Source organism: Gouania willdenowi, chromosome 12 (genome assembly GCF_900634775.1).
Source record: "Gouania willdenowi chromosome 12, fGouWil2.1, whole genome shotgun sequence".
Classification (NCBI taxonomy): domain Eukaryota; kingdom Metazoa; phylum Chordata; class Actinopteri; order Blenniiformes; family Gobiesocidae; genus Gouania; species Gouania willdenowi.
This window is the reverse complement of record NC_041055.1, coordinates 24,314,632-24,386,720: the sequence shown is the minus strand read 5'-3', so window position 1 is coordinate 24,386,720 and position 72,089 is coordinate 24,314,632. Positions and strand designations below refer to the sequence as shown.

The window sequence follows — 72,089 nt, the reverse complement described above, 5'->3', positions numbered from 1 at the left end:
CGCGGAAAATACAGCGTTAAGAAAGTAAATGAAAACATATAGACAAGTTAGAAGAATACTTGACGTAACAAAAACGTCCTTGAATGTTTCATGTTTGTTTGATCAAAGTGTCACACTACGTAGATTCGTGTCAGCATTTAGAATAATCTGAGCAGTGACAAAGAGTTTTTTAATAATCATTTTGTGAGTTTTTCTGTCATTCTGTGTATGTTTTTGTTGTTATGAGGTATTTTGTGCATTTCTGTTGCCCTTTTGTGCATTTTTCCGGTAAAATTTATGTTTTTTGAAGTCATTTTTTGTTAGTACTGTGGGTTTGCATAGTCATATTTTGTGTTTTTATTGTCTTTTTGTGTACTTCTGTTGTCATTTTCGGTAATTTTGTATATCTGTTTAAAGGGGACATATGCTAAATCCACTTTTTTAGCCGTTAAATGCATTTTGTTGTATATTTAGAGTGCTTAGAAGTACAGAAAAAATCAAATTAGTCTCTTCAGGTGCTCCGTAGATATCTTTATATTCTGTTTTGCTCATATTTTTCAATCTGTTTCGATTTTTCTATTCTCTATTACGTTTTTTGAACTATTACATCACAGTATTTGCAGCGGAACTGCCAAATTAGTACATCAACTCCAGGTCCAACACTTCAAGCAATCCGCCATTTTTATTTCTCGCTTTTATTTTGTAGTCCAAGCTCAAGGATGCCGGTGTTACGAGAGGATAAGTCAAAATGTTGGGTTGTTGGATGTAGTAACCCACACGCTTCATTACACCGTCTCCCAGCATCAGAACCTTTTCCAAGTGCCTGGTTGAGTTTTATTCTTCACAGAAATGTACCCACATCTGTGGGTAAGGTCATTTTTGTGTGCGCGAAGCACTTAAATGATGACTGCTTCTGCAACCTCCACCAGTATAAAGAAGGATTTGCAGAAAGACTTTGTCTGATTGAGGGTTCAATTCCTTCTATCTTTGGAGACGACAAACAGAGCACTTCGGTAAGCTGTAAATAACGCTAAAAAGTGTGATGATAAGACGTCCCTGTCATTGTTTTGTTAGCATTAGCAGTTTCACCGTCTTCATATGTTAGCGCTGTGTGCTCGTTTTAGATCCTTGATGATATGGCCTACGTGGTTTAATTTGTCTAAAGTTTTCATTAGTCATTTCATTTTGCCGTTTTTGTCTTTGAAAAGACTGTATTAAAATGCATTTTGTGACGTTAGCGTGGCGCTGGCGTTAGCTCGGTGCTTGTGTTAGCTCACTTGTTAGGGTTCTGCAGGTTCATCATCTACATTTTCATCTCGCTCCACCGGGTCAGACTCTGGCTGGAACATGTAAGGCTGGATGGACAAGTCTTCTGTTGTTGACATTTTGTAAATAACCTCTGAATAAAAAGTTTATGCGCCGCTACATAACTGTATCTCTTCTATCAAACTACAAAAATGGCCGAGCAGGGTGGAGTTGAACCGAGTGTCACCTGAAGAGAGGGCGGGGTATGGAGTGTCTCATTTGCATTTAAAGAGACCACACCAAAACGAGTTGCTCTCAGAAGCACATCAGAAAAGGGGTAGAAAAGGGGCCTGTGGAGCTATAATAATGAGGAATTCAGACCCAAGCATTGCAGTTCCGCTTTATATAGACCACAACTGTATGATTTATATGTAAAAAGGAAGGATTTAAAACCATGATATGTCCCCTTTAAGTCATTGTGAGTATATTTGTGTGTTTTTGGAGTATTTTCTGTTTTTTACTGTATTTTCCTGCAATATTGTAATTCTTTGTATTTTTTTTATGTATTCTTTTTTTTATTTTGGGGGGTCGCAAAAAATTAGGCAGAGGGCCACCAGTTGCCCATGTCTGTGATAGAGCATCAAATACCCATCAGCTTAGGGCATTGCATTCTGGGGCTAAGATACTTTGATCATCCGAAAAGAAGGATTTCAAAAGGTTATTAAAAAACACTGAATTTTATATGTGCAAGAACAAAACTATATTGCAATGGTTTGTCATTTATTATGACAGGCGAGCCCTAACTGTTTGCACAGATAACAAGAGCTGAGCTTTGGCTGTGTCCAGCGTCTTAACGGCTCCACTTTAAACCAAAGTGTATCAAAATAAAAGATTGCAAAAAATGCAAGAAATAGTGTTGAGCTTTATGTAGACATATTTAAAAACTAAAAACTCTGAAATTCTCCATAAATTAATTTAAAAGCGTATCCCTGATTTAAAAAAAAAGGGAAATCAAATCAATTTAGAAATGTATAAAACAAAATGAATGAAAGCACCTTTAGTGCTCGGGCCCTAATAACTATTAATTTGATTTTATTTGATGGCTTTTCTTTTAAAAACATGACTATATGACTCATCCCTACTAATCACATTAAAATGACAGTACCTGCAAAACAATCAGATGCATCTATAGGCCTTTTTAAAATGATTTTTTTACACTTTTACTTGATTATCCAATGAGTAATAAGCAATTTCTTAAAACGTATTGTCGTCAAATTTACATAAATGTATAAATAGTGGTGGAAATAATGAGCAACTGTTAGAATAATTGAATAATAGAATAATTGCCCCCACTATTGTCAAAAGTTTCCATTTCAGTTTTCCCAAATTGATTAAAAAAAATCCAAATATAATGTCCATAATATACCAATAAATGACACAGTGGCTGTAGAAAGCATACATTCATTTATTTGTTGTTCTTTTAAAAATACAAGTTTGTTTTTGGCGCTCTTCTTCTATTGCGCAATTCTTCTTCACAATGTAAATGGTGAAGCGACACTGCACCCAGCAGTTCACATATGGTACTGGAGCAAAAATTAAGCAGAAAAATTGATTATGTTACTAATAATCTTTGTATTATTATTGTATATTATCATTATTGTATCTTTTGCCCCCCCTGGTAAGAATCTTAAGCTCCACCTATGACTCACCTACATTACAGAAAAAATAATCATGATTAAATGGGCGAAATCTAACATTTGTTCACTGATCAAATTATTATGCACATGATTGCAGCAACTTTACTCACTCCTTTCATAATAATATCCAAACTTTTGGCATTTTGAAGATTAACATCCTTGTGCTAATAAATTATAGGTCAAAGTATCACAAATCAGATTAAAAAATGACAGCTTTTATATTAGATATAGGGTATAAAAAAAATCACTGTGGTCCAAAGACCAATTTAGCTTCTATTGACTCAATCAATAAAGTCCACATTGATGGCTTTGCTCTGTCACCGTAGGACATCGGCTACATGTGCAGCAGAACAATGTAGGAATAATGGCTATTTATTTTAAAGAAGAATTCTGCTCGTGTCTCCCTGATAATCTGAGTAATTTTAGATGGTGTAAGTAAACATTGGGGAAGGTGGAATTTCTCCAGCAGTGGGCCAGATGTTTATCCTAATCAAACTGAGATTTGCTGATGTCATTACCAGGATTGAGCTGAAAATGTGAGGATAAAAGAACCAGGAGAACACCTTCAGACTGACAAAATGTGCTGACATGCTGACACACACACAGACAGACAGACAGACAGACAGCTTTGATAGATAGATAGATAGATAGATAGATAGATAGATAGATAGATAGATAGATAGATAGATAGATAGATAGATAGATAGATAAAAAATGAAGGAAAAAATATCTTGAGTATCGATCATAATTATGACTTAGTATCTCATAATTATATTATCATCATTTTACTTTTCCTCGTTTTTTTGTTGTTTTTTTTGTCTTAAGTTTTTGTTTTAGTCATAATTTTGCCCACCAGTAAAAAAAAAAAGGGGGGAGAAAAACTAGTAAAAGTAAAATAATAAAGCTAATACTAATAATAAGTCATATTTATGAAATACTAAGTCATAATTATGAGAAATTAATAATAATTATTTTTATTTTCATTATTTTACTTTCCCTAGTTTTTTTTTTTTTACTGACGGGAATGGCCTTCCATAAAAAATAATGGTAACACTTTACATTGAGGTACTGTAATAATGGATAACTAATGTGTAATAAGTACAAATTAACAGCTAATACATTAACCATTATTACAGTACCTTAATATAACATAATAAATAAGTGTTAATAATAATAAGTGATAAAAATAAATAAATAAATAAAAAAAAAATTATGATTAAAACCAAAAATTAAGACTAAAAAAAAAATACAAATAAAAAAGATTATTAAGATTTTTCTTCCACCACTGGCTATTTTTGTTTTTGTTTTTCATTGGACTTAATCCTTTTCTGTACTAATGATTGTATCAATATACATGAGTATTTAAATGTAATGATAATGCTGAAGTGGCTATTTGAATATCAAAAGCAGATGATTTGTGGCAGGTGTATTGGCCAAACATCAGCTCCAGAGGTTTCTCAGTTTGATGGAAGGCTCTTGGCTTAGAGCACAGTGCGTTGCCAATAAGTTAGAGGATTACTGGAGCTGGGACCAGGCGGTCGCTGCTCAGCCATGTGTGGGCAAGCATATGGGTGCTTGTGAGAAAGAAGGTGAGAGATGAGGAGAGAGAGTCTGAGCCTGTACACAGTCTCTAGGAGTGTAAACAACCTTGTGTGCAGCACAGTGCCTGAGGGTGTGAATGTCTGAGGGGAGGCCTTCCTACAGCGCGTGGCCTCACTTATGCTCAGATGCTGCTGCAGCAGCTTCTTCTTCCTGAATTCAACATTCAACATGGCCCCTGAGGCTTTTTGAGTCAGAATCACTCTCAGATTAACCAAGAAACCCATTGAAATACAAATATATCTGCGGTCCACATTCTTTGATATCTACACGTGTGGCCCTTTGGGGAAATAAAAGAAAGGCAGTTACAGTATTGCCTAAACCAGCTTTATTTCCTGTAACTGCTCTGCTTCAGTATTTTATTACAGAAACACACAAAGTTGAGTTTTTCTAGTGTCCCATAGTGTTCTCCGTGCAGGTCATTAGCTTCTTCTGTTCAGTGGAGGAATAACTGGTTCATTCACAAAAAAAAAAAAAAAAAAATATATATATATATATATATATATATATATATATATATATATATATATATATTGCCCCATCTAGTGGAGGCCATCTTAAAGGTAATTGAATAGATGAAACATTTCCATAGAACTGCTCATTATGCAGTGTTACTAGCAAATTTAGCATGCTAATGAAAGCTATAGTGGAATAATTTGTCTTCTTAATTTCATTATTGCAACGTGTCACTGAAGCAGAATTAGCAAAGCAAGTGTAATGGGAAACGTGATTTAACACAACATTTGTTTCATTAGAAATAGCCAAACTCAGACAACGCGTGGCTTCTTATTCCTATAATCTCTCATTTGATTTGATATTTCATCTTGTGATGTGTTGATATTTTAAGTATCATACATAGACGTAGAGTTTAGTAAATAAAATAAAACAGTTTTAGGTGACATTCAGTCACTCCAAATCATACTGTCTAATTTAAAGCCAGTGGAGAAGTCATAAACATAATTTAATTTTCTTAAAAACACAACTTAAACCTTTAGTTGACTAAATCTGTTACAGTCGACTAAAATATACAGCATATTATTTATTTTAATTTTATTTATTTATTTATTTATTCAGTTTATTTCCGACATGGTTGCATTCACAGAAGTTTTGTTATTCCTTTTTTTTTTTTGTACAACATATTGAGTTTATGCAATTTATTTTTAACAATTAAATTACCATTTATTAATCTAATATGGAGTATTATTATGGGATTATTAGTAAATAGACAGATTTGAGGTGATCAATGCGTAAAATCATACGAGTTCTGATTGGATTTAATCTCGTGTGACGAAATTATAGTCTGGTTTTTATTAGTTGACGGAAATATCAATATATTTTGATTTAGTTTTAATGTATTTTTTTTATTATTCATAGTCTTGCTGTCACTTAAAAAATGTAGTCAACAAAAACTATGATGGAAATTATGATGAAAATCTTAGTCAACACAACTACACTGTTAAAAATAAATGTATAAAAACAGAATTTCACAATTCATAATATTATGTTCTAAAATACATAGATATTTAGTTGCTGTTTATTTCATTTTTGTCATATACAGTGTCCTCTCTATTCGCCAGCACATCCCATGTTGGTATTAAACTTTTCCCGAGACTCGTTGGGTCATTTATCAAGCTGCGTGACACGTGTGACTGGTCGGTTTCCATAAACTGTGGCAACGAAACAAATGCAGCAACGTTGCTCTAAGTACCATCAGTTCAATTATTTCTTATCCAGGTCAGGTCACAGAGCGCTGTCGCATTTTAGAGAGACTACCAGTCGATTTAATGGTTATAAACCAAAAAGAAAACTGTAAGCTAACCAACCTCACACACATTTAAACCAGAGTAAAGCTTTGCCTTGAGCGACATGTTAAAAATCCTATTTCATTGTGGCATTTCTTGTAACCATAGATAACTAAATGCTTATTAGTGCCTATTATTGCCAAGGCACCAGAAATAAACTTAAATAGTATTTCTTTATGAGTTATAACAAACAATCTCTTTGCTGTCCTTGAAAAAATCTAGTCGTCCATAATAGTGTATACTTTATATAGCTGGAAGGATGCGAGTCCTTTCTGTCAATTCCTTTCTTCCTGTTCCTCCTTCAGGTGATGTGTGTTTACAGCTGACAGCTCCATACAGTGTGTGTGTGTGTGTGTGTGTGTGTGTAGACAGCCCAATGCTGTCTAAAGAGAAATGAAAACTCTATCTTACCTTGTCAGAACTTCATTTTATAGGGAGAAGAAGAAAGTTTCCCCCCGAGGCCTTTGCATACTATGCAAAGATAACACATTTTTAGTACAACTTTACAGAGAAAAAGAAGAAGAAAAAACCCACCAACAACTAGAAAAGGCAAACAGCACACAGCCACTACCTCCTATCTATAGTATTATAGCTACCTCAGTGCAAGGCTAAATGATTCAATAGTTGCATTTGCTGATGAAGGCTGCCTATAAACATGTATTGTCTGCCTTGGCGCCGGTCTTGAAAACATTGATTGCATTTGTGTATAAAGGAAAACAAGGAGCCAAAGGAGAGATAAAACACCATTAGTTTCCTGATTTTAGCCAACAATAAAGGTTAATGGTGACATTATCTTTGGAAATGATGTGTGAATTCCATCAACTCATTGTGTTATATTTGGAGATCAGCCCTGCTGATAGAAAAAAAGATAAGGTGACAAACATCTCCTTCATCCTAAGAAAAATGAACGCTGCCATATATGAACTATTAGTGTTGTGCTCATGTCCACAGTATCCAAGACCAGAATGCACCAAGACCAAGACAAGGCTAAGAATTTTGGGAGTCGAGAAAGACAAGACCAAAACCAAGACCAGGCCAACACCAAAACAAGACCAAGACCGAGACAAGACCAAAACAAGAACAAAACCGAAACAAGACAGAGACAGGAACAAGACCGAGACAAGAATGAAACAAGAACAAGACCGAGACAAGAACAAGAATGAAACAAGAACAAAACGAAGATAAGACCAAGACCGAGACAAGACCAAGATCAGGACCAAAACAAGAACAAGAACAAGAACAAAAACAAAACAAGTACAAGACGAAGACAAGACCAAGACCGAGAACAAGACAAGACCGAGACAAGACAGAGACCGTGACAAGACGGAGAACAAGACTGAGACAAGACCAAGACCGAAACAAGAACAAGACAAGACCAAGGCAGAGAGAAGACCAATACCCAAACAAGACCATGCAATACCAAAACAAAACTGGCCGAGACAAGAACAAGGCCGAGACAAGACCAAAACAAGATCAAGACAAGAACAAGACAGAGGCCGAAACTAGATCGAGACAACACCAAGACTGAGACCGAGACCGAAAAAAGACGTAGGCCATAGAAATCAATTTAAAAAACCATGACTCGGTTGAACAGTTAAAAAACATTCTCTTTTTAGTTTTACTTTATTTTAAATACATTTGACAGACAAATAAAGGTGTCTGCAACTATATCAAAGCACAATATGTAAAAAAAACTCAACTCTCTAAACAAATTGGTTTCACTAAATTCTTGGGAAAAAAATAAAATGTATATTAAAAAGCCATTGATTAATTCAAATATCTGAAAACCAGATTTTTCTTTCTCAGGTGAATGTACAGTAAATGTTTAGAGGTATTTCTGACAAGAAACATAAAGGATGGTCCCAGTTTTTGTAGGTGTTTGACACATAAGGCAAGATTTACAAGGAGGAAGACTAATTAGTGAGCCAATGGGAAATATTTTGAATGGACTTTCAACCTTAATCAATCCAAAACAGTTGAACTGTAAATAACATCAAATGCCCAACCTGAACAAGTTCAGTAACAAAATACAAAAACAACACCCTTCCAATGTGTCACTCAGTCACAGCATCTGGAACATTATTAAAGTTGAAGAATAGCAGAAATCAGAGCTGTTCTTGACCTGTTTTGACAGAAAATTCCGAGGCCCGGCAGTTCGAGACCAATTAAGACAAGACCGAGTAAAAATGCTTTTGAGTCTGAGACAAGACCAAGACCTTTGAAAAGTAGTCTCGAAACCAAGACCGGTCTCGAGTACTACAACACTTGTTTGAACTGTACATCGGAGATCTATACTGTATATTGAATGAAGGTGAATAGCACAGTGCAATCAGGTGAAAGCAGATCTAAAGCAAGGGCAGTTTTTTTTTTTTATAGATATACTGTATATTATCACCTCAGCCAAGGAGGTGGTATTTTCACCCACGTTTATTTATTTGTATGTTTGTCTGTTAGCAGGATTACGTAAATGGTAAATGGACTTGATTTATATAGCGCTTTATCACCACACTGAAGCAGTCCCAAAGCGCTTTACACATCAGCTCATTCACCCAATCACTCTCACATTCACACACCAGTGGGACAGGACTGCCATGCAAGGCGCTAGTCAACCACTGGGAGCAACTTAGGGTTCAGTGTCTTGCCCAAGGACACTTCGACACATAGTCAGGTACTGGGATCGAACCCCCAACCTCTCAATCAGAAGACGACCCTCTACCACCTGAGCCACGGTCGCCCTAACGTGAAAAGTACTGAACAGATTTTGACTAAGATGAGACTAACCTTATGCCATGGAAGATTCCATGATTTTTTTCAGGGGATCCAGATCAATAAACTGTTTCTGAATCGGTTTCAAGCATTGAAAAATCTCTATCTTATTGGTCAGTTACAATCCAGAGATATGAATTTTTGAAAAAGTTATGGATTTTTCAATTTTTGGAACTGGTCCAGAATCAGTATGTGATCCGGATCTGCTCTAAAATGTAATTGAATCTTCATGATGTAAGGTCTTATTTTTTGTCCAAATTTGTAAAGTACTTTTCACGTATTCCAAACAAACAAACAATACCCCTGTTAAAATATTAACGGCAAGAATAAGTAGCGCATTTGGGAACAGGGAGGTAAAAAATAAAATAAAATGGCATCGCTAAAGGCAGAGGAGGAGGGTTCAAGAAGACAAATGGGACATATAATGACCGACACTGTGGCTGCTTTCACACAGGTCTGCACAAACGGAGAAAATGCCTTAAATTATTACCAAACCACTGCCAATAATATTCCATCAAAGGGGAATACTACAGTCACCTGAAGTACTTTCGTGTTTAATTTAAAAACATACACACACAATCAGTCCCTTTTGGAGTCATTAACAAGCTCCAAGTGTCACGATTACATTTCAGTTATAGGAATTCTTGTGATCCAGGATTTAATCTTGTTTGGCGTAGTGTAAGCTACACAGTGGGCTGCATGCTTGTGACATCCAATTGGGATTTAATGTGTCCAGGCTTTGGTAAGCTGTGACAGTTCTTGTTATTAGGATCAAGCAGAAATGGTACATGCCCACTCAAGTTAAAAGGCAGTTGAAATGTGTAACGTTTGCCACTTTACGGTATTTATATATAGTATTTGTAGCTACACAGTTGTCATTCAGAAAACATTTTGGGATGGGAATTCGGCATCAAATTAAGCAGATTTTAAAAGGAGAGGATGTCACTTCAAATGAGTGACTGAGAGGTTTCGAAATGTGCATTTCTCATGTACAACTCAAATATGAAATCTTTAAATACTTTGGTAGTTGTGGAAAAAATATTGTTGTGTTAGAAAATTCAGTCTTTCGGAACATTCTATGACAATGGTTGAAAATATGACCCATTTTACTCTCTAATGTATTTTTTTTTATCTGTATTTATTGTACACAGAAACAGACATACATTGCATCAGATCAGTGCCTCCACAGTACATAATAATCATAAACAGCAAAAGTGGACACAATTGTTATGGACATACATTTTTATGATCTATGTCCTATAGGAGAAAAGTGTGGTACTAGTATCCAACATTAACCAGTGAATTTACTTTAGCCCTTCCTGTTTTTTTTTACCATCACTGCTCAGGACTTAAAAAAATACTGCAATTTTTTTTCCAAGATTAAGCTTTTTCATCACCACATTATGAGTGTTCAAACATTTCCATAAAACAGCCAGAATGTTGAATATTTTACTGTGACGCTACTCTGTGGTGACATACTGTCTCATGATTTAAATGGCACTTCCCTTTACACCAAATGAAGACAACAATGAATATACCATAAAATCAGGATGACAATGAGCAGAGAAATGTGTTTTTGAACAGCGGGGGGACTTTTGCGGTGAAACGAGAAAGTAAATATCCGACAAACTGAATGTTCCGAGAACACGTGAGCACTAAATTATGCGAGTTAACGACAACGATTATTATAAAAGCAATATTGGTGCATTTGATACGTGGTTGGATTACGGATTGTCCAAATTCTTTTTAAAATAATTTTCTGATATAGTAAAAACAAGGCTTAAAAACTTAGTAAAAGTGACGTATAGAATATACATACAGGTTTTTTTTTTTCATCATATTGCACAAACACTCAAGTGGCACATTGTACTGGCCTTTTGTATTCATCCTTTACATAAAATACATATAAGAAAATCAGAAATGCATACCAAACATGCACACACACATTCAGTACACACACACACACCTCCAGGTTATTTATTCAATTGTAAATGTGTATCCAAAGCAAAGGATAAATTAGTCTAATTAATAAATCTATTGGGTTTTTTCAGATTTTTACATCATAAAAATTGAGAATAAGAATTGTTTAAAAAAAAAAAAAAAAAAAAAGATATATCCTGAAATATATTTTCAACATTTACATTTGTACATTACAAAAAAGGCTCCACGGATCAACCGTCTCTCTACGTTTGAAGCCCTTCTAAATGTCCCTATTGGGCCCCTGTGCAGCTTATGTCTAGCATTAGTGCTGCGCTGGCTGATGCAGCCTATCAAATGTAGAAAGCAGAGGTCAATCAACCTCATCTCTCTCATATGACAGCTTGGATAACAGTAACACATCTGCAGTAAGTTATTAATTTTTTACGAGAAATAATATCAGAAGGCCATTACAGGTTTTACAGTGTTGTTGTTGAGGATTTCTCCAAGCATTAAGGAAAAGCTGTATTTAGAGCTGATGATGTGAGTTCTTCCATGTTGTTTATTCTGGCTGTTTGTTTATGGGGTTAATAGATCCCCCACAGTGTCTATCTATGCGTGCAGTTAGGTTTGTTTAGGTTTTTATGTCAGATAAAAGCAAAAAAACTAACAAAAATGTCCGATAAAAGCAAAAAAAAAAAAAAATAAATAAAAAATAAAAAATGTCCGACAAAAGCATAACAAAACAAAAAAGTCTGATAGAAGCAAAAAAAAAAAACCCACAAAAAGTCCAATAAAAGCATAAAAAAAACAAACAAAGACGTCCAATAAAAGCAAAAAAGCTAACAAAAATGTCAATTTCAACTCCGCTCCAGCACCTTCTATCCAATAGCTGACAGAACTAAACACTAATAGTAATTAACAACTGAACTGAACTTGAATTGTTATAAAAAAATAAAAAAAAATCAGTTTTTATTGGTTTTGTGATAAATATTTTCAGGGCCTCCTTAATCATTTTTTTGTAATTATTTTCTTGTTAAATATTCTTATGTTTAGATTAATCTAGTGGCTATTTTACACTTTAAAAATTCAATTGTTTGGGGATTTATTGATGTTTTTTCAGGGTCATGAAAATAATATTTCTTTTTTTTTTTTTTTTAGTTTATAATATACTTGTTTTTTAAGCTTTATGTAACCCATTGGTTAATAATTAACAGGTCAGTTTTTTTTTCCAAACCTACTGTTGCTGAATGTTTTTCTCTGTTTTAGTAACATCACTAGATCAAGCCTTTTCTAACATCCCACAAAACAAAATAAGCAATAAAGGTATGTATGATTCACATCTTTAATAAAAGGTCACTCATTTTCATTAAGATTTTGCAAGATTTTAGAGAAAAACATTGTATCAAGTATTAAACTAATCATTAAAGGACAGGAAAGCTACAGACATACTATGGAGTTTTCTGCCTAGGTTTTCTAAGCTTGTATGGATATTCATATTATGGGTATAGAAAATGTTCAGACATTATGGACTCATTTCTTCTCCTAGCAAGAACATATACTACGCAATAGAACCCTACTTGAGCTTGTCCTTCAGAAACACTGTCTTTCTTACAGCTTTATAAATGGCTTTTCTATCTATTTAATGCTAGTGTAACATGGGAAATAATCATTTCAACCAACTCTTCATACAAGCACATTCAGCTCTAAATACAGCCATCCATCTAAATGTGAAGTACGTGGAATATAGAAGTACTTATTATTTTACGAAACAAGGTCCTTGAAAATCTTTTGTTTTTTGTGTGTTTCAATAAAAGGGCTTAAGAGTGATTTCATTATATACGATTTCTAGTGAATCTCGTGGAAATGGAAGAATACGAAACAATGCAGAATATTTCAAAATCAATACAGTGGAGAACAATTATTTCACTAATGAATTCTGGTTTTATGTTTGTACTTGCCCCAGAATTCAATATATAAGAAGAGGTAGCTAGTAACCATTAGCATAAACCCAAATAATAATTATGAATACACTTTCAAAGTGAGTATTTTATGGATTCTGAGATCCTGATGTTTACAGACACACGCAGTGGATGCTCTTTTTTGGACAGACCTTACCAATGAACACACGTTTCTTTCTTGGATGTGAAGAGAAAACTGCTTTTCATCCATTTCAAACATTGCCTTTGGACTGCCCTTTTTTTCCCCTTCCTAACAATTATTGTGCTGCCATCACACAAGCACAATTCATCGAGAGGAATGTAGTGAATTTCCTGTTAGCTCTTGGGGGGATATGGTTTGTTTTTCCTGTTGCTGGGAGCCAATTTTTCGTCTTGCCCTCTTTAACTTCCTGCCCAGGAGCTTGACTTTACAAAGAGGCAAAGGCATTTCAAACATTAGAGGCCACTGGTTTGACTATGTTTGCACTTCACCCAGCCTGACCCAACCATAACACACTGGCACATTTTCAGTTCAAACATTGAATGTTCAGCACTTGGATTGTGCAATTTTTTTTCTTTCTTTAGGAAGTCAAATAGGAGAGATTGTGGGTGCTACAGTCACTTTTGAGCATTAAGATACAAAAAAAGTCACTAATTAAAAACCTGTATTAGTGACTTTGAAGTGAGTTGCACACTCTTATGCCATGCTGCTTGTTGGTGTGCTCTGGGTGCTCCCAATACTAGCATTAGCGCTGCTGTTCTCAGAGGCGGAGGGGTTGGTAGAGACTGGCTGCCGTTTTGCTCCTGAACAAGGACATCCTGGAACAAAGTAGGGAAGACAATAAAAAAAAAGAAAACGTCTCAAAATAATCAAAATGTGTCAAATATAACTTTTTTATTACCAGGAAGATTGGCTGCAGTCGAGCTCATGTCCAGCCCAGTTGGGTACCCTATAATAAACAAAGCTAGATGTGAATCTCATCCTGTTGTTACTGGAAGAATAATTATTATATATATTTACCTGTTTTAATTTTGATAAACCACAGTGCTCCAATAAGTAGCACTCCAATAAGGAAGCCTCCAAATGCAATGCCCAAGACACCAGGTAGGCCAAAGTCAAAGCATGGTGGGGCTGAAAAAGACGCAAAAAAAAACAACGTAAGACATGTTTTTTCAGTCAAAAAAGGTCAGGATGATGTTCTATAGTCTCATCACATTACATATCCAACCAATTGGTAGATATTGTTGGCACCTTACATACTTTATGTATGATTTGTAAAAGTGGTGGAAAGTACAAACTTTGGGACATTAATGTTCAAATTGCTTCTTTTCCTCCTAAAATCTGTGGCCAATTTAAAATCAAACTACTTCATATTTGGCCCCTGAATTAAACTGAGTTTGACACTCCTGCGTTAAAGGCGTGGAAGGAATTTCTCTTCCCATTAATAACTATACAGTAGGTCCAAATGTACCACCAATTTTGGGAAAAATGGATCTGATCCGGATGAAACTCGATCGGGTAATTGAGGAACCAACCCAACATAACTGAGTCTAATTTCATAAAAATTGCTCAATTACAACAGAGATGTGAATTTTTTTAGATTTAGCCATTGGGGTGACCGTGGCTCAGCGGTAGAGTGGGTCGTCCAGTCAGGAGTTCAAATCTCTCGACCCTCGTATGAATGGGTATAAATTGTCAGTATGCCCCAGGGCAGCTGTGGCTACAATGTAGCTTACCACCACCGGTATGACTAATGTGAGTGACTGGCGTGAATGAATAATAGCGCTGTATAAATCCAAACCATTATTTTTATATTACAATTTTCTTTTTTAACAGATTCAGAATTTCCCCCAAAAATTCAGAATCAGATTCAGATTCATTTGGTTAAAAATGTTGCACTTTTCACGTCATCCTGCTAAGAGACAAATAAGTGAACACTGGTGAAAATAATACAGTATCTCCTTTGCAAATGACTATCATTGGGATCAACTAGTTGAGGATGTCAAGGGTTTATGATATGGGGTCTTGTACCGTGTAACATAATAAAAAGTGCACCATCAAAATATTTCAACCAGATTGTAGTGTTTTTGTGCCTGTTGACATTTAAAAAAAGTATTTATCTTCTCACTGAAAGCACTGATGGAATATTATGTACAGCTCAAAATAAATCAAGCCAACTAAGTAATATTTGACTATTTTGGTATGCAGCAGCAGCCTGAGCCGCCATTGCCAATTAGTCATTTAAAGCAGTGCTTCTACATAGCTGTCAACCAAATCATCTTCAGTAAGATCTTGGAATTTCAAACCAGTATTTCGGTAATTATAATACAGCTACAGGTTCATGTCTTGCAAATTCTTACAATACAATCCACTGTACCTAAATACTTTATTCCAGCCAGGAACGTCCTCCTCCGTATCTAATTTGACCAAATTAGACGTTCTCTCTCTCAAATGCAATTTGACATCAACTTCTCGCCATCATTCACACAATGAGATTTCCTCCAGAATCTAATCTGTTATAAACTGTCACAAAAATCCAGTCAGCCATCTGCAACAATTCCCATTCTAACGCAAGTGTTTCAGCTCCGAGGGAAGCAATCATTTACAGAACTGTGCACGCAGAGGTCTTTTAATTTATATGATTCATGCAACAGAGGTAATGCTCTTAGAGACAATGCTTTTTTAACTGCTTTGTATTATTGAGAACTGTATATCTTTAACAGCAGAAAGATAATAATAATAATAATTAGTACACAGTATCATCTATAACAGTGGTTCTCAAACTTTTTTGGCTCAAGTACCCCTTTTCACTAACTTTTGAATCCATGCAACCCCATTTGTCCGACTAGAACTTTTTGCTAAGAATTCTGTGAAAAAATACATTTAGAAAGTAATGATGGAATGAATGAGTGATAACACACATTTTAAAGAAACTAATTTTATAAATAAGTGGAATGAAACTTACATATTTAGTGCTTCATGAATAGATTTATTTCTATCATATCATTTACATGGTGTAGAACCAAGACTGACTATTATATTTTCAGTTCTTATTCTAATCAAGATCATTTCTATCATCATTTTGTGTGTTTTTGGTGTCATTTTGAGTATTTTATTGTTGTTTGACTGTTTTATCACTCAGTTATTTTTCTTTTCTTATTTTATTTGTTTTTGGTATTATTTAAATTATTATCTCTCAGTGTTTGTGTTTTTGGTGTCATTTGGTTGTTTGTTATTTCATTTTGAATGTTTCTCTGTTTATTTTTGTGTATTTTGTAGTGATCTTGTGTCTTTTTCTCTCATTTATTGTGTGGCTGGTAATGGTAAGTATTTTTCTCTCTTTCGTAGCGTCTTAGGGTTAGGGTTAGGTTTAGGGTTTTAACACTATATCGCAACAATTTTTACGGTTTAGGGTTAGGTTTACGGTTAGGTTTAGTCTTAGTCACGTGACCTAAACTGGCCAATGAGGGGCGCTGTGTATGGATAGAATGTCGATATATTGATACAACAATTGTACAAATAGCCACTGCCTTGGTTATTATCACCCTATATTGTGTTCAAGTGCTCAATTTTCTGTGAAGTTTGTTTTAATTAAGTTCTTTGAAGTTGAAAAACGGGATTTCACGTCATATATGACGATGACTGGCAGCCACGGATCTTGCGTAGCTCTCTTTGTGAATAGCAGTTACGTCGTGAAGGAACTAGATATTTGAGTTAAAATATATTGTGGTTTTGCACTATCCTCTATGATCTGAACAAGCCGTTGGTAGAATTTTCAGTGGGAAAGATACTTATGTTCTTGGCAAAGCTGGGCTGCGTAAGTCATTAGGGCAGTACGCAAAATGGGCGCGTTAACAGGGCTCCTCCCACCGGACCCTACTGCGCCGACTCCATATTATGGCATACCATTCATAGGACCATTCAATGTAAGAGGATTAATATTTTAAAATGTCTTCATATAACATAAATGTGCAATTAGCTACAAGAAACTTAAAGTAGTGTAGCTACTTTTGGAGGTGGTTTAATATTGTAACACACATTTTACGTTTTTACGCCTGTAACTAGTAATATAAAATGTGTTACAATTTTAGAGTAACTTGCTATTGGTAGGTTTCTACTTTAATTGTGAATGCTAAATGATTTCTATGATCACAGAGTAGTCTCTTTGCTTTGCAGAAAACTCTGTCCTGTCCTGGTCAATACTCATTAACTTGAAAACAGACATCAGGCCTTCAATGAGAATGCCTGATGGCAATACCAAACTTTCCATCAACTCTTGAAGTTAAGGTCAATCTATACTGATCTCCTGAATGTCTTCTGAAAATCAATAAAACACACAGATTGGAGAGCCAAATTACATTTTTAAAAAAAACAAACAAACATGAGTGGACAATGAAAGAATGTTTATACGTGAGTTTTCTGTATGATCTGAAGAGGCAATTATTATCAAATCAGCGTAAGTTGTTAGGCATGAAGAGAGCGTTGTATTGATTGTTGTTAATGAGTAACTGTAATAGACACAAATGAGCGTAATAGACACAAAGATGAATTCAAGCAAAAGGTTTTAGTGGATAAATTGCAAATCTACTGTACGCCAACAGATAATAAACAGATGTAAATATAATAAATAATGCAGAAAGCGCTGAATAACTGGACAGTTTTCCGTGACACCGGATGATTACCAGTGTGCTAAAAACTATCGAAAAATCAGTGCTACAGGACTGTTATCATGCAGGATTAGGTTGTCTCCATGCACACACTTGGTTGGAAGAGGGGGTAGTTTTCAGGCTTTCTGTAGAGCTGCATGATCGCACCATTATACCATGTGTTCCCTCATTATCCTTAAGTAATAATCCTTAAAATAACAACAATTTACTGCATTTTGGAGCCAAAATGGCAGTAAATTGGTCGGACAATAGAAGAGGTGGGGAAAAGTCCACTATTTTTGGACTGTGAGAGAAGGCCTTAATACAGCTCAAGCTTAATGATAAATATGATCACACTAATTACTAATTTAATGTTTATCTTTCTAGAACCAGATTAGATTCAAAATGACTGGAGCCAACAATTAGAGAAAATACATTTCCAACAGCTCCACTGTGCTTCAGTCACCTTTTAAACAAATATATCCCATTGAATTTCCTGTATAAAATTCTAGCTATAGGTCTTTATTAATATTTATGAGATACATTCTATAAACCTGTCCAGCATATGACATTGGTTTAATTTTATGATCGATTTGACCTTTACCTTGTGATGTTCTGGGGGGACAAACCCCATGAAATCAACTAATAAACATACACTGTAAACCCAAATGTTCAAAGTAATTAAATAGATTAAGTAGTTTATGCTCAAAGTTATAGAAAAAGTTAATTATGTCAATTTGGTGTAATGTTTTTTCCAACTTCAACTAATAATTTTTGAGTAAATGGAACTATCTTTGTTTATAAGTAAGCATAACTTAAAAAAACAAAACAAAAAAATGGAACAAGGGCAATAACTATAAATAACTGCACGCTTCTCATTTTCGAACTCCATCAAGGTATTGATACCCTGAAGTCACACACCGAATTTGGTTATTTTATCTTAAACAGTTTCTGAGAAAAGCTGTCCCCTTTAACTCGAAAGGATGGATGAATAGAGCCCAAATCTATATCTCCCTTCCACTTGGTAGTGGGGGATAAAAATACATATAGCACTTCAATTTGACTTTTATCAAAAAGTTCAAGAAGCCAGTCATAATATTTTGGATTTTTAAAGTTGAAAAAAAAAAAAAAAACGAGGCAATCGAGTGCCTAAATTTTTTGAGTTCTGCTAACTTATTCAGGTTTACTGTGAAATAATGCAACTAAAACTTGGGGCCAACAGGTTTAAAAGAAGACTTTCCTTAAAAACAGCCATGAAGGACAAGGACAAAGCACAAACACTCCCACAAACAGCACTGCTGCACAATCCTGTGAAGGCCATCCTATTGTGCCTCACTCGTTATGGAGCAGTACATGCAGTTGTACATCAATGATGGCTTTCTCTTCCCCCCCGTAGCCAATTTAATGTGACATCTCACGGAACTGTGGATTCACATTTCTGGATACACAGATCTTATATTGTGAAAAACATTTTCAAATACTTTCAAGTTCCACATTATTCTTGAGCTATCATGTTTGCACAATGATGAAAGTTCTAGTGATTCCCAAACAAAAGCATCATCTTCCCGATCTCATCAGTCTCTGCCCCCTACAGAGCAACACTGAAAAATATCATTTGGACGAGACTAATCAAGAGGTGGAAATCTTTAAAGCAACTTACGATTCCATTTCATTGTTTCTCACTGTGATCAACGATGAATTGCTGTTTTTATAGCCTTTTTGCATTCAGACAAAGCATTATTGCTTGTAATATGTGCAATAAAATAAACAAACACCAAATAAAAAGGGATGCTCTAAGTTATATATTATTTACAGTTCATTAGATATTATAAATTAAATCAGTAGCTTAACCACACCACTTTTAATATACCTGTTAACATTCCTTCTACAGTATTTCTTGTAAATTACCTATTTAAAGCTGCTGGAGACAAAACATTTTAAAGACAGTGTAAAACAGCGATTCTCAACTGGTGGGTCGGGACCCAAAAGTGTGTCCCGGACAGGTGGTCAAAAATAAATATTTAATGTCTCTCATGGTGGACTTTTATTCTTTTATTTTGTAAGAAACATTTTGACAGGCATGCTGTGAAATTGATGTTGCACAAAGAAAATGTATAGACTTATGTTTTTTTTTTTTGAAAAACGAAATTTGGTCGGTTGAATTCTAAAAAAAGAGTGGGTCGCGATTTAATGAATGTGACAAAATGTGGGTCTCCATCGTCAACACTCTCTTATTGACATTTTTAGAAAAGTTTCGCACATTGCATTGTGGGATGTGGAGTCCTGTAAACATTACATTTTCTGTGTAAACCCCAAAATAAACATCCACTATTATTTTGTCGCAAATTTTAGTCAATGAAAACATCAGAAATGCGTTTTTGGGGGTAAACACAACAGATCACAATAAGAGTTATTGTGTTTATTGATCTTTGAGGCCTACACTATGTCTTTAGCTGATTAAAAGACGTTATAACCAATTATTGGACATTTTTGCATCAATTATAAACGATTATATTAAAATGACGACTCATCAGTTACTTCTCCCACCTGTTCAAGGAACCATCATAGAGATCTTTACGGATTCCAATAATTGTGCGTCATGCATCTTAACAGCCAATGAAAGTGTAAGGAAGTATTCATATGACAACAAAAAAAAACAGACACTGACACAGACACACACACACACACACACACACACACACACACACACACACACACACACACACACACACAGAACCTGAATCAGAGCACAGAAACAGTGACATCCTGTGAATAGTTTGGTTAACTGCATTCCAGACGGTCATCTGAGTTTATTGTTCTCTCAGCAAAGATCACTCCTTGAACCTGAGGAGGTCACAAACATCAGCTCTCTAGGGTCTTTTAATGTAATTAGTTGCCGTGATAGCTTGTGCAAAGAATGCCTTTGACGGCCAAGCTGAACAAACAGGAGGAGGAAGCAGAAGCTCCAGTCAGGTAGAGAGGAGGGGGCTCTACACCGTAACTCCCTTTAGCAGAACCAGCGGACAGGAAGGATTGCTGAATGGAGCACTAAATCCTGCTCACTAATGGCTGACAACAGAAGACAATACTTGAGTCTTGCTGATATAGTTGCTGGCTTGTATACTAAAAGCCAGCACATTTGCTTTTTTCTGCATTAAAAACAGATGCATTTTACTGATCTTGTAGCTCCCCAGAGGAAGAAAACAACACGTTTAATGACGTACGTGGAGGTCAAACAGGACACAGGAAAGCGTGTATGAGTAGTTAAGGCACTGACATACCAATGTTTATCTTTTCCTTCAGGAGGGAAAGGACGTAAAAAGGAAGCCTAATGTCAAGTGTCAACTCATCCAGTGTTTCTCAAATGGGGGTACGCAATGGCACTGCAGGGGGTACTTGGGCGAAAGAGTGAAAGCAATAAAAATACAAGGTTTTATGATGTTTATTTGAGTTAAAAATGATAATTATCATAACCAACAAATAACCTTGATTAGAACATATCAAGATGATGATCAGAAATAATAATAACTATAGAAATTATTGTATTAAATAGGCACTAAATATTATTTCATTTGACTTATTTGCAGAATGGGATTCTTTAAAATGTGTGTAATCAATCGTTCATTCCATCATTATGATCTATAGTTGTTTTTTCATAGTATTCTGAGCAAAATGTTGTAGTCAGACAAAGGGGGGACAAAGTTTGAGAAACACTGAACCAGGGTTGGGGTCAATTATAATTATAATTGTGTAGTAGATAATTAATTACAATTATGTTGTAATTTTAAAAATCTGTTGCTGTTGTAATCATAATTAAATTGTAATTCAGTTTAGATAATTGACTTTGTAAGTGTAATTGCCATGAAAATTCTCTTAAGAAAATGTCAATTAACGCAAAACTGGGGAACCATGTTGTAGTTCTATGTGCAGTTCTACACATATGTAGTAAACAATTATTAAAATATGTTTCATACCAAGATTTCCCACATTTTACCATTTAAAAAAAAAATGAAACCAATAAGTATACTGACACAAAAAAGGCTCTGACACCCACACCAAAAATATTAAAACCTATATTTTCATTGATTAGGAAGTCAAACAAGGTAACCAATAGATAGGAAAGAAATTAGATGATAGATAATTGTTTTTAGTGTATTTTACAGCTGATTTTAGACCCATCATCATTTGAGATGCTAACAGAAAGCTAACACAAGAGGACGGTTAACTTTTATTAGGTTATTTATTTCAGGCTCAGTAATTGTGATTAATTGTAAATGAACTTTAGTGATAGATAATGTAATTGTAATTGATTTTCTGAGGATACAAAATAATTGTAATTGAATTGTAATTGGAAAAATTGCTGGTCATTGTAATCGTAATTGAACATGGGTAATTGACCCCAACCCTGTACTGAACTAATCTAATATCTTATTTTTGAAGAAAAGCTATATGTTCTGTCATCTTATCTACTTCCTTGTGTGCTTGTCCTCCAAAATCATCCTGAACTTCCGTCTTATTCACCTTTTATCTATGCTTGGAAAGTCATCTTTCCCTTTTTTTCCTTTTTTAATCAATTGTGTTTGCTGAAAATTGCGCAAGACTTAGTGACTGAGTTTGGACAGCCACCACTTGAAAAACACAAAGGATCCCCGGCCCCTCCTCCCCTGAGGGTCATTACTTGTGATTGTGGCCACAAGGTCAGCCTGCAGGCCTTCCTAAAGGACGACGCCCCGCCCCTCAACCTCCCCCCACCACCCCCTACTGGCTTCACAGCACATCCGGAGTTCACTGCTATGACAACAGACGGTGCACCGGTCATTAGTCGACTGAAAGCAAAAAAATAGGAATAAGAATTACAGCACCAGGCAACAATAGCTTCACCAAGCACCTTAGCAATTAGAGCCTGAAGGCCTGAAAGGTAATTTAAAGCTTTCTGTATTTCTTCTGAGAGTTTAATGTGGAGAAAACTGCTTATAGGGTGTTCATCTTCAAACAATTCTTTTTTCTTTTTACAGAGTAAATAAATAGCTGTTCTCCTCTCATGGCCACCACCAGAAAGAAGATATATACAATACCAAATTGAAATTATTACAAATTGAATTCCACATGTTGGAGTTTAAACTGAACTCACTTGGAGGTTGCAGACAAGGCTGGGTCACCTCAAGGCTCCTCTTCACCCTTCCTCCGTCTCCACATTTCTATGAGGATGAGTCAAAACAGGCAAAAAAATATCAAGACTCAATGTCACATGCTGAAAATAAATGCCGTTTATCCACTGCAAAATGTCGCATTCCTTTCAAGTGCTTTCAAAGGACATTTTGCCCAGGTTTAAACTGTAATGAGAAACATTTTTGATAGGTTTGATTTCCAGCACTCAATGATTTCCCACCTCGCTGTAGCACAGTTTGACGGCGCATTCAAAGTCCCACATGGTGGATGTCAGATCGTGGAGCTGGTCTAAAGAGAAGCTGAGGCGAGTGCTGTTGTGACAAGAATTAAGGGGGCAGGACTCTGGAATGAAGGGCAGCTCGTTTTCTACGGGGCACGAGCCTTTGGAGCGCACAAAACAGCTCATCACCTTGATCTTCAACACAATTCCGCCCAGAGTGTGACCAGAAATCTGCAGGAAACCAAACAGAAACCAGGAAAATTGGAATCACATTTATTTCTGATGTTTCCCGATGAAGTTTTCACATTTTATTGTAGCTGTTCATTTCCAGCAACTTCATTTTGTCTTCTTTTTTTAAATAATATGTTAAAGCAGTGGTTTCCAACCTTTTTTTCACAAATTTTCGACGACCCCAGTGATATTTTTTCTCTAGAGCTGTCTGAATAAATGAAACCTTAAAGCAGAACTAAGTAACTTTTTCACCTTAATAAATCCTTCTCAAAGTCCCTGTGAGGGTAATACAAGTGTTTATGGAGTGATCGGGGTGTCTTTCATCCCCCCTGCTGTCTCTGCCCAGAAAACAGCACTTGCAACTTTCCTGCCTCCGACCCGGTAGCAACACGTACTGCTTTAGGGCAGCCCAAAACAAACAAATGCTAGATTATGACCAGCCCACACGGTTGTCTACAAATTCACTTTTATCAAACTTATATCATGGCGGAGCCAGCAAAAAAAAGGCAGAGAAGACCTTTGTCCAAGGAACGGAGCAACTCCATGCAGTGACAGCTCAGCAGCAACACACAGCAAACATACACACTCTCATCATGGCAACAGGCGTGCACACACACTCGCAACCCAGTGCTCCATCAGGCAGCACACACACAAATATCCATCAATCCATCCATTTTCAGAGCTGCTTTGTCAGCACACAAACACATCACACACATTTCCACACTCCCTTCCGTATTACTCACACACCATTTATTTATTTGACTTGTCTCTCTTCCTCATACTGTTCACGTAGTCACATGGGACTATACTGTATGTGTGAAAGCACCCTTAGTGTCACTGTGCGCATGTAGCTGTGGGGTGGGGCAGGCGGCGGGGGACGCAGAGTTTTTACGACAGTGACATAACCAAAAGGAACCTTTAGAGTGAGCGCTAAGTGCAAGTTACTTAGTTCTGCTTTAACATGTTATTGTTGCCGTTAAGGTTTTCTAACATATCCTGGGTTTATTTCTTCTGCTTACCTCTGCATAAATTCTCTTGTCACTTTGGACTTTGGTGTTGGAGTCCAGTGGGTAACGGAAGTCTGGTGATGTGTACAGCTGCATCAGCAGAGGCATCTGACGAGGGGATTTTGTCGTAATTGGAATGACTTGTTCAGGCACTGCTTCTGTAACTGTAAGAAAATCTAATGGAATTCATTGACTTAATAGCAATGTATATAAAAATATATATATTGTACAACTGTGTTAACAACCCTCCTATTATCTTCAAAGATTACTAATAAGGATGCCCCAATCCGATATTGATATCGGATATCGGTCCGATATCAGCCAGAAAACAAATATCGGATTTTATCGGTCTACATCTAAAATCACCGATATAGGTGCTCCGATAAAATATATATATATACTTTACATTTATATATATATATATTTGGATAGAACTTCTATCCATAGGTGACTGTGGTTCACACTCCAACAAAATAGGTGGCGGCAATGCAGCAATAAGCCTTCACACTCTCACCCAGAGCCCACATGATCACAACAACAATGTGTGGCGCTACTGGGGGAAAGAGAAGTGACGTCGACCATGTGGGAATGTAATTTTATTAAATTATAGATTGTATATTTTATGTTTAAGGTTAACATTGATGAATAATAAATGGGTCAGTTTTTCCTCATACCTACTGTTGCTGACTATTGTTCTCTGTTTGAGTGACATCACTTAATCAAGCCTTTGCTAACATTTCATTCTACAAAATGAGTAATTAATATTTTTTTTTTTAAAGAATTGAAAAAAAATGTTTTAAGTATGTATGATTCATGCAAATATCGGATCAATATCGGTATCGGCCGATATGCAAGGCTGCAATATCAGAATCATGGAATCATCGGAAATGTAAAAGTTGTATCGGGACATCCCTAATTACTAACACATTTTACCCTTAGGGTTAATCTGACACAGGGATATTTGCCTCCAGAAAATGATTTTCAGAAAATTGTTAACTACGTTTTTGTGTCAGGTATTTTGTTTATTTGTTGAATACATAAATAATTCCTTGATAATAAAACCTTGACCTGTTCTCTATCACCGCCATCAGGCCCAACTTTTGAATTAGAATTAATTTACCATGAATAGTTTTCATCCAAATCGTCTTAAATTTACTGACAGCATTAATGATAAGAGTATAAATCCTATTGGTTGTGGTGATGATATGACCTTTCCTGCAGCGCCACCATCAGATCAAACTTTCAGTTTTAGAGTTAATGTATCTTGAAAATCTTTCATTCAAATCTAAGTTGGTGACCTCCCCCTCCTCCCATAAATATATGTATTTACTTATTTCTATCTCCTTTTTTGTAACATACTGTATTTGGAGTTATTCACTATGAAGTCCTCTGTCTCAGACACATTCTCCTCTACGTCACTTTCACTGTGAAAGAGCGGTTCCAACAAGTGTGGAGATGTAGGGTCACATATGGTTCACACACTGACAGACAAGTTTTACACGGCTAAAACAGCTTGGGGTCAAATTGACCCCAGAGGAACACCAATGAGTGCACTATGCGTTATCATCATGATCATTTTATGCTTAATCAAGTGTACTAATTGATTAAGTAAAAGTCATGAAATATCAGGCAAAAAAATAATAATAATAATAATAATAATAAATTTCATTTGTATTGCACTTTACATATGAAAACACATCTCAAAGTGCTAAAGGGAAACAAAAACCAAACACCAACCAAATGTAAAAATAGTAAAGACAGCATGTAGAAACAGTAAAAACAGCAACAAACATATTAGGAAAATGCAATACAAAAGAGGTGGGTTTTTAGATTGTTTTTAAAAGCCTCAATAGACTGTGGTACCCTCAAGTGGTTGGGGAGGGCATTCCACAGTCGAGGCACAACCGCCTGAAAGGCCAACTATTATCATTTTATTGAATGATAAACATTGAATGGGGTCAAATTGACCCCATGGATAATAGTTAAAAACCTGCACTAAATGCAGCAATAAGAGAATGTACAGTACATAAGCCAAGTTATATATGCATAATTGTGCTAAAGAAACTCTTGACTGTAATCATTTTTTTAATCTTACCTCCAAGGTTGTCTTTATTATTCCCGAGAATTACCAATGGCATATCACCTTCGGGTCTGAACTCAGTGTAGCTGGTGAACGTGGAGACTTTGAAATATTCCATTGCCTTCTTTTGCACGTCCTCAGCAATGTCGCTGCTTAGCATAAACAACGGCGGGATTTTGTGAGTCATGGCGGGCAACAGCACGTCATTGTTAGACTGTGGAGAAAAGGAAAATATTGAAGACAGTCACGAATGCGGGAAAAAAAAAAGGTTTCCAGCACGGAGAAAGAAGTATCTCTGCGTTTGAATGCGTGAATGGGGATTTGTCCTTGATCGAGGCTATAAAGTAATACATTTTACAAGCTTACACCAAACTTAGTGAGCTGTGGATTGATGAGAGTCCAAGTCGTGCCCTGAGGGCCTCTCAGTAACACCCGGGTCTTCTTTGTGCCCACGCGCACTGACACATTGCTGAAATGCAAACCAACGGAACATAAAACGTGTCAGGAGATTAGTTCACCAAGAATTCTGCAGAAAAATGTTGGGGAAACTTACCGGATGTTAGCGATTTCTGGGATGTTTATGATGTGGAGCTCAGCTTCATCGTTGGGGAGTGGCTGCTGCGGTGAACAATATTTGAAGGAAGAGGCCTGGGGTGCCGTTTCCACTTTAATAAAATGCTTCTCCAAAGTATCCTCATTTTCAAGCATACAATCGTCAGAGCCAAGTTTGATTCCTTAAAAAGCAAATGCATTCATTTATTTAAAACTTAATGACATACAGGGTTCCTACAGCTTCAGTCAAATTCAATTCAACACTTTTTAAGACTTTTTATTGCCATTTGAAACTAAATTTTAGACCAACTTCACAGTAAACACAATTGGGGGGGAAAAACGCCATATCAATTACACAGGGTTAGGGTACATTTTTTCAAGTCACTAGTGCAGATGTGCAACTGGCGGCACCCAAAGTAAACACACAAAATGACAGCAAAATACATAAAAATGTCAGCAAAATACACAAAAAACAGACTAAAGTAATAAATATCACTCCAAAAACACACATGACGACAAAAATTGTGAGAAATCTATAAAACAACAACAAAAATACAAAAAATAAAAACCATTAAGAAAAGCCATTATGAAAAATCTTCATTGAACAGGCAATTTTCATAAAATTTACATTTTCCCATGTTGTTGCAAGTTGCTACAAGCATGACACACACCTGCACAAAGCCCCATTGCAACCACATCACTGTCATTTAGTTGGTTTCGATAATGTAATTCCGCGATCTTACGGTCAATTATACATTTTAAAAAAAACACATTTTACCATTTATTTTGAAATGTGAATAATTGCAATCATAAAATCATACTTTTACTTAAATTCATGAATTTAATGCCTTTTAAGACTTTTAAAGGATCCTCGGGAACCCTAACAATATTTTGGTGGTTTATGTTTGTTTATGTACAATAAACAAACATAAACCACCAAATTAGATTTAGCCTTGTGACTCCAATCGGCTTTAAACGACCACAATTACTGTGAGCTTTAGAGTGATTCAACATGTTGTCTGGGTTAGTGTGATGGATGCTAGGAGGAACCAACCAATTTAGTGTGCTAGTGTGCTTTACAGCGTTTTGTTGGTGAACACTGGGGAGCCATGCAACAGAGAACCAAACATCTGTGGCAGAAACCAGTACACATACATTGGAAGCAGCCTAATGGGAAAGGGCATTATGCTCAGACTGATAATGGCTCACAGGAGTGACCTGTCTTGGCCTGTCCCTCAAAGCATCATCATTTATATGCGGTTTTAGCTAACAAATCACACATTCTATACCGTTCACTGGTTTGACCGTATTTAAGCTACAAAAAGTGCAAATAATGTTTAGGGCAAAAAAAAAAAAAAAATACAAGCAGCAAATATTCAAAACATGTTTATACAAAAAGAGGGACTTTATAATTTAAGAGGGGCTATTTAATTTGAAAATTCCAAGTATTCGTACGACCACGAAAAGTTTTTGCATTTCTGTTTGGGGAGTTAGGAAAAAAAATATAAAGAAATTATTTTTAATAGATATAGTGAGGACAATCCTTAGAAGTAAATTTCTATTTTGTTTTGTTTGTTTGTTTGCTAATTGTAAAATTGTATTTTGGTAGATGTTAACTGTGAATTTGTGTTTTTGAAATCCTTTGTAAATCTTTGTTAGAGCTTATGTTGTTAATTATTATAATAGGAAGCTAGTTATTTAACAAAAAAAAAATGATTTATGGATAGTAATGGGATTAAATAAGTATGTACCGTACTTCTTCCCACTGCTTTTCGGAAATGTAAACTGAATTGCAAAATTGTGTTGGGAATCTTGTGTTTTCGTTGTTTCTTATGATATTCTGTTTACATGTTTGAAATAAATACTTTTTTTAATCTAATCTGATATAATAATACAAAAAAAGAGCATTAACAACACAAGGATCATAGTTAGGATTATATAAAAGAACACAAAACTCTAAATGAAAAACACTTCAGAAATGCAAATTAGTGTATTATTCATCAGTTTTGCTAAAGATTTTCTTTTCTTTCCGAAAAAAAAAAAAAACTTCTCAGAGGTCTGTTGGTGCAAATTCCCAGAGTAGAAAACCTTTCCACTATACTGTACATAATGTTTATCGATCAATAAAATCTATTTTTATGAAAGCAGACAGTAGTTTGAAAAGTCACGACCACAAAACTACACCAACACAAACATTAAATTACCTTTACTTATTATCTTAAGACAGCTGTAAGGCTGTATATTTGGTTTAAGCTTTAAAAACCTACAAACTATTTAACCACAAATGCTTCTGACTAATGCTTCTGCAGACGCCGTAAACTCTTTTTAATGATGCATTTTGCATGTTTAGGTTCATACCATAGCTTCGCAACAAAGTAAAGTAAATAATGGGTAACATCTTGTACTTCTTGTAAGTTTTCAGCTTCGGTGTATCATTGTTGATTGCCTGTTTAAACGCCTACGGCAAAGCCCACACAAGTTCCCCTAGCGCTGCTGTGCAGGCTATGGAAATGGACAAAACAGAGATGTCAGGTTTTTTTTTCATAGTGTGAGTCATTATTGTGCCGCTTTGAACTGAGAGTCGGTTTAAACAATTAAACAACTTAAGTTTAAGTGAAATTAGAGGAAAAAGCTTCAACAAAAACAGTCAAATTTTCAGGATAACCACTTTGAAAATCAAATTAGCTTCATCCTGCATCGAGAAAGCTTTGCTTGGATATAGAATAGTGGTGACGTCCAATAATATTCATTCTTTGGTCAGCCGTGAAGCTGACTTGAAATCTGTTTTTTTTTAAAAAGCTGTCTTTAGCATCAGCAGCCATTCATCCATGCCTTCCATTTCCCAAACATTCTGTCATATGCAGTGACACGCTGTCAGTGCTGAAGATGTTGAGTTGAGTCCTCCAGCGCTTCGTTTTTTTTACCCAAGCTGTTGATTTCCTACGACTCCTGCTTCAGACTCTGCCGGATGGGCAGCTTGTCTGGGAGCAGGTGTTGCATTTCAAACATGCAACAGTTTAGGAAGTGCTCGGAGATTTGAATAAAAACATCTGCTTCTCGTGATCATTTCACTCACACCTGAACGTTTGGAAAATCATTAAATTGATGGCAATCAGCGGGAGAAATTCTGTCTATAAACGCAAAATTACAATCATTAGGAGCCGAATCCATTGCCTTAACACAGATGGAAGCTATTCTTATGTGCATTCTAGGTAAAAGAAGGTAAATGATGGACACTCGGAGCAGAGCTGTGGAAAGAACTGCATTTCAACCTCGATAACGTTCCCTCATGTGTTATGTAAGCCAGAGCCACATGCTGCGCTCACTGTAATTACTTTGTTCCCAACATACCGTTTGAGACCAAACAAAGCGGCAGATTGACTATCCTAGATAAAAGGCGACTGTGTCAAAGTTGATGGATCGTATGCATTCTTCTTTTATATAATTGAATGGAGCCTAACCTTACAATAAACTCTGCAAGAGCACAAAAGGGTTTAAAATTTTAAAAAAAAACACAGTAGGTGGAGAATTCATGTGTTTAAATTGAATACTGTAATATTGAATGAGTATTTCTCACCTTGTAGTCCTGCGTATTCAATTATTTTCAGATTTTTGATTGTGGTGAATGAAGTCACGCCCCCGAATGTTTGTTTTGCCCACTCGACCAGCTCCTCGCTTTGGGTGGGAAAGTCTTGCTTGTGGACATTGTTGTGATGTTGATTGCCGTGCAGTGTAATAGTAGAGTTGCTGTTAACCTGGAAGGAAGTTGCAAAAAGGGAAACAATTATTATTATTTTAGATTTTGCAAATGAGTAGTTCTGTTTTTTTATATTCTTTTCTGTCAGCTCGGATTTCGTATTCTCTGTCCAACAATCTCCTCCAAGATCCCTATTTTTCATACCTCCCATCCAGCTGTCTCTCTTTCTCCCAGCAGGGGCACGTTAAAAAGAAATGTTTATTATGGTTACTTTTCCACGAGCCCGGTTGGAGCCATGGTCTTTCCTTTGCTTCCTGTGTGGGGCCAGGAAATGGGACCTTTTTTAGCTTTGTGCGTCACCACAGTCGGCTGGAATCCGGCTCCATACAAGGTATAAATATATACATCCATCGTATCGACTAGACACTGCTGTTTCCTTGTCTGCGCCATCGGGAAATAATGGAGTTTACATTAAGCTGGGCATTCATCAGAAGATGATGGGGTGCCAGCATGTTTGTGAAAGTGCTCTTTAAGAAAATGACAATAATGGTGATGCAGTGTTGTTCCTTCTCAAAGCTCAAAGAGAGACCTGCCAAATCAAGTACAGAACTTCATCTCTTCCTGTTGCTCAGTGATGCTCGACAGCAGCTAATTTTGCCAAACAGAAGCCTTCTCCATATCTTTGATCAGAATATTTAAACGATGTATATTATATATAACAACAAAGGCACTTAAAACTGAAATAAATGTTTTTTTACCCCCCGGCTATATTGATGACCTCACACCGCATTCATACTTAGCTCTCGAGTCAAACCATTAACTGTGTGACACACACTTACTGGATTCTGATTCAACCACTACACATCCTTCATTGTGAAAAGTGAACATAAACTGCAATCGCATTAAAGCATGAAGCAGATCACCAAGATGAGAAACAACAGAAAAAAGACTATTTTTGGAAATTCTGTGGTTTATTCCTTGTGTATCACAAAACAATGCAAATAATAGAAAATTATCTTCCAGCAATAATGTTTAATATCGATGCATGTAAAAAAAAAAATTATTAAATTAAAAGTAGGGATAGCAGCTTGATCAGAAACAGGCAGACCAGGGACACTTCAGATTACCAAATGAGACGAAAAAAGGGGAAAATACCAACAGAAGTGGTAACAATGTTTACGCAACCAGATCGATTACATACAAAGTCTCCTGTTGGTCGGCACAGTTTGATTCGCGTGGCTACAGCTTTGGCCGCGGCATGCGCAATCACGTTTTTTCGTTACATTCGCTATTCGCTTGAGTGGAAAATATTGAACTCCAGTGAATGTTTCGCGTGATGCGCAGGTACGAAAGCCAATCAGTGTCCTTGTTGTCAATAACGTCAGGCCGTCAACTGAGAAATTGGTATTTTCACCCATTTTAGCATGGAGGAGAAAATAATCGTGGCAGTGTGTGACCACCCGGAGCTCTATGACACGGCCAGTTTTTTACTGGGACCGGACCAGGAAGGATCTGGCGCTGCCCCTGAAGAAAACAGTGAAACTCACCAAGGTGGATGCATCGCTGGTTAATCTGGTTAATCCAGGAATGCTGGATTTGGGTGTTTTGAACCCCCTTCAGTTTCCACAGAAGGTAAAGAGCAGCGATTTTACTGGGGTCCTCCATAGTTGATGGTGCAATGAAAGGGAGTCTGGTTGGCGCCTTTTTTATATTGGCTTCAGACGCGCATATGAAGCGAATATGGGGAAAATGTTTTTCGATCTTGCGGAAGCATTCGCGCGGTGCCCGCGGCACAAATTTTTGTGAAGCGTAAGGTGTGAACACAGCATAGCCCCTTACATGAACCCTAACCCCACTAGATCCCTCCACCTAACCAAAAACATAAACCATACAACTCTGACCCAGATAGCAAAATAATAATAATTTTGCCATCAAAAGCCCAGTTTTAGTGTTGTTTTTCTTGTTTAATAGAAGGAAACCAATGTTGAGGTTTCAGTAAAGCAAAAAAAAAAAAAAAGCCTCAAAGTCAGTGAAAAAGCCTTTTTCTTAGCTTTTTGTCAGAAACTGACCTTTTGTGTGAAGCGTACCTATATTCAACTGCTGATTACGGAAGAATGAAATTTTCTGATGAAAGTAGAGAGTCTATTCTTTTAAAATCTGGTTTCAGATTTTACATGATCATAGTACATAATATTCTGTGGGTCTTTAAAAATCAGTCAAAATGCTGTAAAATGGCTGGCAGCCAATGAGTTAATGACAGCCTTCATGACACCTCATTCATGCTAATGACAGAAAATGACAGCGTAATGTAAGCCTTATGTATGAACTTCAGGTAAAGTGTGCACAGTTTGATATTCTCAAGCTCCATAGCAGATTCAGTTAGAAAATACCAACCGTATTGATAAACACAGAAACAAAAGACTTCTTCTTTTAGACCAAATGTAAGACATGTAATTTGAGGTAAAAAAAAATTGCAAAGAATCTGTTTGTTACCACAGCAAAACAACAGTTTTACAGGACTTCTGAATAACTAAAAAAAGTTTCTAAATAACCCTAATCAACTTTGAGAGGCGAAACAAAAGCAGTGGCATCAAGACAAGCTGTTGAGCTGCCGATGTACTTTTCTCGACGCTGAACAGATGCTGATTCTCTCGCGCTCCAATCTGCAAAAAAGCACTGTTATCCCCAAGCGATATACAGCTCATCCACAAATAACATCCTGAAGTCACAGACAACTCTATCTCTTTCCTCAACAGGACATGAGACAGGATGTCGAACCGTTCTGCCAACAGTGCATCACGAGCTGCTGACATTGATGCAAACGGGTCGTCATCCTGATTTGTTGTCTCTTTTAATTGTCTTTTTGTTCTGCATTCTGTGGATTCTGTTTAACCCTTAGCACTATGATGTTTCCAAATACTTTACTGTTTTTCTTGGAAGAAACAAAGTACAGACGACCAACAGCTAGATACAAGATTACAGCATATCATTTGGCAAACAAATGTCCAACTCAGTGTCCTCACGAGAACTTTTTCCAAAAAGTTCAAGACTGCCAAAGCCTCAAAGCAGATCATTTATGTTTGGGAGGAGGAATCAAATTGATAAAATGTTCACCAAGGCTGTACTTCTCAAGGAAGTTCAGAATCTTAATTCAACATCCGCAGGGACAAGAAGTGACAGTGGCTGGGCAGAAGGTAAGACTAATATTTCCATCAGTTCACGGGAACACGATGCACTGCAATCACGAGAAATGAAAATCTGAATAAGACACAATGGTGCAACAATAGAACAGGCTTCACTCTTTTAGGGACAGAAATTCAGTCATCTTTATATATATATTTAAACCTTTTTTTCATGCAAAAATCAAAACCCTGCCTTCAGATCAATACATTTTGGCATTTTTACTTTTTATTTACATTTATTCTGTTACCCTAATCAACATTATTCCAGATTGCTCTAAATTAATCAGTAAACTAACTCCGACCCTTTTAGAATTAATATTGTAAAAAGATTATATGAAACACCAAAATGTCTACAAGGTGATGCCATCCGTCATTTTTTTTTTTTTTTTTTTTTTTGTGACAATAACGAGATTGTGAATAATTTAAAAACCAATGTGAACAAAAACTATATCAAAGAATAAATTGATATTTTCATTAACTAAAAAACTAAACTATTAAGTTCCCAATGGATAAAATCTAATCAACTAAGTTGTTTTTAGAAGGTATCCAACCAACACTACGTTTGTTGCGTGGAAAACGGGACAAGCCGGTAAGTGATCCAATAGTACAGGGGTGTTAAACTCATTTTAGTTCAGGGGCCAAATATGGACCAGTTTATATGAGCCACAGGTTTTTGGATGATAAAAAGAGCAAATTCAACATTAATGGTTTGCATTTCCACATATAAATGATATAAAATTGATCAAGTATGTGAGTATTTTAGTCCCTGCAGGAACTTGGAGGAATTTGGAGAAATTTCGTGGCATTATTTGAGGAAAATTTGCCCGATTTTGGAAAAAATGCGAGTTTGTTCAACAATTTGAGATTAAAACTGAGCTCTGCAAATATTGTGGATTATACAAATTAATATCTACAGATATCTACAAATTAATTAGTTAGTATTTCACAAAATGTTTCATGTTCTTACTGTTGTTTTTACTTTCTCGAGCGTGCCGAATTTGATGCTCTAAAGGGCCAGATTTGGCCCCTGGGCCTTGAGTTTGACACGTGCAATAAGAAGTAAGCTGATTGTGTTTGCGGTGATCAACTGCAAACACAATCACTTCAAAACTGTCTGTGTATTTATAGACATTAATACCATCCCATATTACGATGATCAATGGTAAATGAGTTTAAAAAAATGCATAAACTCTTACGCTTTATAATTTAGTCGACTATATCTCAACTACATTACCTTCAACATTATTTATATAGCGCAAATTACAAGTCATCTCATAGCGCTATCAAAATATACATACTATATATACAATATACTGTATATCTCTATATCGACTAAAATCTTAATGCTATTTAGTTGACTAAAAGTAGACTATAAATGATATAGTCCTGATGACTACATTTCCTGCAAAAATTAAGTTGCATTTAAGTCAAAAGACTATATATATATATATATATATATATATATTTTTTTTTTTTTTTTTTAAATACAGTGTACTTTCAATGACAGGTGTCTGTGAAAATGATTTTTTTGTTAATTATTGCAATAAGGTATTAAAAAAGACATACTTTGCATCTAGATTATGCTTTTTAACTACCGATCAGCACGTGTAACGCTTTCTTCATGCACTGCACCAGTAAATATTCCTGACTACATTGTTCGCTGCCCTCGCAAGCACAAGATACGTTTTTAAACGCACACAGTGGAAAGTCTAACTGCCTAATTAGCTATTCAAATTAGCTTTTTTTTACACCAGCAATTCACCCATTTCTTGTTTTATGCCATATTTTCCACTTTTCAAATCAGACCTATAATCTCCGTATGATGTGTAAAAAGTAGGACTCCGAAGCTTGATTCAAACGTTAATTTTACAGCCAAACCTATCAGCCTCTCTTGTTACTGATGATGAAAATCGGCAATAAAAACAATGTTTAGCTGTGAACCCAGTGGGGGATATTCAAAGGAAATCAACACGGCTCACTGTTTCTCCAAACAAAGAGCAGAGCAGCTGTGAAAAATCCTACTGTATATAAAACAGCTGGCGCTAGCTAAACACCAGCTAAGTGCATCTGGAGGAGTATGAAAATTATACATTAGTTAGAATGGTAGCACTCACACTGGTGCCCAATGACCTGATCATTCCTACTAATCTGCAATTGTTCAACAGCGTCTCGTAAAAAAAAAAAAGAAGAAAACTGTTGCATGACAGGAAACTGCAAACATGTTTTTCATTTAAACCAGTTAAGAGAATATCTAAGATTTAAAAGTACTCACATAAATGTTCACACCACTGTTAAGGTTGTAGAGGCCAGTTGCGTGCGATGACGATGTGAGGATGAGGTTCATAGGCCTCGCGTTGGTCATCTCGAGAGAAAAGATCTTGGGATTCTAGAGCGGAGCGAAAAAGAAGATTACACAAAGGAAATGGATAACAACTACTGCACTATCCAATAAACTCAGAGTGCTTTTTTTTCCCACAAAACTGAGCAACAGAGATGCACAAGAAATGCTGAAACACTTTACGCGATGCCTTTGGCTGCGATTCATTTACTTTTTAACTGTGCTGTCACACAGCAGAGTATTGGGTAAAGTTTATGCTGCCTTGTCAACTGACTACACAACAGCTATCATAAATCCTGCTTCGGTGCGAGTCAGTGTAGATGAGGAATGTTTCGAGGGAAAGTATCCTCTTACTAATTAAAATTAGTCACTTAGTCTAACGTCAAAACAACATCTCAGGTTGTTATTTCACATCGATAGGCTACATTCTAAAAAGAAAAATACAAAATGTATTACACTTTCTTACATTTCTTATTGATGTCACTGTTTTTGTTTAATTTTACCAAAAAAAATAGATACTTTAAAATAGTGCAAAATAACTCAAAGATGTCAGGTAGCCTATAGCTAACAGCGATTATTTATATAAAGGCCTGTGCAGTACCACAGAAAAGGAAATAAGGCTACAACAGGGGTCACCAACATGGGGCCAACGTGCACCAGGTAGCCCGCATGGACCGTGTGAGGTGCCCTCAGGAGCTCTTGTCACCAATGGGCTCCATTTAAACTCTGCCAGGTTTCAAACTCACAAAGATAAATGACAGATGTAATCAGAACTTTAGTAGAATTAAATACTGCTAGACTTGATAAGTAGTTGTAATAAATTAACCATCTTAAAATGTTAATTTTTTTTATTTTTTTTTTTACTAAAACAATGTGTTCAATTGTTGCAAAAATCTTGTTAAAGATATTGCTAATTTGGTGTTTAGATTGTTGTAACAATGTTATTTTAAGTAAACAAAAAGAAGATTTTTTTATAAAATATTACAAACTTGTTGAATTGTACAAACAAGTTTTACAATTGGTTAAAACATTGTTCGTGGATGTCAAAATAGGAACATGATACCTTATTAAATGTATTAAAACAATTGCATAAATTCAGAAAAATAAATTGTTGCATGTTAAACCGAAAGGTTGGTGACCCCTGGGTTACAACTATGTAAATATCAATAAGTCTGTATCATTAAAGCTTGCATATCTTCCTATCGATATTATTGTGATGAGGTCTCCTGGCACATCAATGGAGCTAACAAGCTAACCAGCTAGGTAAACAGCCATAATGGAGGTTAGCTAGGGATCCCAGAGATAAGCACAGACATAAAGCAGACATATCAATTAAATGTGATTTAATAACAACCATGATTGTATTCTTGTAGGGATGATCTTTGGCCAATCTAATCTACTTGAGCTAATACTTAAGCTAAAAAGCTCTTAAGGTACTAGCTTGACTGTTTTGACATTTCCAAGGCCTCTAAAAAATAGCAGGTGGACATATTACTACTTCAAATAGTAACTGTGTGGAAATATTGGCTTTGTTTATAAAGTATTGATCTTTAGGAGGTGTTTTCTATTTGTAGTAAGGAGTAGTAGCCTGTAGTCCCAGAATCGTTACTCTAGCTACAATCTGACGCAAAACAGTGAAACATCCATCCATCCATCTTCATACCCGCTTATTCCTGTTTAACAGGGTCGCGGGGGTCTGCCGGTGCCAATCTCCGGCTCCCATAGGGCGCTGGGCGGGGGTACACCCTGGACAGGGCGCCAGTCCATCACAGGGCAACAGTGAAACATGTTGGCTTAAACAAAAAACTATTGAGTTCAGTCGAGTTCTTTTACCAATGTACATAAATATAGATATGAAAATGCCATAAGGAAAAAAAAAACATGTTGGCAAAGTAAAATATGTTCTATATTCTGTCACCATGATTGAATAAATAAATGGAATTTCAGCTGCAATACAAAATTCATCCACCCTAAGGCTTCGAAAGCCAGATTTCAATAAATTACAGTATAAATTTATTTTCACATGCACAGTAATTTGGTAATGCTACTTATTATTACTTTTGGTTGCAGATCTAAATGATTACCAGGTGAGGTTAATTCATATGGCACATAGATCAGTCCCTGTGGAACAACTATGCAAATCCTGTACAAAACAAGCAAACAAACCCATTTGTTTAAGTGTTCTTTGTCCGTTAGAATACTTGAAGGGCATTTAAAGCACTTCAAAACCATGATGTCGTTTCTTCTTAGAACCCATTTTGCCATGTTAAGTGCCATCAGATCACTGTGTAGGATTAGGCACCATAAAAATGAAAGTTAAAGGAATGTAGGTAGTAGCAGCGCAATCTGCTAAGTAAAAAAAAAAAAACTATTGTTAGATCTTTGCTGAAATATGGCTTTCCCAGATGGCAAAAACAGTACTTGCAATTTCGCTAAAGCGCACATAAAAACCTATTAGCGTAATCAACCACATAATGTAAGATCTCATTAACACTATTTTACCCATTGTAACACAATGTTGATTTGATTTGCTAATCAACCACACAGTGGCTCTATAAATCAGACCTAATTGCTATGCTCCATATGTGCACACGCTTAAGCTGGTACCACTGAGCTTTATGAATCTAAGTGGTGGTGAGTAAACCTTTCCACAGTGGAATAATAAGACCTGATACTTTTTTTTTTTCTGAGACTGACTTCATTCCAATAAATCCCAGTTCTAATTACTTCTACTTCTGTAATAGTCCCTGGGATAATTGGCTTCTTAAAAGTAAAAGTCATGAATTTGCAATCCATTCAACTTTATGACACCATGTATTAGAAACTGAACAATAGCTAGAGAGAGAGAGAGAGAGAGAATATTTCATTAAAATTAGATTTTAGTGGGAAGTTATTGTTTACAAACACCTGCTCATATTCAACATTTATTATTTTAAACCTTTTTTACTATTTTAATCTGCAAGAGAATCAGTTCCAGACTTGGTTTAATATAAAGAGAAGCATGCTGGGAAAACAATGTCAATGTAAACCACAACTAATATCACAATACTTTTTTCTCAAAATGGCGATATACAACATTAATCTCAATATTTTTAACTCAATAAAGTCTTACCACAAAGACAACTCTGGGTTAAATTTGCCAATGAAAATTTCCACACAGACACATTTATTACCAAACAGCAGATGTGCCACATTTGGCTTTTTCTCCTATATGGGACAGCACGTGTGAGTGAGATCTGTAGTGTGGCTTGTTTAGGGGAAGGTCTGGGTACACAACCCATCAAACTGTGCTTTTCATGCTGTTCTGACAAGCAACAAAAGCAGCGACTCCTAAAAAGAGTATTTTAAGACAAAATAAGCTAATAAATTATATCTCACAAATATGGAGAAATTGGAAAAGATACTGTAGAGTACTGACTGTACTCTATGAAGTATGGTGTGATCCATATTGTGTGATTGTATGAATAAAAACAAGTTAAAAAATATAGAAATATCTCAATATAGACAATATTGTCATTTTCTATATCGCCAAAATAGAAAACTCGATATATCTTGAATCACAATATATTACCCAGTCCTAAATACATTTTTTTACTTACTACCTGATATAGCAGAAGAAGAATAATTCATCTAGGACCAAGCTATAAAAAAATATTGGGCACCTTCAGACTAAATTAAATCCAAGGACACCATTGGACAAATCCTCCAAGCCAAGCATAGATGGATATGAAAAAGCAGCTCACAGTGACTACTATATTGGCCCTCATAAATGAGTTAAGACTCATCTTTAAAAACACTGCTGAAGGGGCCAATGCAGTGCTCGTGAAAAGGTGCAGCATGTGGTAATGAATGGTTTAGTGGTCACCACTACTTACCAATGCGGCATGTACATCTCAACTCTTTGTGAGCATTAAAGAAACATTGTTGCTATAATCAAAGGAGAATATGGTGTTATGGCTTATTTAACAGTCAAATGTCTAGCGTTATATGTTGATCCTACATGATTAGGCAGTAGTATTTTGAATTCCAGGCAGTCCTAAGGCAACAAAAGCAGGGGAAGTCAAGGTAGTGATGAAATAAAGATGTGACTAGAGATGGATGTGTGTTGAAAAATAATGGACTGAGAGATTTGCCTATAATAAAATGCAACTGTGCAAGAGACATTGGGGAAGGTGACCATAAAAATGAGATACAGCTGTATGTGCTTTTCAGATGCCAATGCATTTATAATGTAAGTGATGCCGTGTGAATGTGGCAAAGACAGAGACACAGGTAATCTTATTTTGATAGGGCACTAGCTTTCTATCTTCTGTGTGGAATATTTATCAATTTAAAATGAAGACAGACAGACTGACGTGACTACAGAGAAAACATCTAATGACCTGAGTTATAACATTGGTCTCAATTTATGTCATAAAAATGCATCTTCTACCTATAAACTATTTTTTTGAAACCTAGATCTTTCAGAAAGACAATAGCCTTTATGACATATTTGTCTATATTTAAACTATGTTTGCCTTTAGATATAGCAAAACGCTTTTACAAATACCACAACAAATTTACAATTTTGAAAACAAATACACAATTATATAAAAACAGCAAAAACACTTCAACAAATTCCACAACAAATTCACATTTATAAAAACTAATACACAACTAGCTAAAAAAAATTACAATTGCAAAATACTTCTACAAATTCCACAACAAATTTTACATTTTCAAAACAAATACACAAAATTAGCTAAAAATAATTACAATAGCAAAACACTTTTACAAATAACACCACACATTTACAATTTTGAAAACAAATTTAGTTTTTAGCAAAAACAAATGTACAAATGCCACAACAAATTTACAGTTTTGCAAACAAAAACACAATCATCTAAAAGAAATACAAATAGCAAAGCACTTTTACAAATATAACCACAAACTGACAATTTTGAAAATAAATTTACATAATTAGCTAAAAAAAAACACATTTCAATAGCAAATGTTAAAACAGATTTACAATGGCAACTTTACAGCTTGCCGTCAACTTTCAATCTCCCTTTCTGTATGATTTAATGGAAGAAATGAACAAATAACTGCAACACTTTTACAAAAAGTGAATGAACAAATATGGAAACACTTTTACACGTACAACTTGCAATTGTAAATCTGTTTCAACATTTGTAAACGTATTTTGCTATTTGCATTTTTCTTTAGCTAATTATGTAAATTTGTTTTCAAAAATGTTAATTTGTTGTGGAGTTTGTAAAAGTGTTTTGCACTTCTCAGCCACCGTACAAAGGTGTTCCCAACTTGTGTATAACCAATAGAAAAAAAATCTTAAATCAACTTTATTATGCTTCACACTGACTTTTATTTTCTTCTGTTTCTATTATTGAACAGTAATCTCTATCTGTCTGGTCTGTCTTCAGTCTTTTGTGTGGTTTATTCTCTGCAACTTAAGTTCCTGTGCTTTCAAGATACAATTGTTTTCTAACTTTCCATTTTTTTTTCCAAGAGCATTTTTTGAAGGGGCCAGTGTTGATGTAGTTTCCAGTTATTCTTTTGGCTCACTCTTTTTACTTGAATTGGCTCCACTGGCCCAGTCTCGGCCTTGTGCCAAGACCCTGACTAGCCAAGCCAGCGTGTGACATCAATGGACCCTGAACAAGCAGCTCCTCCCAATGAATTCTCCGTGCCCTGAGCAGCTCCCTGAGCAGCTCCCTTGAAGCTCCGACCATAATTCTCTGCACGGTCAAACTGTGAGAGTCAACCGTCCTTGACAGGTTGTAAATCAGTAAGAAAATAAAGGGATGGAGAAGAAGGTGATAAGAAAAATTAAAGGACAAAGAAGGGGAGAGGCAACACCCCAACTTCCCTGTGATGGTAGAGCTTGGCAAAAGATGAATAAGCAGTCAGAAAAGAATTGAGGTATTTCAAGATATCTTGCGTCCACTTTTGTCTCCTTTGATCAGAGATGGGCAACCTCTATCAGAGCAGGGCCCACAAAAATGTGATTGTCTGATCCGAGGGCCACATTATCAACATTTATGTTAGCATTTAGAATAATGACCAATCAGAGCATTTATACGGGGAAAAACAAAGGGTTTTATCTTTGTAGTCCTTTTGTGTGTGTTTTCTTGGTGTTTTTTGAGTTTAATTTGTCTATTTTCTTGTCACTAAGGCAAATTTGTATTGCCTTTTTGTTTGTTTTTCAAGACATTGTGTGTTTTTTGTTATATTTTTTGTGTTATTGTCATTTTGTGAAATTTCTTTGGCATTTTGTGTGTCTGAAGTCCTTTAGGACATGTTGTTTTTTAGTCGTTCTGTGTTTAAGTGGTTATTTAGTGTGTCTTTGTTATCATTTTGTGTACTTTTGTTGACATTTCATGCATTTTTGCTGTCGTTTTTCTGTGTTCCTGGAGTTTTGTGCGTGACGTTGGGCTTCATATAACTATATAACTTCCAACTTCATGAAATACAATTTTGTTTTTGGGGGGCACACAAAATTAGACTAAGGGCCTCCAGTTGCCTATGTCTGCCTTAGATGATAAGATAAAGCATCCAGTGAGGGTTTCTAAAGAGATCAGGATATATACATATTTTTGCAACAATGTCTATTGCATCATTCAGATGACGGGCCAAAGTTATTTGATGAACTTACATAAACCTCACAGAGTTCAACTTCAAAATCCATTTTATTTTTATATTTTCAAGATATATGGGCTTTTCTTTCGCAAAGCCAAGGAACTGGTACAGGATTAAAAGCAGTAAGTATTTTCTGCTTTAATAGCTTAAGATATCAAACTGCTTTCCTGAAATGAAATGTACTTTTCATTTCGGGAGATAATAGGCATCAATCTTTCAGGGGGAAAACTGAGCTATGTGCACTATACAAGAAGAAACACACCTCACACTGATTAATCAACCTAAAGGATTTCGTAAAGCATTAAAGGAAGACTTGCAAAAAGAACACTTACTCAGAGAAGGGGTCCCTTCAAGAAAAGAAATTCAGAGAAATGTCCTTTTTGTGTCTCCCAGAGGGAAATAACTTTGGGCCTCTCTATTAATTTTAAAGAGGAGATAGATGGGAAGATGGATTGTGCCATTTTCTGACAGTGTTTTAACTCGACAGCATACATCTGCTTCACTGGGAAAAAATCTTTACCAAGAGAGGAAGTCCAAATGGAGCAAAAATGAAAAGATAATCAATGAACAGCTGTTGCCAAATAAAACTTTTGTGAAAGTATTGTATTAGAAAAAAAAACGGGGTGAAGAAAATATGTTGACTGATAAGGAAATGACTAATGTTAGCTGAACGACAGTGCTGGACAGTGAAAAATGTAGTAGAGAAAAGCAATAACAACATATAGATTTAAAGTTTTCCAGGGTTACTTTTTTATAGATTTACACCATAAAGTTTTGAAAATCATAATAAGCCAATACATCTCTGACTATGGTATGTGTCTCAAGCTAAACTCACAAACCAAGCTTGTATAACTCTGTAGGTTTGAGAAATACTGTGTGCCTGACACACTACTGTATGTGTGCTAGTACTTAGTAGTGCCAAAGACTATATTTTAAAGGGTTTTTCTGATTAAAATAATTTATGCTGAAATATGGTACGTAAATACACATGTATGAGATTTACACATCTTCAAAAAAACAAGATAATACTGAGTCAGATTGGTTACAATGAGGTGTCAATCAAACTGGAAGAGCCATGAGGCCATTTTCTCTAAAGATGAGGATTTTTAATGATACGGTGAGCCTCACAGAGCAAAAAAGTAAGAAGAAATTATTTCTTCTTGTAAATAGGACGTTACATTTTATTATTTCTTACATCAGTTTTACTGTGTTTTGAATTAAATGCTGGGATTCATTGGATTTCTGAATGTCTTAAGAAGATTTTGAGACCACTTTTGATGGAATATATGGATTCATGGTGAGGAGTGCTGGCCTGATTATGTCGCATTTTTACTCCCAAGTTTGACTAAATAATTGACTGTGTTTGCTGTGATGGTTTTGTCTTAGAATGGTTTGTATGGTTAAAAATGTAGGATTCTAAGCTTTCAAATTGCATATGATACTTGTTATATGCTGCTGTATTTCAGAAGCATTTAATCCCTTAACAGCGTGAATGAGTGAAAACATGCAATTTGACCTGTATACACACACATATGCAACAAACCTTTAAAGGGGCAATATAATGAAAAAATCCCTATATAATGGTTTTGCTATTGTGACATACATCACTTTAGCCTCATTCAGAGGGCCAAAGTGAAAAAAGTTCTGTTTCCCCCCTCCCTTGTTATTCCACATTTTGTAAAAAGTCCGCCCCAAACGGGCGAGTTGGATTTTTCTCACCACGTGACGTCACATCACGGAAACTCCTCCTCCTGATAATCCTGGCTCTTCCTACCCTATAAGAATGTGAGCTCCTCCCTCTCAAACTACACAAAATGTGTTCTCTGCATTTAACCCCTCCCTGAGGAGCAGTGGGCAGCCACAGTTTAGCGCCAAGGGAGCAGTTAGGGATAATATAAGGGACTGATCAACATCCCACAGTGAGGGACCAGGGAGATTCCAACCAGTGACCCTCCAATTACAAGCCCGCTCCCTTAACCACTAGTCATAGTCATAATATATTTACATTCATTATATAGATAATTCGAAGCGCAATGTGATCGCTCACAATCAGTTCCATTTTTAGGAGCCATTATATTGCCTCGTATTGTCTTTGACATTATTTGAAGTGTTTGTGATCCAATGTGACGCAACGGTTGGACAAAACAGTGGACTATCGTCTTAAATGGACTAGTTCTGTGGTCAGACTAGTGCGGATGACAAGAAAGTGACATAGCAACTCTGGTGAGTGTTTGAAACAGCTGAAACAGATGACTGACTCCGCTACTGCAGTGATAAACACATACCATGGAGCAGCGTTTGTCTGACTCAGAATCACAATAACTGCCTAAATAGCTATGTGTTTTACAGTACAGTGTTTTACAATGTGCAGTTTTTTTTGGCTGAAAACAATAACAAGAGTGTGTGGATAGCAAACAAAAATTGCAATGGTGATCACCCTCTCAGAGTGAGGCATAAAGTCAGCGTCTGCAGATACTTCCACTTATGCTTATGCATAAAGGCTCCAAAACAGCCTGTTTTTAGAAGCATCATTAAAGTGTGTTTCAGAGGCTAAAACTCCAGAAAACAGGCAAGTTTGGGAAAATAAACCTCAAATACTATGTTGTTGGGGTTCTTAGAACAAATGGAGAGGGGTGAAAAATAGCATAACACTGGACCTTTAAAACAAACAAAACGTCAGTGGTAGAATACACTAATTTGTGTTTGGCATCCACAGGTGTTCCGAATTGCAAACAAACAGACAGTAAATGTAGATTTTATGATACATTCAATGTCCTGTTTCTTACAAAGTATGACATTACATTATCAAAAGTGTGAACAAGAAAAAATATAAACTAGAATACACTGCTTCTGACTTTTCAGCATGATTGGACATGACTTGCAGTATTTTCCTTCCAAAAAAAAAAAAAAATGTGATGAATGTGCTGACAAAACCATTCACATATCACACAACGGCACATTGGATTTAAATGACAAGTCTGTTGTGGATGAGAGACAGACCTATCATTGATTCCAAGTTATGTTGTACTTTCTGACAACTTTTAACCCTTTCTAACCCTTTTTTTGCATTGTAATTACACCCCTATCTGTCTAGGTTTCCTTTGTGTTGGCTCGGTGAGGCAACTTTGTAGAAAAACTCCTCATTAAAATGTCTAAATTACATTTGCTCAGTTTCTTACATCACACTCACTGTCAAGCCTGTTTTGCCCTTATCAACTAGTTCACAATTACTTCAATTTTTCCTCACTGCCTCATTTGTGTAACCTTGTCATGCTTACCGTGGCGTCAAAGTTCAAGTCGAGGATGTGCACCTCTGCCATGTCGTCTCTGATGAAGCTGGACCAGCAGCCAATTAGCTTCTCACTGACAGACACCCACGGGTTGTCATTTACTTCTTTTGGATCGCACGTCGGACTTGAAGCTGAAACAAAATAAAAGTACTAATTGTAAACAATAAGAAAGGATAAGAATGGGGAAATTGGGTTTCGAAAATAGCACATCACACATTGGGAATACATAAATCAAACATGACTGACAAGAGTAGAATTGTAAATAATACAAAAACAGCAATAATAATAGGGTAACACTTTATAATAACTATCCGTTCCATCCGCAGTTAATAGATCATTAATAAACTGTTAATTAATGAGTTATAAATTGATTACGGATTTTTGACTGTGCGTTATAGACAGTGTTATAGACAATTACATATTAGTAGTTACTGTCATTTAAAAGTAATTAGTTACATTACAATATTACTGTCTATGAATTGTAATGCGTTACACTACTTTTGAATTACTTTCATGAAATTAACCGCAGAAGTATAAAGTAAGTAAGCTGCAATAATCGAGTAAAATATAGTTTATTGCAGCTGATTATTATATCCAGTGGAGGGTGATGTGGTATAGCATAAAGACTAACAACTATATATAATAGGCACAGTGAAGACTAATGGCGCAATAAGTAATAATGAATCACAAAAGCAGACAAAATTAAAGTCTGGTAAGTTATGATAAAGAAAATGTAAATATCTAAAGTTTAGACCTATTCATATGAAACACAATAGATCTAAAAACAAATATAATGTAACCTATAGCCTTATGACTTGACCAGACGCTCTTTCTTTTTGTTTTGATTCTTTTATTCTCTTTTTTAGTGCTCTGTTTTTTACTGCTGCTAACATGGTGACCAGTAAAATTGTAACACTGTTTTCTTTGAGCGCTCAATACAAACCAATCACGAGATAACATGACCACCAGTCAAATTGATGACGGCTGCAATGGCTCCAGTCAGCTTTGCTATTGTTTTTAGCTGCAAGCTAGCGCCATTTCTACTGTGAATGTGCCAGAATACATTAAGCCCTACCGGTATTAGCGTTAGGTCGCTGTTTGAAATAATAACGTTGGCGATTCCACTGTTGACAGAGGCTGCATATCCTCACCACATACTCTGCCACCAGTCTCCTTACATCTCTTGGTTCAAGTAGCACGGCAGACCGAGAGAAACTTAATTTCTGCTGATATGTCTGACTCTTTTCAGCGCTTTCGTCCTCTGCGCTCTTTCTCTTCGCATCTCTCTCTGTCAACTTGGTGTTAGCGTGGCACTGGTCCAGGTGTTTCTTCAAGTTACTTGTGCTGTTTTTCACATCTCAGGTTAAATTGCGTTGTAACGTGCGTTACTGAGATTTGTAACGTGCATATTACCAAAATTCTATTAGAAATGTGTTACATTACTGCATTACAGCAAAAAGTAATACATTACTGTAATTGCGTTACTTTTGTAATGCGTTACTCCAACACTGGTTATAGATAGCCAATAGATAACTTAGTTAGCAATGTATAAATTACTTGTTAACTGTATATTAAGAATTTATAACTACACCTTATAAATTAGTAATAGATCATGAATACACTATTAGTAAACTACTTTAATTATCAGCTAAAACGTTAGATGTTACTGGGACGTTATTCTAAAGTTGCAACTATTCCTCATTTAGTAACAGTTAGTAAACAGTTAACTACTAATTAACTACTCATAACGAATAGTAAGTATAAAGTGTAACCAATAATTGTATAAAAAAATAAAAGTAACAACATATGGACATGTATTTTTAGAAACATACAGTAAGTATAATGTAATTGTATTAAGTATAATATGAAGTAATATATGACTAGATAAAAAAAATAAATAAATAAAGCAAAGCAAAGAACATAGTTCTAATTCAACTCTTCACACTGAAACAAACGTTTGTTAACAATCAATAACAATTTTGTTATTAAAGTTAATGTTGAAACTCAGAACAGAAAAACGGGTTTTAACTCAGGTAGATTATTTTTTATTAAAAAATTGGAAAGCTTCTCTTCAGTTTATGGATTTTAAATGTGAATGCAAAACTAGATTTCTTATTTTATTTTTTATTGTATTTATTTTTATTTTCTTTAAGAAATGCTGGTAACAGTTTTTATAAGCATGTCAAGGCGACGAGCTGCTCTCATTCATCAAACCTGCTCACTACTCTCTGATGTAAAAATTCTGTTTAAACCAAGCAGAAATGTCTCGGGAGACTAAACTGATTGAGCCAAAGGTAGGAGGTCATAGGACAGATGCGGCATAAATTCTTTCATCATAGATGCATAATGAGTGTGTGCAACTGTGATAGATATGAGTGGATATATGCCTTTACTTCAGCCTAAAATGGTAAGGGACAAAACATTCTTTAGCAACCTTCAAGGTTTAACAAGTGAACAGAGTATTCTGAACATAATCAAGGATTTCTCTGTCCATCCTTTCCTGATTTCAACAGATATTAAAAAAAAAGTCTGACTGTGACATCGATTTAACCTTTATACCTTCATCTAGAATTGCTAGTTAACTAGCCAACAAAGGATTGGTATATGCATAAAGTAGAAAACGGCGTACCCACAATATATACTAAATTATCCGTAGGCAATATATGTTCAAGTATCCTCAAAAAGAAGCTTGTGTTGAGATTTAAGTTTGGCTAGTGTGATGCTGGATAAAAAAAAAAAAAAAAGCCAGTAATGAGGAAAGATGTGACATGAAATGTTTGGAGACAGAAAAGAGGAACAAGGAGATGAGCCCGGAATATCTTTGCTTTTCGTAATGTGTTAATTCTCTTACATACAGTAGGAGTGCACCATCTTTGATTTGGCTCTTGCCTGAGCTTGTATGGTAATAATTGTGCAAATATAATAAATATTAGTCTATTGGTTTGGTTGGTTGGTTTATTTATTAACAAAAAGAATTTGAGGTTATCCCTGTGTCGATATGACCATTAACATTTTTGGTAGCATCACACGTCAGATCATTGGCTTTCAGGAAGCAATAGTGAGTCATTGTTACTATTTAAGGACAGACGAGCAGAGAGCTGAGGAACCAAATAATGCGTGTTAAAGACCTCTAACAATGACATAAATAGTTATTGATTTTTTTTTCTTTACAACGAAACCAGATTTTCTTTGTTTTAACACCATTTACAATGATAACATCTAAAGCAATCTGTAGTCCAGCAGTTACAGTTACTGCGAGACGCCTGACCTTTAACAAGATGTTCTTTTTAGAGTCACTCTATGTGATGACACATTTGTCACTTGGAGGTTTTGTACATCATCCTGCTGTTTCACATGCTCACTTTTGAAGTGCAGCTATTTTTGACGATTCCACACTCATTTGCTTTCTCTCATTCTCTTTCCTTTCACACCCAAAGGTCAAGACTGGTTTCCTGTTATTCTGGCCCTCTGTGTTAATGTCTGTTGTTCAATATCCACATCCATTAAGTTATTTCTTACGTGTTCTGCTGTGACAAGAGTCAACGGCCCATGACTGCCACACTAGAGGTCTTGGTATAAATCACTATGGCGTGTGTTTGAACGCATGTATCATGACTTCTTTTATGAGTCACCGTAGGATATGAAAAAACATTTGTTTTGCCCTGTTGACCCCGGAAATGCCAATGGCCTCGCTAAGCGGTTTGCTGGTAAATGAGGTATAGTGGAGTCATTCCGTCCCCTGTCCTCTTTAACTACTTCTATCAGACCCTTCCATTTCCCATTCCATGTAAAGACATGTTTATAGATGCTGGTGGTTTTCTATTTAGCCAAGAGGTATCAGTGGCAAGCGTAAATAGAAAACATAATGATTACACAATGAAAGGGAATCTGTATTATCGTCTGTACTCAAAAGAATTGAGGGAGTACTAAATAGATATACAGTAGAATAGATTTTATTTTGCTCTGCAACTGTATACTGTTAGGTTTAAAAGAAAGTCTCTTGCTTTCAAGACCTCTGGGGAAACATGCTAAATGACAGACATTTGATATTTATCTTTTCAAATTTTTTGTAGTACATTTACAGTACGCATTGTAACAAACACTTTAAGATATACAGTATCTGGCTCAGCTTGACATTGACCATGTTCTGCTTCATTCAATAAACAGGACTGATTTTAGATTTACTTCAAATTGCTGTATTTTTACACTCACACTGGCCATGATGTTTTCAGTGATAACTCTTGGTCTTGATGCAGGATGGACGCTTCGGCGGGGATTGATTTCTACAAATGAACCACCATCCTTACTTTGACGGATAAATAAATGCAGAAATGTGAACAATGTCAATGAGTATTGAAATTGCAAAGACCATTTTATTGGTTTGTGTCTTAATTGAGTGTGTCACAGGCTGTATATAAGTGGGAACCTTCCGTGACATCGGGTTGTTGCTTGACGGGGTGGAGCTCAATAGGTTTCTAACCACAATAGGCCAATAGACACATTGGTTTTTACTCAACTGGTGAACAAATAAAAAGACAATAAGTATACATCATGAAGTCGTACGTCATTTACCTCAACTGACAGTAAAAAGGTGTACGTGGTGGGCACGTCAGTCACTCAGTCCTTTAATATCCCTATAGTAGCCAAGTACTGGACTTGACTACTACAGGGATATTAACTTAAAAACTACAATAAGTTTTAAAGTATTGCATGAAGTATTATAGATTGTTCTCCATCTCACAAAGGTACAATCACCAAGTCAATATTCACTCAGACTGAGCAGCCCAAAGTCACCGACATACAGTAGCCTCAAGCTAAAATAAAAAATTGGCATTCCTTGTGGACAAATATGAACCTAGAATCTTTAAATATTTGTATTTCCATTGATTTTACCATTGGACAAAGCCCACAACATCTGCAGCTACAAGTGTAGCTTTAGTCTTAGATTTTCCTTCCGTCATTATCTATACATATATGTTGACACATTTATCCTTAATTTGTACACCTCATTAACATATCAATGCCTACAGATTGTAAATAAATGACCTTCAGTAATGTGTTTCCATACTGGGACGCTGTGGCAATCTAAGAACACACCAAAGCCAAAACTATTATTATTGATGAAAAAGGTGATATATTATCCAGGTATTAACCTGGACATGTGAGTAAAATAAGTGTCATGAACTGGTATCTTCCAAAAAGTAAAGTCTTTTTTACTACCTTAGCCTGGAAGCGTGCTATGTTTTATCACTGTATTAATTATGGTAATTTCCATGTTTAACAGAGGAAGAGTAGCCAGGCCAACAACACTCTGCTAACAGACTGCCCATATATAATAAAGTGATATCTCCTCTGTTTCAGGATTTAAATTAAAACACTGTAATTAATTCAAGATGCTAACCTGAACCTCTCAAATGAAGTTTTACCGTCCAGGAGGGACTAGCATAATTATAAAGAGTGTACTGTAGCTGAACTGAGGCCAGGGGCTGAGCATGGTCATTAGGGGAGACTCAAAGGTGATTTACAGTATTATTACCAAGTACAAAGGTGCCTGACTGCTGATACTTTAAATTAGCAGAGGAAAGTGTTTCCCCAGTGAAGGCAACTGCTCTCTAATGGTTGTGGGTGCACATGAAATCCATAGTGGTTAAATAAAGAATGTTTATAGACTGTCTGGTAATTCTGAACCTTGCAACGAAAGGCCAGGTATAACGTTTAAAACGTGTCACACAAGGCCCGGGGGCTAAATCCGGCCCACAGGAGAAAGTAAAAATGACAGAGAAAAACGTACATCATTGCGTAAATTATAAAATTATTCAGTTGTAGATATCTTAGCTCCACCAAATATACATGAATACAAATTTCCCATGCTTATATCACATGATGTCAGTAATTTTTTAATCTCAAATTGATGAAAAATCCTGCAAATTTCCTCAAATTAGTCTATTAAATTGAATAACAATTGTTCATAATATCAAGAAAATGTAAGTGAATATACGTTTAAGGTCACTTAATGCTTGTCAGTCTCTTATATACTTTATATGTAATTTATAACTTTACAGAGGTGTAAAGAGTACTGATATATCTTACTCAAGTAGAAGTACTGCTACTTGATTGAAATTGTACTCAAGTGTAAGTAAAAGTAAGTCATACATAAAATACTGAAGTACTGAAGTCGCCGATTCGAATCTCACCCAGGCCAACACTGTTCCCTGGGAGCCACACCATGTTTGCCCACTCCCCCTCAGGGATGGGTTAAATGGAGAGAACACATTTTGTATGTGTGTAAAAACATATATGACAATAAATAAAGGCGATTCTTCTTCAATTACGTTTAATCTGGTTTGTTGGCTATCACGTGATGCATTTGATTGATGTCTGGATATTGAATTTTTTCTAGTTAAACAAATAATAATTTACTCAGTAGGGTTGGGTGCAGAAATGTAACGCATTACTTTTAATTATTTTAAAACTTACTTAAGTACAAGTTTACTGATTTAGAAATACAGTAGTCCCTCGCTATATCGCGGTTCACCTTTCATGGCCTCGGTGTTTCGCAGATTTTTTTTACAGTGCAATTTTGAATGCATTTTTTTTTTTAAAGAGTATGAACGCGCATTGTGTTCTGCGTCCTGATTGGCTAACGCTGCGTTCACCCACCAGCGACACATTGAACTCTGTGAGTTTCACTGCCTGCTGAAGTGAGGAGCTGCGCTCCTTTTTCTCCTCTCATAAACATAAACCACCAGTGAAAAAAGTTGGTGTGATTAGTGGCTATGCTAGCTCAGTGCTACAGAGAGAACTTTTACCTGCTACTACCACCTCCTCGCTAATTCTCCTCCACGCCTAATCCTTCCTAGTCTGGTCCCGGTTATAAAGGCCATGTCATACAGCTCCAGGTGGTCACACACAGCTTCTACTCCATGGTTGAATTGTTGAACAGACCGGTGTACGTGTTGACGGCCTGACTTCATCATCATCAAAGACTCTGATTGCGTTCGGCATCAATGTCTGATCGCTAGCAGTGACTCTGAAGTGCTGTATGTTTGAAAACAGGTTTATGTTTTAAAATCTATGAAGGTTTAACTTTGAGAGTGTTTAAACAAGAGAGAAATGTTCATTCCTGTTTAAGAAAAGCGTATAAAGTGTGTGGTGAGGGGTTTTACAGTCTTAAAACATGTATAATAATTGTAAAAAATAAAGCTGACTACTTTGCGGATTTTGCCTATTGCGGGTTATTTTTAGAACGGAACCCCCGCAATAAACAAGGGACTACTGTATACTCAAAGTACAAGTACCCATAAAAGCAAATCAATTACAGTAATATGAGTACTTGTAATCTGTTACTTTCACCTCTGTACCTGTAAGTGCAAAACTAGGGCACATTTATGTAGAAATTGCTCTTTTTCCCGCTAAAATCTGTGGCCCACCTGAGATAAAACTGGTCTTTATTTGGCCCAAGAACTAAAACGAGTTTGACACTCCTGCTCATGGCAGGCAAAGTAATTATTATATTTAACAATTTACATCTTAGCTTTATGACACGTTTGTGAGATTTGAATATCAACCACTGTAACTCCAATTTTTCAGTTTTGATGTCAAACCAAAAACTAAGTCTGAAGCCTTTCAAAAAAGGTAGAGAGTAGTAAAACAGAAGAGGAAAAACCCTGACAGCAAACAACGTCAAGACCAACTGTCTCCCAGGGTCCCGGGGGCAGAGTACAGCAGCAGTTCTATCTCAGATAGGAAAAAGGGGCTCCAAGCCTGGCACAAGTTTTTCTCCCAACTACAGACACACACACACACACACACACAAACCTATTGTCCTGACGTTTCCGCTAACTGTAGATTGAGGTCTGACCATCCACAGGAAGGTAAACAAACTCTTATCAGTGTACTGCAGGGGCCTGCACTGTCCCCTGGCCTCTCACCCTGACATGCTACACTTTACAAACTCCATGCCATACACTGGCTTTATTACCATCTCTCCCTCATTTTTCTTTTTAAGTTTTGAAAATTGTTATTAGTTTTGTCAGTTCAGACATGTAAAAAATTAGCAGGAGAACTCGCTCGCCTGGTACTGCTTCCAGTTTTTTGCTGGAGTGGAACTGAAGATGTGATAGCAAGTCTGGAGACAGCCTGTCTTCACACTCACTCTGTTTATACCTCTGGGAGCCATTCGTTAGACGTTTCATCATTGTCGGAAGTCAACGAAACAACAAGCCCTGCATTGGGCGCTTTTCACCAGATTACTCGGGCTGCACATTGGTTTAGCAAAAAAAAAGTTTATGATATTTCAGAAAAACAGCAGCTGCAGCTTGATAGATATGCATACCATTTATTTTTGTATATAGCTTCATAAGTTCCGTGGTGATCGATTGCACTATATTCCAATCATCATTAGTAAATGGGAAGACTTGTTTTACTCTCACTTATGTGGTTAAATTCTCCCCGAGTTGTTTAAAACCTGTCCAGTGCAAAACACAATTAATCACCTTTGTGTTAATTTGTCAATAGACAGAGTAAATTAACAGGTTTGTCGCTAACCAAGTGCATCCAGACCCGACTGAAGCTGAAGATTTATTGCATCGTGGATGCTCCAAAACATTCAAGATTGATGTAGTTTTGCAAAACATATACTATAGGTAGAACTAAGAGGGATTAGTGTGTTTTTCTTGATTGAGCTTTGCCAGTAAATATTAATTCATTTTATTTGAAGGTTGAATAGCAATGAGGGCCCTGGTATTTCACTGGGGATTCATAATAAAGTTCACAAATGGAAAATAGTGCAAAATTTTTTGCCTGACATAAGATATAGCTTCAAGTTGGTGGTTTAATTTGTTCAGTTTAACAAATTACCAGAGGTGTAAAAAGTACTGATATATTCTACTCAAGTCGAAGCATTTTTACTTGATTGAAATTGTACTCCAGTACAAGTACAAGTAAGTCATAGATAAAATACTCAAATACAAGTAAAAAGTAGCTAAATTAAATAGCACTCAAAGTAAAATTTTGCTAAATTTATGAACTCTAAAACAGTGTCATGACAAATGTGCCATGTGGGTAACAACATAATAGGCAGAAACCCCAACCTGAACCAAATAAAGTGGCTGGATGTTGATCAGAAATGGCACGACTAAGAACATATGGATTATGTTCAATGTGGCCATGAAACCGAAATAAAAAAAATAATCAGTAATGGTTGGGTGCAGAAATGTAACTAATTACTTTAGTTATTTAAAAACGTACTTAAGTACAGGTAAAATTACTGATTTAGAAATGTACTCAAAAAAGAAGAGGTACCCATAGCAGCAACTTCATTGCAGTAACCCGAGTACTTGAAATCCATTACTTTCACTTCTGCAAATCAAAACAAGAGCTTTCTGTTGTAGTTAGCTTGTACCTGCAGGTCGAAACATTTAAAAGCATTTTTGTTCTGAAAAATCTTCTCTCTGGCATATTATAAGAAAAAGACAAATCACACAAACAAACGTAATGAGCAGAAATTTTAGTATCTTTCAAAACAGATTGTCCTGTGTGGCACCTGAGTCAATAGAAAAACGACTTACTCAGAGCTTCAATCAACAAGCGGCCTTATGCACATGTGAAATTTAGAAATGAATCATCAGAGCAGCTGTTCAAAAAAGGACAAAAGTTCTGAGTAAGTACAAAGTTTAGGCTTAATTTCTTAAAACATCGGTTGGAAAATGACCATTTATGTACCTAGACTAGGGTTCTAGGATCCCTTTACGGCCTGTTCAGCAAGGGGAAGCAGGTGACTTAGCAGATATGATGTCAAGCTATTAGAGAGCTAACAGAAAAGGACATTCACACATTGGAATCCAGAGAACCAGAGATAAATCGTATATAGGCACAGGCTGAAAAAAGTAAACTCACCAAGAAAAAACTCCCAAAGGCTATCTATAGAGCAGCAGCTTCTCACTACAGTTACTGACTTCACTCTCCTCTCATCCTCTTTAAGCTTTAAGGATCCATCCATTCAGCTTTACCTGGAAGGCAGGGCTATAAAACCAGACCATCTCTATGCCTCTGGCCCTGCCAGCGTATCCTCGGTAAACCAAATACTACAGTGCTGAAATAAATGTTCCTTTTTCTAATTTGTTGATTTGACGATTCTAATGGAAAGGTACATTTCCTGCATTTGTGTGAACTTTAGGATTAACCTAGGCAGACAGACCTTGAGATAAGAATACAGAACCGCATGTCTTATCTTTGCAGACAGCGGACATGTTGACATGGGCACAAGTAGTCGCCATGCTGACAAGGCGTTTATCTCACCCTTCACTAATGAGCCATTCAGTGCTGATGCAGATGTATGATGAAAAGCATTGAGCCAGAGGTCGCAAGACCTTGGATGCAAAGGACTCTGATGAGTGGTAAAGATTTAAGATAAAAACCTGCAATATGCCAAAGATTCCTGATTATTTGTGTGTAATTTCTACACTGCTAAAGAAAAAAAGTATGCAAGTTAAGTACAACTTTGATAAAAGCCATGGCAAAAGTTTGGGGTTCAGGAATTCAGCTTTCTCAAAGAAATTTCTTTTTTTGGTCTACATTCAGAGAATACACACCCAGAGAATCACATTCAATCCTCAGGGAAAAAGGTCTTCTTGAGGACACAAAATAAACCCAAGATCTAACATGATGAAATCATTTTACAATTGAAAACACGTACTGGAAGAAATCATTCTTCATACGCTGCATGCACCAACTAGCTGCACAATCAGCCCAAGTGAAAGCTGCTGAAACTCATGTGGGACCAAAAGGAGAACTGCAGTGCTCGTAGACTCTGTGCACGACTTTTTGTATTGAAACGAAGGAAAAGCATGGCGGGCCAAAATGGATTGTTATTTGGGAGGCATAACACTGAAGGAGATTAAAATCGGTCTGAGGCAGCGACAAGTGGTCGCGTCTCTCTGTTGCCCAGTCTGACTGCTGCCTTACCACATTGAGGCAGAGGAAGTCGTCTGTTTTGACTCTCAAAGCCATTTTTAACACAACACTTTTTTTCCCCCCACTTCTCTTTCGATTACAGCATGTCCTCTGAAAATAGTGACCTTGTTCCATTACTATCAGCCCAGAGGATGATAGTTTCTGGTTCCAGTAATTGGTAAACTTCACTTGTGTGTGTGTGGCTTTTCTTTGGTACATTTTATAACCTACAGTTTCACACAGCACAGTCATATCTCCCAGCCTCAATCCCTGCCAAGATACCCCCCCCCCCCCTCCCACCACCACTATCTGTCTGTTTTTAATCCTCTATTTACTTCATTTTTTCCCTTTGAACCACTTATCTACTCTCTGACAGTCACATATCTTTGACCCCCCTTCTTCTCACTGTCTCCACAAATGAGCTTTTATGAATTCACTTATCTCTGTTTGTCTATCGTCTGCCTCTCTTTCTCTCTCCAAGATCCATTTTCACTCATTCCTTGCTCCGCTACAGAAGTTCGCTAATGACTTTTGTACTTTTTCTTTAGCCCGTGGAGGGAGACTCTGGGGTGAGAAAAAGTGAAGCAGGAGGTTTGGCAGTTACTATCATGATTGCGAACTCCCACAAGGAATTGTGTTACTGTAGTATTTAATGGTATTTCCTTGGCAGTAAATGCCAGACATAAAGCAGATAAGACCTATCACACATAGAGACTTCACTATGAGAGTAGGATGGTTATTCATGTGTCCATCGACCACAGTTAGCAGAAAAAAAACTACCATACTCTCTAAAAGAAAAATTAAATCACGTTCGACCATTTTCTCAAGGTTGAACAACAACAAATTGTATATAATCCAATAAAGAAATGAGAATTTGCAGGTCTTTATTTCTTTTAACAAATTTTACTGATTATATTCACAAAATCATTTAACCAATCACAAAAATAACTAGACACAATCTAAAGGCTTGTTACGCAACATCCTCTATGTCCATGAGCTTTGTCATGTCTGGGAAAAGAACCTTGATGATGTCAGATCAGCTTGAAACATTTTACATCTTTTCAGAAAGCCAGCATTGCACTCTGGCACAATGCCATATCCTAATACTTACATGGCAGAGAGGTCTTAACACAAAGCTATGAATCGCAGTTGGAAAGTGAGAAGTCTTGAAATAGCAGGCTACTTTTTTCTTAAAAGTTCACTACAAGTAAGCTGTGAGAGCTCATTTGTACATAAATTCAAATTATTTAAAGCATTGAATAGTTTTTTAGGTTTTATTTCTTCTCATTTGTTTTAATTTGACAAGGTTTCTTAAAAAAATGAAAATAAAAAAATCAACATATGCATACCTTTTATCGAAAAGAAGCCCAAACTATTTATTCAATACATTGCATTTATCTGAGCTATTTTAAACCAGTTTGGTTTTGAATTGAGTTTCCATTTAAAGTTCTACCACCACCTGACCTTAAAAAGTAATTAAACCCCAAAACTAAGTTTTTCTGCTGAAAACAAATGTAGTGTTGTTGATTGATCATAGTCTAACTTTTGACATTTTAGGCAAAGTCATTCAATTTGGCATGTTTTGTTGTAAAAATATAAGAGTGACTGCCCTCTAAGGGTTGAAACACGGCTATTACAATCAAATTTTGCTATTAGCTGAGAAAGGTCGTTTGTGACGTTTTGGTGGCTTCTTACATCACTAATGGCCTAGCCCGCCCCTTCCACTTAAACTAACACCTGTGGACTCTGCAATCTGTAGTGAGTAGGTTGGATTAGAAGAATTATGAACAGAGAGGTATAGTGAGTATTGAGAAGGTAGTTAGCATAGCACAGAGCTCAGATTCTGAAGAATGGATTGAATCAAATCTTTACATCTCTTTTTAAAAGAAAAAACAAATCATTAAATCATCTTGGTTTTTAACCAGATCAGATTTTTCAGAACTTTTTAGTAGGATTGGGATCACTTTGATCCAAAAAAATCTTGATTAAAGTGATCGCATCAGAAGGGTGAATTCAGCATGGACTGCAGGCCCAAAATGTAATGAAACTTTAAAAGTGATGAATGCAATGATAAAACAGGATAATATGGCTATGGTAATGGCATCACTGGTAATGGCATCACTGGTTTTTAAAAGTCCAAAATCAAAAATAGCATTTGCTGGTTCTGGCAGAATGTAGGAATTTGGTCAGGGTCTCCAAAGGCTTGAAGTGTGCTTCATCAAACAAAGATGAGCACTGGATATCCAGATTTGGTGATCCTGAAAAGTTTCTATCCGGATCAAATTGATCCAATTCACTGTTGCTTTGAAAAACCGGCTCACAAGTAAGATGGATCAATTTTATCTGGATTAAACCTATTGAAAAACCAGGCCCAGGGGTTTAGTTACTCTATTATATCTATTAATGCAAGTGTTACACTAAATTCAAGCAAACAACTTTACAGTATGTTAAAAAACTACAACAAAAAAAACCCCATAGAACCATTGCTTGGTTATTAAAATTAACAAAAATCTTGAAAAAGTAAAGTTCAAACAAAAATGTGATATCATCCTATTAAGTTTTTCTTTGGAGAAAGAACTTACCCGACATGCAATGAGTCAAAATTACAAGAAAGGATGCTCTTACATAAACACATTTCTCAGACTGCATATAGCTATTAAATTAAATAGCAACAATTTTTGTATAAATAACCTTGAAGGTAAGTGGTGTATTCAAACTAAGACATGGTGTAGTGTTTTCTGTTTTATTGGAGCCTGACGGAAGCCTGCCAAGAGAATAAAGATGAACCCCAAACAAGAAAGAGAGGCATGACTGATCTTGGCACAAAGAGAATTTTAACAACCATGAAGTAAGGTGAAAACAAGAGTGATACTTCTGAGTTTGAAGAACACTGACAAGGGTGGATTTGTAGCCACGGCTGATTTAAAGAGGACATCACAGGAAAATTGATCTATTTTTAAGATGGAAATTCATGACAGGAATCTAATCTGTAGCTTAAAAAAGCAAGACATGAAGTCAGACTAGTACTGAAAGACCTGAGTCCAATGGCTTAACAAAACAGCCAGAGTTTCTTACTTTATACTACCTTGGATTTGAGCATAACAGAATTTGCTAGGGGTGCACTGATTGCAATTTTCTGGCCAATCACTGATTTCTTTTTAAAAAGCCTGACCTGCCGATACCTATTTTGGCCGATCCTGATTTTTTTTTTTTTTTTTTAAACTAAAAGCATACACCTTGAATGTTACAATTTTATTTTATTGTAAAACATTGAACAACACCTTTGAAACAAGGCAAACGTGTGGTTTTAACTGCACATGAGGTAGTTATCTCAAATATGAATTAAAAGTTTAGAACATTGCTGTCCAAAATACTAAATTATATCACTTCCTTTAGTCTTTCATTTTTCACATTTTAAAAACTAAATGAACGTGACCAACAGGTTACACTGCAGACCTGTTTGGAGCTCTCAATAAGTGTCCTGAGTTTTAGGTTTCCTTTTAAATAAAAAATAAAACAGGTTCAAATGCAGCAGCTTTGTAGATATTTAAATGTCAAAAAATATTAATTAATAAGACTGAGAACAACTAACCTGTACCATGTTCATTCTGTCATTACCCATTGACTTATGAAAATGTTACAAATGATGCACTTTATTATTTCTGCAGAATATTTGACTTTTAGGAGCTTTAATCCTGTAAGCTGTGGCAAGTTATTTTTAAATTACAATCACTTGTTCATTAGTGGAAGGTTTTTCCTTTAAATCCCAAACTGTAAACTCCCATCATTTTCCTTGCAGTATCCAGTGTTGTGCTCGTTACTGAAAAAAAGTAACTAGTTACCATTACTAGATACTTCATCCACAAAGTAACTCAGTTACTATTTTGATTACTTAACCAAAAAGTAATGCATTACTGGAAAAAGTAACTTTTGAGTTACTTAAAATTAAAGAATGTATTATTTATTTTGGGTCATTTGTGTCTATACAGCTTCATATCAGTGCTGTAATAATATAATAATCCACTGTTGATCAACTGCTATAAAACAACCATAAATGATGTGCATATAAAGCACAAAACAGCTGCCCCAAAATGAAAACAGTATTTTTTCAGCCTTAGCACAGTAATGTAAAGTAAGCTGTGCATATTCCAGGTGCACATTCTGCTGTTGAAAATGCTTATGAAAACATTTTTCTCAGCTACACAATGCTAAACATATCAGTCTAACAAGCTGATGTTAGCAGTGACTCAGCAGTAGCGACAGGCTGCATATTTACAACAACATACCGTGCAATAGTTTGGCTGACCTGTCTCTGGATAACAGTCACAGTCCGTTAAAATCCAGCCGCAGCGTTAGCTTAGCTTCACTGATGCATCTTTTGGAGACAAAAATAATGCGTGTATTTCCACTCTGAGAAGCTCGTCCTGCTCTCGCTTTGACTCACCATCATTTGCACACATGATGTAAACAGAGACACGCTGGCAATGCTTCTTCTTCTACTGTTTTACCGTGTTTGGAACGGCATCCCGCAAAAATATGTAGCGCCACTGTGAACAGGAAGTACACTGCAACTAGCAAAGTAACGGACAAACGCACCATATTGTAACGGTAATGGCGTTATTTCTTTTGAAATATATTGCGTTACAGTACTAGTTACTGTAAAAAGTAACATGGGGGGTAACGGTAGTATCTTTGCTCTTTTCACTGAAAGCGCTCTCAGCAGACCACTAGCTCTTTGCTCCGCTAGCTTTAGCTTGATTACTAGCATCAGCAGTGTGGTGGTTTCTTAAATGATGTAAGAGGTAGCATTTTGTTTACAGCTCCAACAAGGCTTATTTCCGCTTTACAGAAATTACAAATTGCGATCCTTTGCTCTCTCTTTTTTGTGTAATACTGACGAACTGCCGACATGCTAAGCTAAGCGTGCTCCGGGTGTTGTTGTTATCCTGTGTAGCAGAGGCATGCGCAGCACGCAAATGCACACACGACCTGGTGGGCGGGCCTGTCAGTCATCTCACAGCACAAGGGGACAGTGGCTGATTTTAAGACAGACTTTAGGACCTTTGCGGAGGTAGAAAAGATCGGCGGAAAAGATCGGTTTCATATGCAAGGATCGGCAATCCAAAAAAAGGGCAATCGGCACCAATCGATTGGTGCATCCTTAGATTTTGCTGGATTAGGTGGTGTAATCTTAATATAAAAACACTGGCATAGCTACAGCTAAGAACATGTTCCTTTAGACAAACAACTCATAGGTTTCCAGCAGGAAAATAGAAAAATGGCAATTTATTCCTTTAAGTAAAAAAACTGCCAAAGTGACATTTCTCTTCCTTCACAGTTTGAAAGTTTATGACAAAACAATGATGGCTGCTGATATTTTGAAATTGGAGTGACTGCATATCATGGGGAACACGATAAAAAAAAAATCACATCAGAGCAGAAGTGGTGTCAAGTGAATTACTGCCTTGTCTGGCGAACAAACACAAGAAATCATGGTGAAAAGAAAGTAAAAACACTTTTAGAAACATTTTCCCTTTGGCGTCGTCTTTGCATTCGTATACACAAGAAAGGACATCTAAACTCAATTCAGACAGGTATTAGCTAAGCTTTACTTTGGTAATTAGACCACGTTAGTTTACAGACTGTTCTTTTAGGTTCAAATACAACGCTATTGACTAAATGCTGCCTTTACATCAGGGATCACAAAGCCAAAACCAACAGTCATCTTCATACTTTTGTCCATTTCTTTTAGTGCAATTTTAATAGTCAAATGACTTCTTGAAAAGTGGTGTGAACTAGCTTCAACTGTTTATAGTTTGGTCTGTTTCAAGGCCACTCAAACATAGTAAAGCTAACCTAGATGATAAATTGCATTATGTCCATACTTAATGACAGCGGTACTTAAAAAATTAAACTGATTATGGTGGTCTGATATCTGAACGTTGGCTTCTGAGTCAAAACTATAAATTAAATAAAGTTTAGACAGGACTTATTATTGGCAAATACTCAATGTATGTTCTAGTGGTAGGCCAAGGGTGTCGTGGGAATAGTGGCAGGCTGTGGGCTACTTTCGATTTATTTTTTCTGTTTACTTCCACTTTTCAGTAACTTTCACATCATATCTGCTCCCATGGTGCACTCAGGGTGGGATTCAATTTGAGAAATAGACCTGAAAGCACAGTGGAGATGTTGGTGTCGTCTTTTTTTTTTTTTTGTTATATCTCCATATTCAGTATCCACCTGGGAAATGAAAAAAAAAAACAGTATAGAAGGTGCTATTTTCTGTGAAGTGTCACACTTCTTGGGTGGTGGTTATTTTGTTCAATAAAAGCCCTGGGCTAACCCCAGGAGGCGGCATCAAAGAAAATAACAAATTAAAATGACAATGCTGGGCAAAAAAAATGACAAACAAACCACCTGTGAGACGGTGGGATAGCAAGGTTTGGATTAATTCCTCAAACACCGAGTGCACGTCGTCAAAGTAACCTGCTGTCTCAAAACAATGTGTCCACTCCCCCTGGGTCTGCTCATAATGCTACAGTAGCAGTGGGAGAAACGAGCAAAGAAATTGAAAACCCCTTGGAGACCTATTCGAGGCAGAGTAAAAATTGTAGCATGTTGAGCTAAGTGTCACTGCGGCAATTAGGGCTGAAAGGAATAGCTCCATCCAGGCTCCACCAGCAGAGAACCACGCTAACCCCTGCAGTAGCAGCTCCACGAGGTCAACCTTCTACCAGACTCCCAGTCTGCCTCAAAATCACATCTACATCCATGCTACCAGATCGCCTGCTGAGAATGTGTTTAGCACTTATGGCAATATTGACATTTGTCTTGCAGCAGGTCAGTGTTGAAACAGCACATATGTTGGCCACGTTGATCCATTCCAGGGTTGGGGTCAATTACATTTAACCATGTTCAATTACGACTACAGTGACCAGCTTCTTTTTTTTTTTTTCCAAACATTTCTGGTGTTTTTACTGTTAGAATGAATTACAAACACTCTTATGCATCAGTCTATGGGACTCCACATCCCACAATGCAATGCACAAAACTCTTCTGGCAAAGTGTTTACAGTGGAGATCAAAACAATCCTTGAAGTGACAATTTCAAACTTTTACAATCTTCAATTTATTGATCTATGGAAATAGTGTCTCCGGCAGCATTAACAATATATTTCCATATTTCTTACTAAAAACATATGATTGGATATAACAGGATTAGATCGCAGAATTTTACTTTACTATATGCCACCATGAATACAATCCACGCATATAATGTGTGTTTGTATTTGCATGTGTATTTATATGTATATATGTTTTAAGTTTGTATTTATTTTCTTCAATTAATATTTAAATTTGTCTTTTGATATTAACTTTTGTGAACTTTGTTTAGATATCAGTTTTCCTCATTTATTATTAACCAATTGGTTACATACATTTTAACCTTCAACATAATATCTGCAGTATTCTACAACGAAATGAATATAATATACATCAGGATTTTAGATGTAATCCGATAAAATTTGTTTGCAATTGGTTTTCTGGCTGATATCGGACCAATATCCGATATCAATATTGGATCGGGACACCCCTAATTCTTTTATTCTAACATGAAAGTGGATATAATACCAGTTTAGTAGCTGAAAGCCACTAAAAATAGTACCAGTAGGCCTATATATATATATATATATATACATACATATATATATTGCGATGTATAGTACCGTATGTCCTTGACATGTGGCCAAGCCTTTTGCCATACTGCTGCAGGCTACAGGGACACCAATGCCCTGGAGCAGAACTGCAGAGAACCAGTAAGAGCAAAGGTCTGTATCATGGCCCGCGGTAATGAAAAAGGTTTCTAAGTTACTTCCTTCCACCATGAAGGAATTACAGTTTTTAATTTGATATATGAATCCACATGAGACCACATCCCTATATTTTTGCAAGTCTCAACGAAAACTTTTCACAAGCACAAACTCCTGAAACATTAATGCAGACTTGAACTTGAGTAATGAACAAACATTAATAAAAACAGCTTTCTAAAAAGTCTGCACATCTGTTTTCTGTGTGAACTCTTCCAGATAAAATACCAGGAAACACACACACCAGTGAGAAAATGAGGGTCCTTTCTGTGCAGAGAATAATATGAACGATCAATATTAATATGTCTGTTTTTGAACTTCAAAATTGGCTGTAATATCCATCGGAGGCTCGAGTATATATCTTAAATCCCATAGCCTGAGGTCTACTGGCTGGGATTATGCACTTTCAGTAGAGCTGCAAAAACTTCAGCTTGAAAAATCCACTTAATGTCAAAAATCAAAAAGGGTGACTTACCAGAGGCCACAATGGAGATGCACAGAAGCAGAGCAAGTTTCATCACAAAACCTTCCATCCTTGTTCGGCTGAACCTCCAGGAGTTGGCCAGAGATGAATCTCAGTCTGTGGAGTGTGAAGGCACTCGGGCAGTGGTTGAAGTGTCCTTGTCAAGTGGCAGAGCAGCAGTGAGTGTGGCGCTGGAAGAGCCGACAATTTGTCTTACAAGGTTGAAAGGTCGTTCGTGGAAAGGGGGTGGGGGGTGTATGTCAGGGAGGGAACAATGAAGGATTAGGAGGGTTGGTAAGCATCTGATTGACAGTTAGCCTTTAGCGTTAGCGTGACTTTCTCAAAGTCAGAGCACAGCAGTGGCGAAAGTAATCACGTTACTGTAATTGAGTTGCTTTTATGGGTACTTGTACTTTTTGGCGCAAAATCAGTAATTTTACGTGTACAAGTATGTTTTAAAAGAAGTAACTTGTTATTATTATTTATTTAACTATTAAAAAAAATTATAATAATAAAAAATAAAAATAAATGTTCACATTTCTACACCCAACCATTACTGAGTAAATGATGATTTTTTTGTTTTAAAATTATCAATGGACAATGTAAAACTACAATACATTTACTCAGCTTTAGAGTTTATCTATACAAATAATGTATTTATTTTGAATTGAATTAATTGGTGTTGTTTTATTTTTAAAATAAAAAATGTTACATTTTCACAAAAAGTATGTTCCAATTGTGCAAGATTTGGTCTCTTCGTTTTTTAAGTTTATACATGAGATGTTTACTGTATGCAAGGGAACAACGGCAAGATTTATTACCAAAAATAAACGTGGGGGGTGAAAGTAACTCGTAACTTTTAGCTTGACTACTATTAAATTGAGCTACTTATTACTTGTACTTGAGTATTTAGTGTATGACTTACTTGTACTTGAGTACAATTTCAGTCAAGTAACAGTACTTCTTCTTGAGTAGTATATATATATATCAGTACTCTTTACACCAATACATGCACCGGTGTTGATCTATGACAATTTTTAATAATAAACATGTACAACAAAAGTTTTACTACCTTTAAAACACACTATCATTCAGCAAATAAAAGACCCATTAGACCAGTATTGACTTACACAATCTAAAGTGTATCCAAAATCTGGAAATTCCCCAAATAGGATGGCAGGGAATTTCTATCCCATAATATTTTTTGAGGTGCACAATAAAGGTCTGAACCCAGAGCTTATCTACACGTCAATAGAACACTTCTGGCTGACTGTTTCAGGAAGCCCTATGGCATCTCTTTCTTTAAATAATATCACAATGCTCAGATCTGATAAGCACACGGCTCTTTTTTTTGTATGAATCATATTATAGAAGGAGAGGAAAAGCCTGCGTAAACGGTTTATGTGACAAAAAAGTAAAACAAAAACGTAAAAAAAAATCCCCTTTGTAAATATAAATGCATGTGGTTTTGATATTTTTCTTTAAGGGTCACATAGTCTAAAGTCAAATAAAATCCGCCAAAAAGCTGACATGTATCAAAGGTATTCTTGCGTTTTAATGCAGAGAACTAGAATTAGATCATATTTAATTACTAATACTCAAAACCTTCCAGCAACAGTCATTCTATCCTACTTATTCTATTTAATCCTTATTCTTGTGTTAAAATAATCACTGTCTTGCTGTCTAAGTTTACTTTTTAATCATGTATGCATCCTTTGTTAGTGTTTCTTTTCACCTTTGCTATAATTTCTACGTGGAGCCACTGTAACAAAAGTATTTCTGATTCTGTATCAAATTATTAAATGCGGCAGACTTTCCTAGAACAATTCAGGCTTTTATTGTGATAAACAAATGGCTTGTTTATTATGCAGGAGGTTATTTTATCTGTTGATTAAAAATGTCGAGAGCTCCGATATGAACAACAGAGTACCTAGTATTGTAAATAATAACATTACCTTTTTTTTTTTTTTTTTTTTTTAGCTAAAATGAAGTGGCAGAAATGGACGCAGTAACGGCCCACTTTTGGTCCGCGGGTCGTATGTTTCACACCGTTAGAGTAAATTGGATTAAAAAAATGTTCTCCACAGAGACGTTTTTTTTTTTTTTTGTTTTTTTTTACAGCTGTTTCAAATGTATCACTAATTGGAACATTGTGGTTAACTATCCACAGCCTCGGCGCAAACCACACACATATATATATATACGCATAACCATGATTTGACAAGGTAATAGTTTCAACAAAGCCCATAAACTAAATACTTACAGTAAAAGTGTCTGTTCCTGGTTGAAGTCAGCTTTTAATCCACGCAGTGTAGTGGTTGAAGGCAGAAATGAGAACATGAGGACTTTCCAAAGTTTGGTGCTGCCTGGGCGGCGCTGGTTGACCGTAGCTCGGTCCCTCCTACCGGACACTGAACATTCCCTCTTACACGGTCCAATTCACTCCATTTGGACGTTTTTTAAACCACAAAACATTGCAGGTAAAAATTAATATCCTTCTGTTTTGAGGGGGGACATAAATAGGTTGTAGTTTGCTGTTTTAATATTGACAAATAGTCAATAATTAATCATAAACCGACCAAAACGAATGCGAGTCTGATGAAATATAACAGCGGTCATGCTAGCTTCTAGCTAGCTAGCTTGTTAATTGCTTTGGTTAAAATTTAACATTAGATAATATTAAATATTAATATTTAGTATTATTTAATATAATAATATATTTAATGAATTATTTTTATTATTCATTTAAATTATGGACTTTTTTTACATTTCATTTATTTGATTTGTTTAACAGGGACAGTGTTCACCTGTATAACTCCTCACTTTAACCTGACAGCTTTCTGATTCGTGTATAAATATGTATTGTATTTGTATTATTAATGTTAATATATATAATTTAATTTGTTCTCATGTAATGTGTACTGTGCACTTGTATTTAATCTTATTTAATTAACAGTATTTTACTCAGTTATGTACGTTTTCTTTTAGGCAGTGGCTATCGTACGGTTGCCGTATCAATATACCGACATTCTATCCGTACGCAGGGCCCCTCATTGGCCAGTTTAGGTCACATGACTAAGACTAAACCTTTACCCGTAAACCTAATCCTAAAAATTGTTGCGGTATAAGGTTATAACCTAAGCCTAACCCTAAGACGCTACTTAAACGTACCAATATCACCGGGGGTTGTCCGTACAGCAACCGTACGAATAGACGCTTTCTTTCTTTTATTGTTTTTCTTTCTTTGTTTAGCGTTTATTCTTTTCATTTGTAATATTTCTCAAGCGTCTGTGACATAAGTAATGGGATAAATGTACTTCTGACTCTGATTAATATCAATACTAAAAATAAACCAGAATTAGCCAGTCCCTTAACAGAATGTTAAATTGTCACCCTAAAAGAATACAAATTACAGGAAATATACATTGAAAACATGCAACTACATAATAACACTTCCATTTACATATATATAAAGCACACATACGTAGCGTTTTAGGATTAGGGTTAGGTTATAACCCAATATCGCAACAATTTTTAGGGTGAGGGTTAGTCACGCGACCTAAACTGGCCAATGAAAATCTGTCCAGGTCCCTTTCTGTCTACGTTCTACTCTCATTTAATGTGTAGCGGCCCAGGCACGGACACAAAAAATGAACTATTTCAAAGTAATTTTTCTTGGTGGAAGTGACTGTAACAGTAAATGTTGTGGGTTTGTAGGGGTGTCCCGATCCGATATGGATGTCGGCCTGATATCAGCCAGAAAACGAATATTGGATTTTATCGGACTGCATCTAAAATCTACGATATAAGCGCTGCAATTTTTTTAGTGAAGACTAAGAGCAATGATCACATTGTTTTGGGCACAGTCAGTGAAACTGGAGCTGTGAACTTTGAGCAGTAGACAGTGGACAATATTGTGTTATTTTTGTTTTTTGTCTCCACCCTCAGTTGTTCCCACCATGTACTGACAGTAAAAAATAGCTGAAGTGAACTGGAATTGTTTGCACTTTAAAAGTATGATTTGTTTTTATTGGATTTATTTTGGTTATTTTTCAGGGTCTTATAATTTTTTTAAAATTTATTTTATGTTGAAGGTTAAAATGTATGTAACCAATTGGTTCATAATAAATGGGTCGGTTTTTCTCATACCTACTGTTGCTGATTATTGTTTTCTGTTTGAGTAACATCACTTGATCAAGCCTTTTCTAACATTCCACACGAGAAAATAAGTAATAAAAGTATGTATGATATTGTGTCGGATCGATATCGGTATCGGCCAATACTCAAGGCTACAATATCGGCATCGTATCGGAAGTGAAAATGTTGTATTGGGACATCCCTATGGATTTGTACTTCCTGCTCTTATCTTCTACCACCAGTTTTCCACAGTACAAAAACATCCATCCATCCATTTTCATACCTGCTTATTCCCGTTTTTTTTAACAGGGTCGCGGGGGTCTGCCGGTGCCAATCTCCGGCTCTCATAGGGCGCTGGGCGGGGGTACAACCTCGACAGGGCGCCAGTCCATCACAGGGCAACACAGACACAGACAACCATTCACTCTCTCATTCACTCCTATGGGCAATTTAGAGACTCCAATCAACCTTACGGTCATGTTTTTGGATTGTGGGAGGAAGCCGGAGTACCCGGAGAAAACCCACGCAGCACGGGGAGAACATGCAAACTCCACACAGAAAGGACCCAAGTCCACCCCAGGGCTTGAACCCAGGAACTTCTTGCTGTGAGGCGGACGTGCTAACCACTAAGCCACCGTGCGCCTTACAAAAACATTAAAATCACTAAATTGACAACAACTTGTGAACAAGGATCCTTTAGGTCTGCAAAGTTTAAGAATTTTTCCAAGATTGCTTTGACTGTGTGTGCATTTTGTTCCTCAGGTGCATTTTTAAGATCTGTTTTCCATCTCTTGTTGGCACTCCATTTTGGATTCCCATTTATTTCTTGAATCTGGAAGTAAGTCTGTATGCAATTCCACTAGTGTGGAAATTATACACTTATTGTTAGTAAAAGATGGCTGCAAGATGCGTTACGGGCTACGCTCTGAGCCTAATGCATATAATGGAGATATTAGCAAGTTCAATTTGGTGAAGATAATTTAGCAGGTGCCAAAGCAGGTGCAGCATTCATACACAGCGTCAAATAGAAGAGAGGAAATCACTGTGGTGCAGACTCACACCTGTCAGCAATGATGATACAAAACAGCAACGATCTGCATGTGTCTTAATGACTGCAAGCTATTTAGTGTCTGATAATGCAAAAAAAAAAAGCAGAAAAGGCCAAGAACTATGTTAGATTTAGATCTTGAGTTCTCAGACTGACAAATACAGTGCAGTGGAAAAGTATTTACCCTCATACCGATTCCTTAATATTTTGCATATTTACCGCACTTAAATGTTTTGGATTATCAAAGCAATTTTAATATCTCACAAAGATGAAGTAAATATAAAATCAGGGTTCCCGCTGGTCCTTAAAAAGTTTTAAAAGGTATTAAATTCATAAATCTAAAATTAAGGCCTTAATTTTCATTAAAATGTCTTAAATCAATGTTTCAAAAGTCTTAAGTATAATTACACATATACACACATTGTAATTAGTATCACGTTTCAAAATAAATGGTCATATATAATTTACAACATTGCGCAATCACGACAGTGGAACCAAATACTGTTTTTGGAGTGATTTTGATTATTTTAGTCTGGTTTTTTTTCTGTGTATTTTACTGTAATTTTGTGTATTTTTGTGTGTTCACTTTGGGGGCAGCCATGTTGCACGTCTGCACTAGACACTGGAAAAAAAATGTACTCTTACCCAATGTAATTGATATGGTATTTTTTTCCTCTCAATCGTGTTTACTGTGAAGTTGGTCTTAACTTTAAAGGGCCCATGTTAAGCTAAACCGACTTTTCCGTGCTTTAAATCATAACACATGACCAAAGTGTTTTTTTCATTGATTCCCTCAATCGTTAGTTAGAGGGTGATTTGTTCCTTTCTTACTGCAGGGTGAGCCCAAACACCTCGCTCTAATTTGATGACGCGTTCCCACTTTGATGACGAATTTGACGCGGCACTGAGCTGTAGAAGCCGCGCCTCCAGGAAGCTCTCTGCCGTGATTGACATGTAAACAGACACGCCCACGAAGGTGAGCATTTCAGCGTCCTACGCAAAGTGCTATGTATGTATTTTCTACAGTCTATGTATGTACTGGTGAACGCCCCGCCGCCACGCTCTGTCTCGTGTTTATAAAGCAGCATGAGCTCAGCTACGGAGTGGGTGGAAGGAGGGCGGGCCGTCCTCTGGCCCTACGTCAACGAGCGGGGAGGAGGAAGTCAGTGTCCCGTCTATAGACACGCCCACTCATGAATATGCATAGGTGGGATGCAAATAAGCCCGTTTTTGCTCAGAAAGTGACTTTTCAGAGGCTAAAACTGTGGAAAACAGTTTTTGGGAAAATAAACCTGAAATACTATGTTGTTGGGGTTCTCAGAGCAAATGGAGATGGGTGAAAAATAGCATAACATGGGACATTTCATTTCAAATGGCATTAAAAAGTCTGAAATATAATTTAGCTGAAGCTGTAGGAACCCTGAAAATGCAGTTTCTAAATTATGATTTTAAAATTGGTTTGATTATCCTAAAATTTGAAGTCTAATAAATATGCTAAATAATTTGGCAAATACTTTTTTCACAGCACTGTACATCAAGAGAAGAATTTGAAATGTGAACAGCTTTTTCTGCAAAATACATTTTGGCTTGGAAAAATAAGAAAACTAGTAACATTAGCAGAGTAATGGCT

The 72,089-nt window shown here is 36.2% G+C and overlaps 1 protein-coding gene across 1 annotated transcript; it reads right to left on the bottom strand.

Annotated features, from left to right (window-relative positions):
* Window positions 1-12,075: 12,075 nt before the first annotated feature.
* On the bottom strand, window positions 12,076-67,795 carry eng (endoglin). The gene is made up of 14 exons (XM_028462160.1): window positions 67,538-67,795; window positions 65,287-65,465; window positions 45,983-46,125; window positions 36,003-36,116; window positions 30,429-30,606; window positions 26,853-27,033; window positions 26,666-26,768; window positions 26,315-26,513; window positions 24,232-24,383; window positions 22,982-23,212; window positions 22,724-22,790; window positions 13,967-14,077; window positions 13,848-13,895; window positions 12,076-13,764 (listed from the first exon to the last, which is right to left on the bottom strand). The coding sequence occupies exons 2-14, from the start codon at window positions 65,342-65,344 to the stop codon at window positions 13,643-13,645; spliced, it is 1,707 nt and encodes a 568-aa protein (XP_028317961.1). The 5' UTR covers window positions 65,345-65,465; window positions 67,538-67,795; the 3' UTR covers window positions 12,076-13,642.
* Between the last annotated feature and the right edge of the window lie 4,294 nt (window positions 67,796-72,089).

Coding starts and splice junctions, on each gene's coding strand:
- eng (XM_028462160.1), bottom strand. CDS start 65,344: ATGGAAGGTTTTGTGATGAAACTTGCTCTGCTTCTGTGCATCTCCATT. Junction 30,607..36,002: donor ACAGTGGTGTGAACATTTAT/GTGAGTACTTTT, acceptor ACTTCCTTCCAG/GTTAACAGCAACTCTACTAT. Junction 13,765..13,847: donor GACTGCAGCCAATCTTCCTG/GTAATAAAAAAG, acceptor ACTTTGTTCCAG/GATGTCCTTGTTCAGGAGCA.